We start from the raw sequence: 72,089 nt of genomic DNA on the forward strand, positions 1-72,089 counted from the left end.
TAAATATGATTCATATACAGAGAAAATTTAAAAGAAGTAGATTTACATATTTAAGACTAGTGTTTTATAGCAATATAAGCAGCAGGCAGCAAGAGTAGTAAGTATTTATTTGGTGAGACTAACCTCTCTTCTTATAATGTTTTACTTCTTAATCTAACACAGTATATTTAGGACAATAATTAAATTTCAAGAACAAGTAGAATAAAATTAATGTATTATAGACCAGGTGAAGCTGGGTGCATATAAAATAGGGTTTGTACTGAGTGTCTTGAGATAGGCCTACAAAATGTTTCCACATATATGTAAATAAAGGAACAAAAAGACACAAAGCAGTATACATCAGGATCTTATTAATTAAAAATCTATAATTTCATTAAGCAAGTAGAAAATAGTAAAAAGAGGAAATGTAATTATTTGTGGCCCCTCTTCTATATAACAGATATTTAACATAAATTAACCTGTTCAGTTCTTAGAATAATTCTGCAAATTATGTGTCATTTTCATTTTATTAATATAAAATATTCAATTTAAAGAAATTAAGTAACTAGGCCAAGCTTTACTCATTTATTCGACGTTATTTCAGGAATTTGGACAACATCAATGGACAAAAACATACAAAAAGCTCTTCTTTAATTGAGTTTATATTTTAGCTAGGAAAAAGAAGCAACAAATACATGAATAAACTGTATCATTTTCTAGGAGGTATTAAGATTAACAAGAGAAAAAGCATGTAAAAAAAGACTTAGAATTCCTTGGATGGGGGAATTTTCACTTTAAAAAAAAATATGTTTTCTTTATTGATTTTAAAGAGAGAGTAAGGGAGAGGGAGAGAGAGATAGAAACATTGATGAGAGAGAACACTGATTACCTGCCTCCTGCATGCCTCCTATTGGGGATCAGGCCCACAACCTGGGCATGTGCCCTGACCAGGAATCAAATCAGCGATCTCTTGGTGCATGGGTTGATGCTCAACCACTGAGCCACACCGGCTGGGCAGACCTTTTCACTTTTAAATAATATTTGCTAACTCTCTGTGAGAGGGTAATATCTGAGAAAAAACTTACAGTGATGGAGTTAGACATGTGGCTCTCTGGGGGTGAGTATTTTAGGCAGAAGGAACAGCTGGAGTAAAAACCTAAGATGGACTCCTGTCTAGCACAGGCCTGTCAGAGAAGCAGCAATGTGGCTGGAACAGAGGGAGCAAGGGTAGGGTGAAGGAGGGAAGAAAGCAGAATTATTGGGGGGGGGGGCATAACACTTGGGACCATGTAGACCTTGTGAGCACTCGGGTTTAGAATCTGAGTGAAATGAGGATTGCTGTGTTCTGGGCTGAGGAGGGACATAATCTGACACGTGGCGTGTTTGAAAGGTATCTGGCTTCTGTGTTGAGAATACTAGAGGATGGTAGGAGCAGCAGAGAGGGCAGGGAGAGCCACCAGGAAGCTATTGCAACACCCCAACTTAGAAACGGTGCTGGTTTGGTCCAGGTTAGTTGCAGTAGAAATACTGAAAAGTAGTGGGATTCTGAATATAATTTGAGAGTAACAGGGTTTCCTTACAGATGAGATGTGGGAAGAGAGAAATCAAGAAAAACTTCTAGAGTTTCGGCCTGAGCAATAAGATGGAAAGAGTTGCCATTCACTTAGAAGCTGAGGGTGGAGCAGAATTTGGGAAGAACATTAGTTCCATTTTGGATATGTTTAGTTTGAAATGATTATTAAATGTGCAAGTGGAATGTTGAGAAGGCATTTAGACATATGAGTCTAGAGTTCTGGATAAAGGTCTAGTCTGGAGAAATAAATTTGGGAGCCATTAACATGGTATTTAAAGCCATACGACTGGATGAAATTACTAAATGAGTGAATGCAAATACAGAAAAAGTCCAGAAAGCAGATTGACATTCCATAGAACTACAGAAAATACATTATTTCATGACATTTGGAAACTTCCCCGTTGAAATTATGACATAAAACAACCATTATCTTCATAGAAAATATTTAAAAGTCTTAACTTCACAGCCTCACAGGCCTGAAAGAGGTAATTTTAGGTCTTTAACTGTCTTTCCTAATCTTTGGGTCAAAAACCAAAACCAAACCAAACTCAAATCCATTCAGAAATTGGAAATGTTTTTCTTATGATTATTCTAATTCTCCAAAAGAGTATCTTTAGGTGGCATAGTTAGAGAGAATACCAGGAAAAGTGAACAAGTTAATTTTAGATAATTTCGGCATAGGAGTTCTTCTAACTACATGTGTCCCTAAGATTTTGGAAGTACGTTTATTTCATTACGTGAAACTGAATGTTCAGTTATTCCAAACTCTTAATAATTCTTTGATTTCATGAAAACTAAGTTTAGATTTTCTTCAACTTCTAAAGTTGAGGACTTTGGTTGCATAGAACTTATTATTTTATCCTCCTTTACATAACCTATTCTCCAAAATTTATATCTTATAAAATTTAGATGATCAATATATTCATTTCTTCTTTGTGTATCTTTAAAAATCAAATTCATATCCTGATCCATTTTGGAGTCTCCAAAAAAGAACAGCTCTTCAAATTACTAATCTTAGGGAGCAGTCTCTCATACAACTTATAGAACTTGGTTACACAGTCCCCCATTTATGTTGGTCTGAATTGTGATTCTTCATCTTTACAATGATGCAAAGGCAATACATATTCAGTAGCAATGATACTTAGAATTTTGAATTTCAGTCTTTTCTGGGCTAGCGATATGTACTCACCCATGATGTGGGCAGTGGCAATGAGCCGCCGCTCTCTGTCAGCTAGGCAATCACCAGGGTAAACAACCAATACTCAACTGTGTACTCTGTTGCCAGTATTTTTTGTTTTGTTTTGTGTTTTCACACCCCATGATGTCTACAAAACATCCATCTGTGTTTCCTATTTCTGGTGAGAAGAGGCAGGTAATTACTGTATACAAGGAATGCTCCCTTCTCCCCATATTATATAGGTTGAAAAATGTATTAGTGGATACTTCTGTAGGTTCCAAACACAGTGCTAAGTGATGCTCACCTGAGCCCATGCTTTCTTAATAATAAACATACAAACAAACAAACAAAACAATTAGGCGCAAAGTCAAGAGATAACAGGAAAGCTGTCTGTTATCTAAGAGCTGCATACCCAACTGAAGGACCAAATTATAAACAATGACAATGAACAGGTTGCTAGAGAAAGCTAAAATCATATCTAGTTCAGGAGTGTAAAATCAGACTCAGTTCCATTCAAGATATGTAACACCAAGCGTATCCCTTAATACATCTGAGCTTCATTTTCTACATCTGCAAAATGGGAACGAAGACATAAAACTTGCCCAAGAAAGAATGTTGTGAGGACCAAATGAGACAATGTAGTGAAAGGATTTTGAAGCCATAAAGTTCTGTGCACATGTTAATTAGTTAACAAATGGTGAAACATTACCTGTATGATTATGGCCTTAGTCATTTTGACCAATTTAAGATGCTTAGAAAGGCCAGGCTTTTAGAGATTAGAAATAAAACTCAGAGATTAGGTGAGATGCCAGGAGTCGAGGCAAATGAAATCACAGAGACTGTAGGTTGTCCGTTTTGGTCCAAGAAGGTCATTTGTTTGTTGTTCTACTGTTCTGTTACTAGCAGTTCAAAGGTGACCCTAAAACTATTCCAGCTCCTGGAAAGGTTTTTTTCTTCGGTACCAACACTGTCCTTATCTGACCCCCCGTCCTCAACGTCTTCAGTGCCCTAAAGTGGGGACTGCATTTCTTCTGCTCCAACACCTTTGCAGTGCCTGGAGGGAAGGTGCTGTGACGTCCCTCCGCGCTGGGCAGGGATACCTGTTTCCGCCCCCCGTCCCGCCTCCCTGCTGTCCCCGGCTCCCGGCGCCGCGGCCCGCGGTCCCCGCAGCGACCCCGAAGGCGGCTGCGGTCACCGGCAGCGGCGCGCACGGCGCAGGCTCCGCCACCGGAGCAGGCGCGTCAGCTGAGCTCGGCGGTGGCGCGGGCGGCGGGGACGCAGCTGCCCCCGCTCTGCGCCCGCCGCACCCCCAGCAGCCACCGCCGTCTGGGCCCCGTTCTGCCTCGTCCTGGCCTGGCGGCTGGAGGCGGGGGCGCCGAGGGTACGTGTCCGGGCTCCACCGAGGAGGGAAGCGCTGGGGAGGACGGGGTGGGCGGTGCGAGGTCTGGGGACCGGGACACACGCCTCTGCGGGAAGCCTCGGTCAGCCTGGCGTGGTGGGGCACCGGGCGCACTGCGGCGTGCAGGGGGGAGGCGAGCTCTGCCCTGCGAGGGGACAGGGGCGCGGGGCGGCTGCAGCCGGGCCACCGATGCGGCGGCGTCCGCGGACACGCTTGGGATGGAGGGACGCCGAGGGCCGGGGACCATGAAGGAACGCGTTTGCGGGAGGGCTCCTGGCGTCGTTTCTGAAGATCCCCAGTCACTGCAGCTGTCCCCTCTGAAAGGTTGGAGGTGAAGGCAGAGAGTGGTGCTGCAGTTCTCTCGGCCTGTTCACCCCGTTAGGACGGCCCTTGTGTTTTCTTGGGGAGGGATGTGAAGGGGGGAGAAGTACCTGCTGCTGTGGGCAAAGGTATCTGGAAGTAGATGCCACGGTGGGATGGGGGCAGGGAGCATCCGATGCTGCAAGTTGACAGAGGAGAAATGCTGTTGGCCTGATAAGCACCCTCCGTTCTCTTCATTGTGAAGGACCTGGCTTGCTTTAGGGGGAGTAAAGGATAAATCTGAGAAAATAATTCTGGGGGGCAAGGGAGATGAAAAACATGACTTAGGAGAAGCACATTTATAAGGGTCAGATGGGAATTAAGTTAATGTGAAGGGATATGATAGGTCTCTCTCTCTCTGCAGCAAACAGTGAAGGAGAAACAATTTATGGTTTGGAAATGAAAGATGCAGAAGAGGTTTAAATATGTGTTAGCAGAGGCTTAAAGTTTTGTTGTTTTTTATACATCAGACACGGGCAAGAATGTAATTCTCATTTCAGCATGGAGAATGTTATTAAAATATGGCTAAGAAGATTATTTGGAAGAGTCAGGCCCTACTTGCTATTTCATTTTATATAATGTTACCTAGAATTTTGGAGTCAGAAATCATCTTTGGGTAATAAACATTAGTATCAAGCAAGCAGGAAAGCCAGAAAGCTAATTTAAATCCATATGCATGGGGGGGGGGGGGGAGCTTGCAAATTTAGTGTGCATAAAAAAACAAAACAATGAATTTAGAGTGTGAAACTCTGATACTAATTTTTTCTTATATTTCTGTCACTTTTTAATACTTAAAATCATCTTACCTTTAATTAGTTTTATTGTTTATGGAAAGTATACATGCAAAATTAAAACAATATAAAAATTTAAAAAGGAAGTAAAAGTTACTTCAAATGTAATAGCATGAGATAACCATTTTAATATTGTGTTAAACATCCTTCCAGATATCTTTCTAAACATAGATTGATATATTGTGCAAATCAATATTAATTTATAATTTTTTATAATTATAGAATTCAAAATATTACATGGTTATCTTTTATACCTCATTAGGATTTTATTTCCTACCATTATTTAAACTAACTTTTACTGCTATATCATCACAAACTATATAGTGAACTGTAACCACCTAGGAATGAGCACTGAAGATTTGATGCACAAATGTCCATTGGGTAGTAATGATCATACTCCTTAAAGAGTCAGATAGTTAATCATTTGCTTCATAAATGTAAATGTTTTCTTGTTCTTTCTTGTAGATCCAGCTCCTGAAATTTAACTTATCAAGATGAAGTTTTTACTGGCAATTGCCTTTTTTATTTTAATTTCCTTGTGGGTTGAAGAAGCCTATTCTAAAGAGAAGTCTTCAAAGAAGGGGAAGGGGAAAAAGAAGCAGTATCTATGCCCATCGTACGTTCTTCATGCCTTATATTCTCATATGGAGAAATGTTATTGCATTTTTAATACAAGTAAGGTGGTTTATTGAAACACATAGTAGAACCTTTCATATCAGAATATGCACTCATTTGTTTTATAGGTAGAAAATATAGGCTGAAGAGAGGTTTAGAATGTGAATACTAATTCCCAGTATTAAAGGTAAAGTTTATAAAGTTTTATTTATGCCCTGGGCTTAAAAATCTATACATCTTTTATAAAAATAGAAAAAAAGTTACTCTTCTTTCTTACCTTAAATGTGTAACTTTAATTGGATACTAAAATTGCATGGTTTGAACAAATACCAGTTCAAAAGTTGATACTTTAAAAATACTCCTAAAAATAAATATTCATTAAAGATTTTAAAGTCTATTTAGCTTATATTGAGGTATGGCACAAGAAAATTCACAAGGTGGATCAGTTTCTATTTCAATATATTTTTTGGTAAAGGACTTATATTAGGAAATTAAGGTATTTCTAAAAAAAAAAAAATATGCCATTAAATTTGGAGTTACATGTAAAAACAAATCTAAATACCAATGAACCATTCATCCCCCCAAAAGAAACCCACAAAGTTTTGTGGTTTATACTTTTTTTAAAATAAGAGAGGTTAATATAACTGCTACAAAACAACAAATACCATCTAATAGTAAGAGCAATTGAACAGTAAGTATATCCATAAATAACTTCCACAAAATATAATATGCTTTTAGGTAATAATGTAACATATGCAGTGATCTGGAATAAAAATTATATTGCTGTTTTAAGTCATTTTTCAATTAAGATTTCTTAAATGCCATGTTCATCCTGAGTAATATTATTTCATCATCATCATTATTTAAATGTAAATTATTATAGTTTTATAAATGTTCTATAAGAGATCTTAAGGTACATTTAGGGAAGTATATTTAGTAAAGAAAGGATATTAGAATTGGTATTTTGGAATGGATATTTGAGTATTTGAGACTAAAAGTCTGGAGACAGTATCATAATCCACATGAAGTCTAGCATTAGATTAAGTTCCCTATTAGGAAATATCTCCTGGTTTTCAGCTTTAATAGCCCTGCTTATTCTAGTGCAATACAATCTGATGTCAGGGCCAGATATCTGAGTGTGTGATGGGATGGCCCTGAGTTATATACAAGTGCCTCTCCTTGGCTATCTGCCCAACTGGGTTATGAAGTGTCTGAGGGGGGCAGGTTCAGGAATAACCATCATCACTATCAACTATCACTACTTTTCACTGTTAGAGTTTTTGTGTCGCAATCAGGAGATTAACATTTTATGGAACTGCACAATGTCAGGCCTTACTTTTCCCAAGTGAAAGGACATATTCTCATGTTTTAGGTAGTCTCTATATTGACCTTTTTTATTTGATGAGTGTTGACATATTGACACAAACTGTTGTATATGTCTTGTAGTTATGGTAATTCTGTGTGGGGATCAAGTCATCTTTGATCAATTTTTTTATATGAGAAAGCTGATAGGACTCTTGAATTCCTCCCCCAGCCCCATTAAATATCATGAATCAAAGAGCTCTGAAGATGGCATCAGCAAGCCTTATAACTATCATATATCTCACAAGAGTCTTTAGAGGACATTCTGTGCCTTTTCAGAACCACAATATTAAAATTGCCTGTATATACCTATGGTGTCTATAATTATTTAAAGTTAAATCTAGTAAATAACAAGTGAAACAATGAAAGTTCTTTATTGGTAAATATGGAAATCTTCAAGTGGCAGGCCCTACATGTACCTGGTAAGCCTTATCACAGTACTTTTGATACGTTGAGTAATGAATGACATTTTATCTTTGAAATGTTCCACTATACAGTGATACCTCGGTTCTCGAACATAATTCGTTCCAGGAGGACGGTCGAGAACCAAATTGTTCGAGAACCGAAGCAATGAAACCCAATAGGAAATAATGGAAACTGGATTAATTCGTTCCAAGCCCCAGAAAATGCCTATTTACTGGCCTAATTTGTATATAATATGTAGAAAAACATAAGTCTCAACAAGACATAAAAGTGTACAGTATGTCTAAGGGTTAAATTCAGTGTAAAGCGTGACTCTCTCCACAAAGCGTGACTCTCTCCCTGCACTCACACTGATGACGCCAGCAAGGCGCGCTGGGCCGAATGAACGCCATTCGGCTCATCTCGGAAGTTCGAGTTCCAAATATTTGTTCGGATTCCGAGACAAAAGTTTCTCGAATCTCCTGGTCAAATACCGATTTGGTCGAAAGTCAAGGCGTTCGAGAACCGAGGTATCACTGTATTTTAAATTATCATTTATTTTTTATAATTATGAGACTAGATAAACCTTTACTAGTAGTTACCATGATGATGCTGCCAAAACTGACTTACTAAAAAGTAAATGTATCTTAGAAAATTAGATATGCATTTTGAGGGTTGAACATTTCATTAAGAACTTTTATTTTATTATTACTGAATTGTAAACTTAAGAAGACTACAGTTTTCTCTAGCTACGATTGGATCTATTATATCAAATTTCTTTGAACATCCAGATTAAGAATCTCAGTTCTAATAATGTGCTATGAGAGGACATGCAAAGAATGATATAGTTTGCCCATCTTGTTAAGTTGATTAGATATAAAATATCTGAAGATTACAAGACTTGTTAATTAGGTACAGACTCTCATAATACTTCTCAATATGGTGAAATTCCTGTCCAGTGCCCGTTGATTTATTTGAAGATTTTAAAAGTAGTTTACGAAGTAATGGGGTTGTGTAGACATATGCGTTAATGTGTTCTTTAAGTGTAGCGAACATGAGCAAAATGTCCCATTTTATTGTTACAACAATATTTTCTCCAAAGACAGTTCATAAAGAAAAATGTTTTAAAATATAAAAGAAATAAAGTACCTGGGGTCCTTAATATTCTAAGGTATAATTTTCATGTTGAGTTTGAATCATATAAACTTTTCCTGGGTCTTTACTATTTTTTTAATACATTTTTTCAGATGTTATCAAATCATAAATATATGCTATTATTCATTATTTTTGGTGTTTAAATGAAACAACAGTATCACATTGACAAACTAGGTGATAAATTTGCTTTAAATTTTTAGAGAAATTTAATATCTATTAATAAATAAGAAATAAACTTTAAATTAGAAAATAGATTTTAGAATCAGTCCCTGGACACAGCTTCCTATTTTATAGCTTTACCTGATTTTGACCTTAATCTTTTGGCCTTTCCTCTGATTTTATAAACATTCTGAGTGATTTTGTCCAAATATATGGCCATAACCACCATCTAGTCACTATTAACTCCTAAGTTTCATGTCCTGCACAGACATCTCTGAGGAATGTCACGGTATAGACCCAACAACTCTACCTGACTGTCCTATCTTGACCTCAGACTCAACTTAAAATGGTAGAACCTGAGTTCAGAAATGCCCCTCACCACTCCCAATTCAGTGTTTTGTTTCCCAGCAAATCATAGCACTGTCTTCTTTGCCATTCAAACAAAAATCCTGGGGATCACCTTAGACTTCCTCTTTCTATTTTAGCTTCTCAAATTCAGTAGTCACCAAGATTTCTCAATCCAGATTCTTTCCTGTCATTGGAATATGTCCTTCATGTTCATTCCCAGGTGGATACTGCTTTATTTACCTCTCTCCATCCTTTTTGGTGAAATCTTTGTCTCCCTGTTACTTATCTTCCTCCATCATTTTATATTTCACACTGACACTAGAGTGCATTTCCTAAGTCTTCGATATAGTCAATTAATTCTAATGCATAGCATCCTTAAAGGGACTCCATAGCTTTCTGAATAAGGTCCTGATTTCTTGGCTGAATTGGCCTTTGACATCCCAGCACTATCCTTCCTTCCCAGCCCCCTTCCCAACCCAACCCAACTCAACCTCCACGAGTCAAGTCTTACACACACTTGCTCTTTCCCACCTTTGTTAGTGTTGTCCCTTTAGCTAAAATGTCAATGTTCTCCTATCTTTAGTTAACTCCCACCTTAGTGGTCTTGTCCAAATCGATGGTTGTAAATACCGTTTATTTACTGTTGACACCTAAATCTATGTCTGGCCTAGACCTTTCTGAAGAGCATCACACCCATACATCTAGCATTTTAATCTGACTGTCCCTTAATGATCTCAAACTCAACTCAAACTCTATTATCTCGTTTGGGAATCTTTTCCTAATTCTGATAGTCTGATTTAGATAAACACACTCTGTGCCTCCACAGTACTTGCCTATCATATTTATAATACTGTATGGTACTCATCAGTTGTAATTGCCTGCTTTCTCCAGTAGGTTGAAAGTTTTTGAGAGAAGTGTCTTATTGAATTAATCACTAAAGATCAGCATTACACACACACACACACACACACACACACACACACACACACACAAACATTTGTTTAAAGAGTGAATAAAACTCTGGCTGGTTTGGCTCAGCAGTTAGAGCATTGGTCTAACCAAAGTGTTGCAGACTCGATTCCCAGTCAAAGGCAGGTACCTGGGTTTCAGATTCGATCCCCACCCTGGTCTGGGTCCTGTGGGAGGCAATCAATCAATGTGTCTCTCTCACATCGATGTTTCTCTCTCTCTCTCTCTTCCCCTTCCTCTCTATCTAAAAATCAATGGAAAAATATCCTTGGGTGAGGATTAATAACAACAAAAAATGAATAAAAACCTAAATATCTTTGGCTCTTATAAGTTACTATATCTGGGTTGGTTAAGGCACTTACTTGAAAATAACTTATACAATCCCTATGGACAATATTTTAGAAATATGGTCTCAATATTAAAACTAGATAAGTTAACAACTGAGGAAATTAGTGGAACCTCTTCAACCTGGCTGACGTTTCCTGGTGAAATGTTGGCCTTGTGTTCAACATTTCATCAACGACTAAAATAAGACCTTACATAGGAAACACTCATCCAAACTGAGAATATATATATACCCATATATTCAGAAATAAATTTTCTGAATCATAGAATATAAGAATATTAAACTTTAGAAGATATGGGCAGTTTTCCCAACTCTACTCCCATCATTCATGTGTGAGAGTTCCAGTTGCTTTGCATCCTTCTCAAAACTTGATATTATCAACAGGCATTTTCATTTTAGCCATCTGATGTGGGTAGAAGATATCATATTGTGATTTTAATTTGCATTTCTCTGATGATTAATGTTGCTGAGCACCTTTTCATATGTATATTGGACTTTTAGTTATAACTGCAAAGTGCTCACTTTTTTAAGTGTCTGTTCATTTTAAAAAATCAATTTTCTTTTCACTTTTGATATGTAGTTCTTTATACATTCTAGAGAGAATTCTTTGTCATATATATGTACTACAAATCTCTTTTCAATTTTTGTTATGCATTTTAACTTTCTTAACAGTGTCTGTTGATGAACTAAAGTACTCATTTTTAATGAAGTCTGAGGCCGGTTTGACATACTAATCTTTTTTTAATGCTTTTGAGTTTTATTTAAGGACTATTTCTCTACTCCAAGGTAATGAAGATAATCTGATTTTTTCTCCCTAAACACTTTATTATTTTAGGCTTCACATTTAATTCTATAATCCACTTCAATTTATTTTTTGTGTGTTTGAGGTGGGATAGGGTCAAGACTCATTTGTAAAAGCAGCCCATTGATTGACAAGCAGTACTTGACTAAAATGCCGTTGTGTCATCATTGTAAATCAGCTGCTTGCTTCTCCCTTCTGTCTTTCTGGTCTATTACTACCCACCTGTGTCAGTAGCACACATTTTCATTACTCGAGCAGAATGCCTGCATGTCCTCTAGCCTTGTTCTGCAGTAGTACCTTGGCCATCTTGGGTCCTTTGCATTTCCTTATGAATTTTAGAACCCACTACTCTGCTTGCATATATCTAGACCCAAAATGCTGGGATTTATATTGCCATAGTTTTGTTAGCCTAAAAATAAGAAGCCTATGTGAGAGGTACCACTGTTTATTTGAGGTCACAAAAGTGCAGCTGGGGGCAGAGATTCAGGCAGAAACTAAAACTGTGTCCTGATCGCAGAAGGAAGGACTTTTTTAAAATGAGAAAATGGAAAGAAATGATTACATGAATAGAGGAAAGGAATTTCCATTTGTGTTAACAAACTGAGTCACTCTCTGGCTATACATGACAGGCTACTGATTCTGTCTTCAGTGGGAATGTCCATAATCCACAGTTCTTGTGGTTAGGAGGCCTGCTTTCCTGATAGTATTACAAATAATTATTTATAAGACAATGTTGCCTTGGCCCAGTGCAGAGGTATTTCACCCAGTTCAAACATTCCAAGGGTTCAAGGACCAAGACTTGTAAGCAGTTCCTCTGGGATGGTTGCACTAGATCCATTTTAAAATAGTTCCACTTACATCAACTTTTCATAATATAGACTTCGTTTTGTTTCTCATTTGTATTCAAACATTAAATCAAACAGTAAACAAGAAAAAGAATCACACACGGGGACAAGGCAAAGCAAACAAACTAGTTAGGAAATGAAGATATTTACCATGACATTGGAATAACCACTTTTTCTTAAATGTGGCTCGACCTGGATAATGGCTATTTAAAACCGTATCAAATACAAACCGTAGCGCTGAGCAGAATTCTTTAAGGAATGAAAACTAGGGACTTTTAAATTCTTATCCTGTGGCCAATTAAGCTCCATTGGATGCAAGTGTTTTTGTGTGTTTTGTTTGCCGGTATTTTCCCAGAGCCTAGAAAAAATGCCTTGCTGTGGTCGTCACTTGTTAAATATTTGTTGAATGACTCACCAAATATTTGTTGAATACTACATGTGTATTATATTCAGAATTTGTAGTTCTATTTAAATAAGAGTTTTGTGAGGAAGAAATAGTTTCAACTCTTGAAAATTTACATTTAAGGAAGCTTCCCCCCTCCCCCCTGAAAAATAATGCTAACAAAATACAAGTGATAGATGATATTAATCATGTCATTAATCATTTGATAAGTACTGGATATGATATCATAACACCTTTAAAAATAAATTTTAAAATTAGTCACATTCATTTCTTTTTAGTTGCTTTTTTTTTCTTTTAATCCTCACCCGAGGCCATTTTTCCATTTTTTGTTCCGATAGAGTGGGAGGGAGAGAGAGAGAGAGAAACATCGACGTGAAAGGGACACATCAAGTGGCCGCCACCCGCACAACTCAACCAGGGCTGGGACAAACTGCAACCGGAGTTTGTGGGAACTGAACCCGGCTCTCTCTGGACCGCAGGCCGAGGCTCCAACCGCTGAGCCAAACCAACCAGGGTTCTTTTTAGTTGCTTTTAAGTTTCTGAATTGTTTTAAAATACAGTGCAGTATATTTCAATTTTTATCCTCAAGGTGCTCATTTAAGAACTGTTATATTTGGGCAGATACACAAGAAAATTGCTCTGGATTGTTAGCTCGAAACTTTAAGGAGGGCACTGAAACTGAGGCGGTTTCCTTTGGGGCACATGCTCCTCCTGTGCTGCCTCCTCCCTCTGTCCCTTCCTCTGAGGGAATGAGCTCGCCCTCCATCCATCATCTAGACCTCATGGACTCCTATTTGGGGGAGGGGAGAATCTTAAATTGGGATTCACTTTTTCTCACTCCACTGGATCTTTCATAACGCACTGGTGCTTGACATGGCAGACTCACATACAGAACATTCAGCCTGTCTCTGAAACCCATGTCACCAGTGGCTCTTCTTCCTGTTCTAGAGTTCATGTCATCAAACTTTTCTTTTGGGGGGGAGTGTAAAAGTGGATTTATTTCATTAATTTTCGAAGTTGAAGTATTTAGGGGCTGGGTCCAGTCACAATTCATCCTGCTGGTGTTGATTTATCTCTTCAGGTGCCAGATTCTCCTTAGAAGAAAGCCAAGAAATTAAATTTTATTTCCAAACAATAGCTATGCACATAGTCCAAGGAAACAGCCATTTGGTTTAGTGAAAAAGAAAAAAAGAAAAGCAAGCAAACTAATTTTTTTTTTCTAAATTAAAATGAGCTATAACTTCAGTTAAAACTCACTGACTATTTATATATATATATAGATACATACATATATATACATATACATATATATACATATACATATAGTATGGCTTTTCTTTTTTGAGGGTTGTCACGGGATGTTGCTTTTAAATTTAAAAACTTTTATTGTGGTATGAGTACTTAACATGAGATCTGCCCTCTTACAGATTTTTTAGTCTACATTACAGTGTTTTTTGTTTGTTTGTTTGTTTTTTGTAGGCACAATGTTGTAGAGTGGATCTCTAAATTTATTCATCTTTACATAACTTAAATTTTACCTATTAATGAACAATTCCCATGTCCCCTCACTCCAGCCCACCACCGTTGAATTCTCTGCTTCTATGAGTTTGACTATTTTAGATTCCTCATCTAAGTAGGATCCTGCAATATTGGTGCTTCTGTGATGACTTATTTCACTTAGCATAATGCCATCAGGGTCCATCCATTTTGTTGCATATGGCAGGATTTTCTTTTTTAAGGGTAAATACTATTCCAGTATATGTATATACCACATTTTAAAAAATCCATTGGCCCAGTTACACAAGCCCGGCCTCCCGAACAGCAGCTTCTCGGCTTAGGTGTTTCTGCCCAGGGAGAGCGGTCAGTCCCGAGCCCGGCTCCAGCAATGGCCTTTCAAGTCTACAGAGAGTGCTCATCAGTGACAGCCTGGACCCTTGCTGCCGGAAGATCCTGCACAGTGGAGGGCTGCAGGTGGTGGAGAAGCAGAACCCGAGCAAAGAGGAGCTGATAGCTGAGTTGCAGGACTGCAAAGGTCTGATTGTCCGCTCGGCCACCAAGATGACCACTGATGTCATCAACGCAGCAGAGAAGTTCCAGGTGGTGGGCAGGACCGACACGGGGGTGGACAATGTGGACCTGGAGGCCGCCACGAGAAAGGGCATCCTGGTCATGAACACCCCCAATGGGAACAGTCTTAGTACTGCGGAGCTCACCTGTGGGGTGATCATGTGTCTGGCCAGGCCGACTCCCCAGGCGACGGCTTCGATGAAGGATGGCAAATGGGACTAGAAGTTCATGGGCACCGAGTTGAATGGAAAGACCCTGGGAATTCTTGGCCTGGCCATCCGGATGCAGTCCTTTGGGATGAAGACTGTAGGGTACGACCGCATCATTTCACCAGAGGTCTCGGCGTCCTTTGGTGTTCGGCAGCTGCTCCTGGAGGAGATCTGGCCTCCCTGGGCCTTCATCACTGTACACACCCCTCTTCTGCTCTCCACCACAGGCCTACTGAACGACAACTCCTTCGCCCAGCGCAAGAAGGGGGTGCGCGTGCTGAACTGTGCCCGCAGAGGGATCGTGGGCGCAGGCGCCCTGCTGCGGGCCCTGCAGTCGGGCCAGTGCGCCGGGGCCACGCTGGACGCGTTCACCACGGGACCGAGCCGCGGTGGTCATCAGCTGCCCCACCTGGGTGCCAGCACCAAGGAGGCCCAGAGCCGCTGCGGGGAGGAGATCGCTGTCCGGTTCGTGGACATGGTGAAGGGCAGAGCCCTAGGGTTGTAAATGCCCAGGCCCTTACCAGTGCCTTCTCTCCGCACACGAAACCTTGGATTGGTCTGGCGGAAGCTCTGGGGACCCTGATGCGAGCCTGGGCTGGGTCACCCAAAGGGACCATCCTGGTGGTAACTCAGGGCACATCCCTGAAGAATGCCCGCAACTGAGTTAGCCCTGCAGTCATTGTCGGCCTCCTGAAAGACGCTTCCCATCACGCGAACGTGAACTTGGTGAACGCCAAGCTCCTGGTGAGAGGCTGGCCTCAACGTACCCACCTCCCATAACCCTGCTGTGCCGGGAGAGCAAGGATTCCGGGAAGGCTTCCTGAGTGTGGCCCTGGCAGGACCAGGCTGCGGGCTTGGTCCGGGGCACCACACCTGTGCTGCAGGCACTCACGGAGCTGTCTTCAGACCAGGAGTGCCTCTCCGCAGGGGTCTGCCCCTGCTCCTGTTCCGGGCTCAGCCCTCCAACCCTGCCATGCTGCCTCCCATGATTGGGCTCCTGGCAGAAGCAGGCGTGCAGCTGCTGTCCTACCAGACCTCGGTGGTGTCGGATGGGGAGACGTGGCACATCATGGGCAGCTCCTCCCTGCTGCCCAGCCTGGACGCCTGGAAGCAGCTCGTGACCGAAGCCTTCCAGTTCCACTTCTAACCTTGGGGCTCACCAGGTCCAGCCTCAGGGCCTTTGTGGTCAACACTGAGAGGTCACATTCCTGAGGCTGACACTGCTTATGTGGTCTGACCCCTGTAGCCCGGCAATTACCACCTTATAAAGAGCCCACCCCCATACAAAAAAAAATATAAAAATAAAAATCCATTCATCTGTCATTGGACATTTAGGTTGTTTCTACATGTGGGTGGCTATTGTGAATTGAGTGACCGCTGGCGGGCACCACTGGCATACAGATACAGGGAGGAACTGGGGTTTATGCCTAACTGCTGTGCACTAATGGGGTGAAATTGGAGCTCTGAAGAATTCTGCTTGTTCCAAAAACTGTTTGTTCTCTGTAGTCCCCAGTGGACTGGCATGTACTGGGCCTCATCGTTGCTCAGGAACAGGTGAAACAGAACTCAGTCTCTAGGGTAGCAGCTAGAAAAGCTGGGATGTTACATGTGGGCTCAGACCCTTTCCCTCCTCAGGGAGAAGCTGGGAGCTCAGGGTGTCCTCTGGATTGTATTGTGCTGTGCAGTTCTGGGCGTGGGGTTATGGGAAAGAGTGTCTCCTCTTTCCCTACTGGTTTCATTGCAGCCAGTTGGCGACAGAAGCCTCTCTTCTAGTTTCTGGATTTCTGACGAAGGGAATGGTGTGTCTGTGGGGAGAGGCAGGGTCCAGAGCTCCGTTTCATCTTGTTGAAGTCACTCCCAGTCAGACTTTTCAATAGATATAGTCCCTCATTCCATTTCCCTTCCCACTACTCACTATCCTATCCACCCCCATTTGGCTTCTGTCTCTTTCTCAGCTGGAAAACAGCTCTCCTTTTTGCCGAATCCCAATGAGAGTTTTCAGTTCTCATCTCAACCTTGCCATGATATTTGGTGCTGTTAATCAACCTTCCATAAAATATTCTTTTCCTGTAGTTCTGTTGACACATGCTTATAGATTTCTTCCTTCCTCTTAGGCAGTTTATTCTTTGTCTTAATTGTTCGTTTATTTATTTTTTCCCCTCTATGTTTTAATGCCATGGCCTTTTCTCACTGTAAATTTTATTTTCTAGCAAGTGACTGAGCACTGGAATCCTCTGAGGATCTTTTAAAATTCTGATCCTTGAACCTCAACTCAAACAAATTAAATATAGAGGTGGGGGGTGGTGCTTGGCATCAGAAGTTTGCAGAGCTTCTTAGGTGAATTCAGGGCACAGCCAAAGCTGAGAATCATTAGACAAATTCATCTGAACCCACAGTTTTATTTAATTAATTAATTAATTCATTTATTTTTAAGTCTCACCTGAGGATATTTTCCTATTATCTTCAGATAGAGTGGAAGGGAGAGAGAGGGAGAGAGGGAGAGCAAGAGAAACATCAATATGAGAGAGACACATTGACAAATTGCCTCCTGCACGACCCTAACCAGGGCCAGGGATGAACTGCAACCGAGGTACCTGCCCTTGATCGGAATTGAACCCGTGACTCATTCGTCAACAGGCTGACACTCTACCACTGAGCCAAACCAGCTAGGACTGAACACACAGTTTTAAATTCCAATTTCATATCAGAATAATCAACATTTGTGTTGGATTCTGCATAATCAGCACATCGCCCTGTTCATGGCATATATTCAAGCTCAAGAATTTTGTTAAATGAATTCAGGAATGACTAATGAAAAAGAGAAGAGTTGCATATACTGATAATTATATAAGTTTTTGTTCTTTAAGGGATCTTATTATTTAGCTGATGTTGTAGATTAAGTTCTCTCAAAGAGACTCTGTGATGAAGATTTACATACGGAGGGATTGTTTTTGGAGTAACACCTACGTGTGGGTGAGGAAAGCGGATTCAGACACAAGGACAAGGCAGCTGCACCTAAAGCATCAGTTGATGCCCCAGGGAGCTCTGAAGCTGGGCTGCCCTCTCAGCATTGTCTTTATTAGTAGAAAGGGACTTTTGTCCCCTGCATCCCCATAACAACCTTTTTAGATGACGGTTGCCTCCAGGGCAAGACACCTTCCTGCAGCTGAAGGTTATTCCAGAAGAGACACTTACACAGCCAGCATTCCTGGTAATAAATAGCCTCAGTTCTGAAGGGACCATCTGGGGGATTCAGCACCACAGCATCCACAACAGGTAGAGACAGATTATCAACTGAATGGGATTTTAGAGATCCCTTCATTTAAACCTTTGGTGTAAAAGTGAGGATACTGAGGCTCAGAGAGGGTGAGTGAATTGCCCAGTATCATGGGGGAATCTTACAGTCTGTCTGGGGCTAGAAAACCAACCAGTCTGTTGCCTGTTAGACAAGTGCTTCTTCAATTATACCCACACTTCATTAAGTGTGTTAGTGTGGGTTTATATTATTACCAGTTCAATTAGACCAGAAGAGAAACATTTTATATTTGTGCTATGCATGGAAAACTGAGAAAAGATAAGTACTATTCCAGCTTCAGGTAGAGCAGAATTAAAGGTATTACTGTGGATTTTTATTTACTGGGTCAGGATGCAATACTATTTCTGCAGAGTATGGAAGGAAATTGCACAGTAAATGTTTGGTTTGGATTGAGGTTTAAGTTTAATTCCTTATGACACGAGTTTCGTATTGAATTAACAAACCAATGAGAAGTAGTGAGAATGTATAGTGTTTTACACTGTTTGATAAACATACAATCTAAATAGAAGATACTTATAGTATTCATAGGACAAGTAATCTCACATGTGATAGGAAGTTAAGAAAGACCATAGCCTTTGATGAGATTTGGAAACAGCTAGTATCTAAATCCAGCATCTCTCCAAATAGATGTTTCTACTTTGTGAAAAACATTTTCCTTTGAGCCATGGATGATGTAATTGCATAATTGAAGTTAGACAAGATCTGAAAATGTTTCTACAGGATCCAAAAGTTCCTTAAGCCCAACTGGAGGGGATAAATAAAATGAATGTTGTGGAACCCTGTTCTTAATTATGATTCTTGGCCTATAATAACATGACATACTTTGCCACACACATACACATATACCCACAAACACATTCTTTTCAAATAAATATAAACTAATTAAAATCAACTAATCATGTAAAAGGTGTCTTTCACCATATTCATAAACCTGTTTACAATTTAATGTGTAAAAACAGAATGGAAAAAAATGCAGAAGCTGTCAAAAGAGGTAATAAAATATACTATAATGAGGAAAATATAAGACATATAACCCTTCAATGATCTGGATTCATAAATCACCACTGACTTAGTTTATTACTTGAATATGTAAATGTTTGTCTTTATATGGTTATTCGTCTGTCTGATTATCTAGAAGAGCATTTTCACTGCCCTAAAAATATCTGTGCTCTGCCTGTGCACCTCTCTCTTTCCCCTCTGCCCCATGTCTGGCAACTACTGATCTTTTCACTGTCTACAGTTTTGCATTTTCCAAAATGTTATAGATTTGGAATCATATAGCATGTAGTCTTTTCACATTGGCTTCTTTCACTTAGTGATAGTGTTCCTATTTCACCATGTCTCTCGTGGCTTGATGGTTCATTCCTTTTTTGTGCTGAATAATATTCCGTTGTCTGGAATATTTCTCCATTCATCTACTGAAGGACATCTTGGTTGCTTCTAGGTTTTGGCACATAGAAAGACATTGGTTATAAACATGTGTGTGCAGGCTTTTTGAGTAAACATTGTTTTCATCTCCTTTAGGTAAATGCCAAAGAGAAAGAATGCTGGATGAGATGGTTAAGAGTGTATGTAGTTTTGTAAGAAACCACCAAATAGTCTTTCAAAGTGGCTGTACCATTTTGCAGTCCCATCGGCAATGAATGAGAACTCCTGTTGCTCTTCATTCTCTTTTGTATTTGGTGTCAGTGTTCTGGATTCTGGGCATTCTAATCGGTGTGTAGTAGCATCTCATTGTTCTTTACTTTGCACTTCTCTGGTGACCTTGAACTTGGAGCATCTTTCATATGCTTATTTTCCATCTGTATGTTTTTTTCTTTGCTGAGAGGTCTGTTATGGGTTTGGGCTATCTGCTCTTTATCTTTTCCCCTATATACACTTTTTATTTTAGAACAGTTTTAGATATGTAGAAAAGTTGCCCAAAGAGTACAGAATTTGCAAATACCCTGCATTTTGTTTCCCCTACTATTAACATTTTACATTAGTGTATTACATTTTTATAATTAAAGAACCAATTTTGACACATTGTTATTAACTAAAGTCCATGTTTTATTGAGACTTCCTTAGTTTGTACCTAATGTGCTTTTTCTGTCCCAGAATCCCATTCAGGGTATTACATTATATTGGTCTTTATGCCTCCTTAGACTCTCCTTGTTTTTCATGACTGTGACAGCTTTGAGGTGGACTAGTCAGGTATTTAGTAAAACGTCACTCAGTTGGGATTTGTGTGATGTTGTTCTCATAATTAGAATGGGGGTATGTATTTTGGGGAAGCATGTATCTATATGGGTTCATGGATTTTATTTTATAGTTTGGAATATAACAATACAACTTTATTTTATTGCTCAAATCATTTCAGCTCCATCGGGAGCACTTTCCGTTGGCTTCTGTGTCCCTTTGCCATATTCTCAGCTTGCTTTTTTTTTTTTTATTTGTTTTGTTTTTCCCCTCCGAGCTTACTTCTTTCACTACAAGATACCTGGTTTTATTTTTTGAATCACCTCCTAGATGAGGATACCAGCATTTTGTTTACATGAAAGAGTTGTTTCTTAGCTTGTAGTCCATAGGTCCAGGAATGCTCAGCATTGCCAACTCTGTGTGTATTTTCCAGGGAAGAATGTAGCTCTTATCAGATTCTCAGCTGTGTCTGTAACCTAAAAAGGAGGTAAAGAATCACTGTCCTAAAGTAAAGAGGAGAAATAACACAACACACACATCTGACACACCTTGCTCTTCCTTGCTGCTGTGTGTTTCCTTCCTTCAGTTCACGTCCAGCCAAAAGCTCTGCAGTCTGGTGCCCAGTTTACTTGTGCTGACATATGCCATGCTGCACCCAGGCCCGAGAAGACCTTTGACCAATGTCACAGAATGTATAGCTCTTGGAAAAACAAAACAATCCCTTTGGGCTCAGATTCCTAGTGTGAGGGAGGAGAGTAAGACAACATATCATACACACCAGTTCTGCAATAGAACTGTGCAGTGTGGTCACTGAAGGGTCATGTAAAAATATGAATGTTCCACAGTTCATGGAAAACGGAGCTTTCCCCTTTGCAAAAAAAAAAATTCTGGAGTTTTCCTTTAGCGCTGGAAAACATTACATCATACAGCTATACAGCCTGATACATTCCTTGCATAACTTTACATATTAGTAATGACATTGGTTCAAGTTTAGGCAAGTGAACAAAAGAGTCCTGGTTGTAAAAAGGCTTTTGATATAAAACATTATTTTTTCTAGTCATTTGATCACATTGCCGGAGTAGAGTAAGTTATTTTTTTAAATTAATATCACATTTTCATGAAATAAATCCTGTTTTGTAATAATATCGTAATTGTTGATAGATTTCTTGAAATAAAACAAAATGGCATAGGCAGCTGGATAAAACATTGGACTGAGGTTCAGACTATGAAGAGTCTAATAGTGAAAGGCACTAAGGGTGCGACCTTGTTAATATCATTTAACTCTTCTTATTCCTGCTTATTTGGTATAAATAATACTGGTCTCTTTCCAAATTATAAAGTTATATACAGTAAAGTGCAGACATAGGTCAATATACTACATGTAAATTGTTTCAGTTCTTTGGAAGAAAGTGGCATAGGTATCTAGGCTCTTAAAATGTGTTTTAATCTTTAGAGATGACTTTAAAGTTATTTTAGTATTGACTAAGCAATGTATATGATTTTTAGGGAACGAAAGCCCCCAAATTTATGCATGTCAATATAAACTGCATGGGCTTTCACATGATTTTTAGAGCGTCTCTGAAATGCTAATATAAAGAAGGATGAACTGTTGATTAAATATTTATATCAGGTTATGTGCATCAGAGACATGAAAATACATATAGACACAAATAAGAATAAAGGGGCCTATAGCACATTTGATAGATTTCCTTTTTTATTTCAAGATATTTTTTTGTGAACCAACTGAGTTTTTGTTGTTAACAAACTATATAAATGTGTGTGTATGTATATATATGTATATATACACATATGTACATATGCATGTATATGTACATACACACACACACACATATATAGACTTTGGAGAGAAATACAAGCATTTGGAGATGGCTAGAGGGAAGAGTGACACTGAAATATTGGTAAAGGACAAATTCAGATTTTATAGGACTAGTGATTTTAAAGATTGGTAAGACTAATAGAACTTAAGGTATAATATAATATAGATTATTGTCCTAAAGCAGTATATGGAAGGATGGTAATAAGATGACAGGTAGTATTTAATTTCCATTATGGCAGGCTTATTTCCAAATGATAACCAGGAATCTGGTTTACCAGGTTTAATTTTTGACTGTGCCACCTTAGAAAACTGTCTTAAGTTTCCTGTGTCTCCATTTCTGCGCAGACCTTGTACTCTACTGCTCCAACTACTCACCCACTGCTCACTTTCCTCCCAGTCTGGCTTTTGTCTTTCACTGTACCGCTCTCTGTGTGGTTAATATCTCTCCTGTTTAACCAAGCATTTGTGATGATCAAATAAAAATGCAATGGACAAGATGGTTGAGTCTCCAGTATCTATTTCATACCAGACTATTTTCTGAGCCAATCATGGTTATTTCTTCCTCCCGGTTAGCGATGGGTTCAGCAATGTCCAATGCTGGAAAGCTTCTGAGAAAAGACAAGTTCTTTTTTTAAGAGGGCACAGCAGGAAGAAATGTTCTTCTTCATCTGGAAGTGATGACCGTAACCGCTACCACTATAGTGCACGCACCTATCGTGAGACTGAAGGCTACTTAAAGAGCTGGCAGATGAAAGGTCTTGAGCCCAGTGTGTATTTGATGCTGTATAAGCTCTACAGGGTTATTACAAAAATGCAGAAGCTAGGATTTCCTCAAGAATTGTACTGTCAGCATCTAGTCTTCTTGATAATATACATATAGATAAGAAAAGCTACAAAATAATTGCCAATGTATATTTATCAGTTTGTCTTCATTACAGTAAGGTGGGATGATTGAGGCAAGATTTTAGAAAGTTATTCTTGAAGGGCAGGTCGGGTTTAGATTAGTACAATAAGGAGTGGAAATTATAATATTTCAGGAAGGGGGATACATTCTGAGCCAGTGAATGGAAGAAGGACAAAATTTGGCAGTGAATTAGAACAGCCAAAAATCAGTTTGATTGACAAAGCTTACAGCTTGTAGCTGAGTCTATTAAATAAACTGGAAATAGGCAGATTAATAGGAAAAAGGTATGCAAACTTATTAATTTTAAATATTACATGCACAGGGGCATCACAGCAAAAAAAAAAGTGACCACTCAAAAAGTAATGAGATTAGAAAGTTTGTATATCACCTTAATAGGGAGGGATGTAGGCTATAAAAGGGAGAATAAGTTATTTTTAGGAAAGATGAATGGACTGTTAAAAAAATAGAAAAATATGATAGTTTATGACAAAGTTTGTCTGGTGTGTCCACTTCTCCTGTGATAAAACTTCGTCTTTCTTAGGTGATGAAACTCCTGGGGAGGGGATCTATGACAAATGAGTTCCTTTTGGAGGATCAGTTTTCAAGCAGATAAGGAGTTCAGAGAAAACCTCTCCCTGCATTTGCTATTTTCCAAGTGCCGTTAGCTCAAAATAATCCTTATGCTAAAGGCATATATTGTAGGGTGGCATATTCTGCCACCCTTCATAACTGGAAGAAAAAAATCATGTTGGAAAGTTCTCTACTATACAAACTAACGTTAACTGTCTTTATGTTGTCTGGTCATTTCATTGATTGGAAGGAAGATACTTGTGAAATATTTTATATCAAGAGGTACAATAATAGCATTCCTTAGTTAAACCAATACAAGTGTATTTTGTAATTAATCAATTATATTTTCATCCCATGAATGAGAAATCTTGTAAATGGGTTTGAACACTAATTTGCATCCTAATATCCAGTTTTCTCACATACCTTCATTCTCTTTAGAGTTTTCTACCTTTGATAAGGGATAACAGTTGGCTTTAAAGGGGTTACAGTTTACCTACAATGAAATGAAATCTTATTACCAATCCCAACTCTCTGCAACTGTACTATCAGAGCTGATAAAACCATGAGAAACAATTTAAAGTACTATATAATCTACTGCATTTTTGGGAGGTTTAACTGATTGATTTTCATTTTTTTCTTTAATGTTTTGGATTCTGTCTGATAGCTACTTGAAAAAGGCTGTATTAATTCATATTATTTTTATATTTTTTCATAAATTTCTTAATATCTGTCATATCTTGCCTCTAGTAGTTGTGTCTTATCAGCAGATTGTATGGTAATTAACTCAGAACAGAATTGCATGACAGATAAGAACTGGGATTTCAAAACAAAGTCATGGCCAATACATCCAAATTTGATTCATATAAATTAATATCAGTTATGAAATTGATACTCTTACCATATCAATACAGAATGGTCAGTGCTAGATGCTACAAATATAGTTTAATTTTCCTTGTGATTTTCATGGATTTTTTTCTTTTGTATTGGGAAAATTATATGTGATAAGACTTCATGGATGGTATGACAAACTCAAACAAATAATAAACAACCAAACATTTTCCATTGCTTCTAAACAAGTGTGTGTGTGTTTTTTAAGTATTCTCAAGCAACTACAAATTTAGTCAAGATTTATTGTTTGAAGTCAATTGAAATAGAGTTTCCTCTTTGTGATAATTGGCAGCAAGCACATGTAAAAAGAAAGAGATAGTTATACTTTATAGCTCTGTATCTTTCCTGTTTAATTGATCTGATAATGAAGAAACTTCTTTTACCATTTCCCCTGCAAACCTCAAAAATAAAAATAGCCAGTTATTTTACTTGCAATTGAGTTTATTCAGGAATAGCAGAGAATTGCAATTTGGGACAAGCAAGCTAGGGTGAACTATAGGCAAGTCCAGAGAGACAAAGGGAAGGTTAGCTTTGTTAGATTTTAGGGAGAAACTGGGGAGGATTATTCACTCGAGAACAAGAGTTTGGGGTTGTGGTGGTTTTTCATATTCTGCAAGGGGTAGTTAGTGTGTTGCTGCTGGGGCAACGAGAGATCTTTCTTCTTTTTCATTATAGCAGGAGATAAAATTCCTATGTGAAAAATGTCCTCCCTTCTTCCTGCTGGTTTTGTAGGTTGCAAGAAGTGGTACTTGCGTGAGAGCTCCCCCTACAGGACTTCTCGACTCCATTTTAAATGAGATTTCTTATAGCAATGTATTTATTTTCACACCCCCTTACAACATTTTTAACTCAAGGAGAATATTCATTGTGCATTTCTTGGGCAATATCATTTTATAAATGTCAGATGACTGTTTTTTAAATTCTTAGACTATCTCCCTGGCCATCTTATCGTATGGTGTTCACATACTCATTAGCTTAGGCAGAAGGTTATTATTATGCTACATTATTCAAAAATTATTTTTTTACTGTTATTTCATTGGCTGCACTCCCTTTGAGCTCATCTAGATTTCAGGTGTAGATTGCTTCAGGACAAGTAAGTTGTCTGCTTAATTTTATTTAAAAGAAAGTTGGAGTATTTAGGACCGTTTCATTCACTTGGTAAAATTAAGTGCTAAAATACTTTTTTGTTGGCTTTATTTCTTATGGCCCATGTATTTCGGGCTACTGACAATGAGTATGACTTTCCATTTACTTCTATTTGAAAATACCATACTGTAATTGTAGATTTGTCTCAAGAAGACAAGTCTTGTCTCCAGTGAAAATTACCCACTCCTGATGATTGCCATTTCTAGATACTTACCAGGATTTTGTTTTGTTTTTTCTCTTATAGGCAGCAATCAGCAGAGGACCTTGCCCGAGTCCCTGCCAACTCCACTAGCAATATCTTGAATAGGCTACTGGTCAGTTATGATCCCAGGATAAGACCAAACTTCAAAGGTGTGTTCCCCATCCGCAAATATCTTCATTCTTTGCAGTTTAAAAATAAATTTTATCTGTATGAAATCATGTATTTATGACATTAAAAACAATAAGATTTTAAACTGCTATGTAACTGTCCCATAATGTACTTAGATTCAGAGTAATATAATGCCAAATGTTAAAAAGAATCAAAATATTAATTCTAATAGTTTTATATGGTTCCAGTTTTTTAAAAAGGGTATACTGTGAATTAATAGGCTAACCTCTGTAATGGGTTTTCTGAGTACTTAACATTTTTTTTTCCTTTTAATATTTTTAACCATAGTGATTTAAAATTTAGGTTCTGGCTTTCATTCACAGACATCAAAGTTGTAGTTTGTAGGGAAGTGGCCATATACTCACTTAGGGATAGTGAGCAGTTCTGATATTTACTTAGATTCTTTTTCACTTTTTCTAACTTTAACATTGATTTTTAAAAAATTTTCTCTGCTTATTTGCTGAAAAAAAAAAAAGATGGCCATATGGTTTTTAAAAACATGTTAATTTGTATGAATAAAAGTGACTGTTTTCTACAACATATATTGATTTTATTCCAACAAAATACTACTGTTTATCACATCTTTCAAGAACAAAATCCATACTTGCCATAAAAGTCATGAGAAGATTGTATAGTTGAGCAAACTTTCTTTTTCTTTCTTTTTTCTTTTTGTCCTTTTGATGAGTTAGGAAAAACTATATGAAAAAAATCTCCTCTGGAAAACAGTAATCCTAAAGACAGGTATTAATATAGATCAGATTAACATTATAAAGCTTTATTTTTTTTTTTCTTCATAGAAAAAAAAAAATAGTCTGCAGCTGCTTCTAGTCAACTGAAGTTATACAACTATGTTGTAAAAACAGGGTTTTTTGTTCATTACCAGAACCTATTCAGTTACTTTCAACAACAGCCATGGTCTGGATTGTCACATGTCTACCATATACTGATTCACCACCTGTTTTTCATCAGTCAGTGGTTATGTGGCTGAAAGGCTAAATTCACATTTTCCCTTTGTTAGCCCAACCAGCAGCCCACAATGGGTAAAGCAAAAAAAAAAAAAAAGCAAGAAAGAAACCTGCAACATTATACCTTAGTTCTCACTCCATGAACTTTCAAATTATTTTCCAAAAGGTCACGCAAAAATCTTTATAATGACTCTGTTATATGTCTGATTAACTTTGCATTTGCATGAATTAGAAATAAAAATATAGTACTTGTGAGTACAATTTATTGAATATTGCTTTACCTATTAAAGTAAGAATTTCGGGTGATTATATAAATTTAAAACATTAAAATGATGTTTTGTAAAGAATAATTTTGCACTTTCTTAAAGTAAATGCATCGATCCAATTTTAAAAAATGTTTAAAGGTAAATGTATTTTCTCAGAGATTTTACAATTTAACAGATGAGTATTTCTGAAAAAAAAAATAACATTTTAAAGTACAACTTAACTCATTTTTATTTGTGTTATGATCCTTATTTAGAAAAATAAGTTAATAGTAATTGTGAACACAGTATACCGAGACCACTGATTTATAATTTTGCATCACATGTAGATTGGAAAAAATATATAAAACCAAATGCATAAACCATGAAATATGTAGATTCTGACTTAGTATTTTTACTGCTACTAAACACATCTTTAATTTTTATTCACAGGTATTCCTGTTGATGTAGTAGTCAACATCTTTATCAACAGTTTTGGATCCATTCAAGAGACAACAATGGTAACATTAAGTTAATTTAATATTTTGAATAATTAAATTTTAAACTAGAGCAGAGTGAAAGTACTATAATTGAAAAAATATTGAGTGACTGTAAGGAAAAATGCATGCTCTCACCTGGTATAAAATAATCCAATTCCAGGGCTTTGTTAAGTTAGTGATTTGTAATTTTGTAATTCAGATTTAGCGTTAATACTGCATTAAAACTTATAGATTTGGAAAGATTACCATACTCACTCTGAACAACTAATCGGATACCACCTGGGAAAAGGATTTATGCAATTAATACTCTGGGGCAATGTGTTAAGTTGTATGAGCATTAAAAAATATTGGAGTGTTGACAGTTTTTTTCCTTCCAATTTTCTGTAGAGAATCTTTGTTGTCTTTATTGTGCTAATTTTGTGATGTGTGGAGCAGAGAACTGTAAAAAGCAAAATTGATTTTCAGAAAATATGGCTTTGGGGCTCCCTGAAATATCAGATGGGAGAAAGAAGGTGCAGGTACTTTGTGGGTTTGGTTTTTTTTTTTTTTTTTTGAGATATTTACATTTTTCTTAAGTAATAATATAAGGTGTGGATTGAAAGCCCAATAGTAATGGTTAGAGCATAGTATAATTATTCGGGAATATCTCAAACTAGAAAAAGAATGATTGAAACTATTTATTCCTTTATTCCTAGTATAATACATTGCACAATGTATTACAAAAGCAATTGTATATTGCATTTCGATTATAATGCCTACCTCATCTCTAACTGTGATGAGCATGCCACTGATTTATTTTTACAGAAACATATATTTAGTCTCTGAATAATTGATTTTCTTAGACAATGTATAGATATTTTAGAGAATTATTTAGAAGAAGATTTTGAAATCAAGTCCAAAATTCATTTTCAGTGACTTTTTAGTTCACCTAAATGACACAGACATATGTACATAGCAGTAGAGAACAGCTCTGAAATATACAGAGTGCCATGTACCACTTAGGAAACAAGTATAGCACTCACTAATTGAAAATATGATTAGTCTGTGAAAGCATTTCACTTTGCAGGAGTAAGAGATATCATTTTCTCACGGTAAAACTTTAAGGGGAGCTATTTGGTCCCCACACTCTTCTCAGTACCCTGTTTTGTTTTTCATGGCACACTACACTCACCAAAACACCACCATCACGATGTTACAGCCCACAAGAAACATCCCCAACTCTATTCTGCATTTGAGTACAATTAATTCAAGAATATTTTTTTTCATATTTGCATAAAGGCTACATGTGTCATAGATTAGTACATATCATTAATGTATCTGTTATTTAATAAACATTGAATGCCTTCCAAATATCAGATACCCAAAGTTCTCTAGTTCCCTGATTATATCAAGTTGAAAACATCTAGGAGAAAGGAATGTTAGAAAATCAACATTTTTAGATTATTTGAGGATTATAACAAAATATTTAATAACTTCTAACATATCATTTTGTTCCCTTGCACAGACTCATCCCAGTAGCTAGCCCAAAAAATGTATTGCTGGGACCAGATTCAACCAATTCTGTATGGAGTCTTTGTCTGGACTCTTATCCCGATCTCCATCTATCTTCTGATTAGAACCTTTTATGGCTATTCTGACTCACTCTGTGCCCTTTTCAATCTAGGTCTTTCATTTCTATCATTTATTTGTTAATGAAATCTGATAGCTTCTTTTTTGTGTGTATTCTTTTTATTCCCTAATGGACTATAAAACTCTTAAAGTCAGAAATAATATATTCCACTGTATTTTCTATAAGCTACACATGACAATAGGCACTCAATAAATACTGAACACATAAATAAAAATGTTCTTATACTAGCTAATATTGATTGAATAGTTGGACAAATAAATTCTATTTGCCAAGCACAAAGTGAGTCAAAGTCACCATAAAACAATTGGCAGAAAAATGTTAAACAATAGATCCATGTTGAATATATCTTTATGTTGAACATAAATAACAGACTGAATAATGTTATTATTGTGAACTGTTAATTTAAAAAAATTTAGAGACCTTTATTCAGAGAACAAAGTCATTTGTATTTGCTGTTTCTTTTGCTAAAAATACCTAGATGAAAACCAATCTGCCTTTCAATATGTGTTGTGCAGACAGTCTAAAGGTTCAGATGGGAACCCCCATCATCAAATAGACTTACTTTACCAGAATTATTACTTTTGATTTGAGCAATGTTTATTTCATGCATCCCTACAAACAACAAAACAGTGCTTCATAGACATGTCTTTTGAAGCTGTCACATTTTATAGATTTGCTCAATCTTTAAAAAAAAACAACAAATGGCCTGACATTTGTTGCTTAATTGTTAAGAAAGGCACAAGCTATTATAGAGATACAGATAACATTAAAATGTTTTCTAAGCAGAAAAATAACATAAGTCTAAGATAAAACGTCTTCCTTACCTGTTACACACATTTGTCAATAGAGATGGCTTAGGAGGGTAACTAATAGGATATACATGAATGGGTGAGAGTTATATCTTGAGAGGATATATTTTTCCTTCCAATCACCTGGGGTGAGCTTACTTATTATTTTACAGATTTATTGTGGTAAAATTGACAAATAACATTGTACAATATTTAAAGTGTACATGATGATTTGATATAGATTTACATTGCAAAAGGATTCATCCCCCCAACAAATCAGCACATCCATCACCTCTACAATAGAGTAGACCATTAAAGTTCTACTCTAAGCAAATTTCAATACAGTGTTGTCAATTGTAGTCACTATGTCATGCATTAGATCCTCAGATTTTATTTTATAACTGAAAGTGTGTACATTTTATTAAACTCCCCATATTTCCCAAGTCGCTAAGTCCCTGACAACCACTATTCTACTCTGTTTCTATGAATTTGACCATTTTTTCCCCTTAAGATTCCACACATAAGTGGTACCATGAAGTATTTGTCTTTCTCTGTCTGGCTTTTTTACTTAGCATAATGTCCTCCAGATTCATCCATGTTGTTACAAGTGATAGAATTTCCTTCTTCTTTGAGGTCAAATAAAATTCCATTGTATATCTATATCTATATCTATCACATGTGATATCTATATATCACATTTTCTTGATTCATTTTTCAATTGATAGGCACTTGTGTAATTTCCATACTTTGGCTATTATAAATAATACTGCAATGAACATGAGAATACAGATATCTCTTCTAGATAATGGTTTTCCCTTTGTATATGTACCCAGAGCCAAGGTTGCTAGATCACATAGTACTTCTACTTGTAATTTCTTGAGGAACCTTCATACTGTTTCCCTTAGTGGCCATACCAGTTTATATTCCCACGAACAGTATACGATGGTTCCCTTTTCTCCATATTCTCACCAGTATTTACTGTATCTTGTTTTTATATAGCAACAATAGAGCATATTTTTAAAAACAAAAAAGCCCCTCAAAACAAGAGGTTGGGAAAAAAAGGAGCAATAGATTTGTCTAAATACAGGATATATGTTCATGGCAGCAATACGGTGGACAGTGTGAGTTGTGATATTGGACAGGCTTGTGCTTGAATCTAACGTGTACTTGATGTGTTATACCCTAAAAAGAGCGGAAACAAAAACAAAACAAAACAACAAAAACAAAAAACAAAGCAAATAAATACAATATTTTGCCCGGCATAGTAACTCTCAGTAATAGTGACTTAGCTTTTCATGCACCTGCAAATTAATGTAACAGTTCACAATAGAATCTCATCCAAAAACAAAAAAAAAAAAGCTAAAGAAAATGAATTATTTAAAGTTTATTAGTGGCTTCATTATACAGTTGTGATTTTGTTTATTAATAGCCTCCTAGAAATGTGCTGAAACAAAGGAAGTCCTAACATTTGGAAAGCTTTTCTATTGACCAACACATTTCTCTCCAGTTCAGACCTTCTTACCTCAATGGGCAGTTGCCTATTCCAGAAAGCAAAATGCTGAACTCATAGCTCGGGGGCCGATATAACATGAATAGCACTCAAGGTTATAAACATCAGTATGGTTGTCAGAAAATTATAACCATTTCTACTTGGAAAACATTCTTTCTTGTTTTTATTATTATTATTATTATTATTATTATTATTCAGATGCTAACTATTGCTGGCTAAAGTCGAAGTGATCTCACATTTACTGACAAAGCATTATTGTGTAGTGGAGGAAACTGTCAGTCCTGTTTGTTTTCTTTAAGCTCTTTAACACCTCTGTGGTTATATGTGCCTGTGGCTTGTTTTATCAGCTCATTTTATAGCTTTATAGTTTCTATTTTCATATTTGTGGCATTCATTTGCATCCTACTACTTTATGTTTTTGTAAAATATCATCATTAATACTGTAAATGATATTTACTGACATTAATGGTAGCATCACCAAAATTGTCAAATATATGTAATTATCTTAATATGAAGTTGCTGGAACAATCACTTCTAATTGTATCCACTGTTTTTTTGTTGTTGTTGTTGTCTGCTTGTTTTTTTGTTAAGCCTCACCTGAGGATGTTTTTTCACTGATATTTAGATAGAGTAGAAGGGAGGGAAATAGAGAAAGAGAGAAACATTGATGTGAGAGAGACACATTGACTTGCTGCCTCCTGCATGACCCCAACCAGGGTTGGGAATCAAACTTGCAACCCAGGTACATGCCCTTGACTGGGAATCAAACCCATGACCTTTGGTCTGTGGGCTGATGCTCTAACCACTGAGAAACCTGCCAGGGCTAATTTTGTAAATCTACATGTTACTAGTTGTGACAACTGAATTAAGAGCATTTAAAACAGTAAGAAGAATAGAACAAATATTCCAAAAATTTATATGAAACCACAGAAGACTCTGAATAGACTCAGCAGTCTTGAGAAAAAAGAACAAAATTGGAAGTATCATGCTACCTGATCTCAAACTATACCACAAGGCCATAGTAATCAAAATATATATGGCACTGGCATAAAAATAGGCATAGAGATCAATGGAACAAAACAGAGAGCCTAGAAATAAACCCGCATTTGTATGGTCAGTAAATATTTGGCAAGAACATACAATGAGGTAAAGACAATCTATTTGATAAATGGTGTAGGAAAAATTAGACAGATATATGCAACAACAACAAAAAAAGAAACTAGACCACTTCCATACACCAAACACAAGAATAAACTAAAAATGGATTAAAACATAAAAATTCTAGAATAAAACATAGGCAGTAAAATCTCAGACATTTCTCATAGCAATATTTTTTCTGATATGCCTCCTCTGGTAAGAAAAACAAACAAACAAAAAATAAACAAAGGGGACTACATCTAACTAAAGAGCTTATGTACAGCAAAGGAAACTATCAACAAAATGAAAAGATAACCCACTGAATGGGAGAACATATTCTCTATTGATACATCTGATATGGGGTTAATTTCCAAAATTTATAAAGAATTTATAAAACTCAACACCAAGAAAACAAACATCCAATTGAAAAATGAGCCCTGACCAGTTTGGCTCCGCACTTAGAGCGTCAGCCCAAGGACCAAAGGGTTGCAGGTTTGATTCCCAGTCAAGGGCACGTACCTGGGTTGCAGGTTTGGTCCCTGGCCCTGGTTGGGATCAAGCGGGAGGCAACCAATTGATGTGGCTCTCTCACATTGATGTCTCTCTCTCTCTCTCAGTCCTTCTTCCTCTCTCCCTTGCACTCTATGTAAAAATAAATCAGTAGGCCTGGCCGGTTTGGCTCAGCGGTTAGAGCGTTGGCCTGTGGACGAGAGAGTCCCAGGTTTGGTTCCCGCTAAGGGCAGTTTGTCCCTGGCTCTGGTTGGGGTCGTGTGGGTGGCAACCAGTCGATGTGTCTCTCTTACATCGATGTTTCTCTCTCTCTCTCTCTGCCCCTCTCTCCCTTCTGTTCTATCTGAAGATAAATGAAAAATAAAAAATGTCCGCAGGTGAGGATTAACAAAAAAAAAAAAAAAAAAAGAGTGAAGACCTGCATAGACATTCTCCAGAGAGGATAGACATTTGGTCAATAGACAATAAAAGATGTTCAGCATCACTAATCATCAGAGAAGTGAAAGTTAAAACCACAGTGAGATATCACCTCACCCCTCTCAGAATGGCTATCATCAATAAACCAACAAACAAGTGTTGGCAAGGATGTGGAGAAAAGAGGACCCTTGTGCACTGTTGGTGGGAATGTAGATTGGTGCAGCTATTGTGGAAAACAATGTAGGGTTTACTCAAAAAATTAAAAATGAAACTGCCTTATGACCCAGAAATGGGTTTCTGGGACTATAGCTGAAGAAACCCAAAACACGAATTCGAAAGAATATATACACCCCCGTGTTCACTGTAGTATTATTGAAGATAGCCAAGATTTGGAGGCAGCTCAAGTGCCCATTAATAGATGAGTGGATAAAAAAGCCATGGTACAGTTACACACTGGAATACTACTAGGCTGTGAAAAAGAAGGAAATCCTACCTTTTGTGACATCATGGATGGACCTGGAGATTATTATGCTAAGTGAAATAAGCTAGCCAGAGAAAGACAAGTACTATATGACTTCACTTACATATGGAATCTCATGAAGAAAATAAACAAACAAAATAGAAACAGACACATAGATACACAGAACAGACTGACAGCTGTTAGAGGGGAGAGGGGTTGGGAGCTGGGTTAAAAAAGATGAAGCAGCCCAGCTGGTGTGGCTCAGTAGATTGAGTGTCCTCCCACAGACTGAAAGGTCCCACTTTGATTACTGGTCAGGGCACACGCCAGTAGGGGGCGTGCAAGAAGCAGCCGATGGATGTATCTCTCTCACATTGATTTTCTAACTCTCTAAAAATATCAGTAAAAACATATTTTTTAAAAAAGGTGAAGCAATTAAGCAAAAAAAAAAAAAAATTGAACAGACAACAGTATGATGAGTGCAAGGGGCAAAAGGGGTGGGGGAAAGTGGAAGAGGGCAAAAGGGGGATAAATGGTGGCAGAGAGACTTGACTTTGGGTGGTGAGCAGAGGATGCAGTGTGCAGATGATGTATTACAGAGCTGTGCACTTGAAATCTGTATGGTTTTATTAACCAATGTCACCTCAATAAATTCACTTAAAAATAGTAAGAAGAATGGGTTTTTTAGAGGCCAGGTGGCATGTGCTCTCCAGTTATATTTATAAGATTTGTTAATTTTTTTTTCATTCAATTCTTACTTTTGGCTTAAATCAGTAGGATTTTTTCATAATTGAAAATGTGAACTATTGCACTCATGGGGGAAAAATTGGGTATTATGGTTCATTGTAATAATCTATACACAGGCCCTTTACCTCCCCAGAAATAATAAGAACTCTTTCATGGAAATAAAAGCTTGCTTATATAATCTATTTCCTTTCTTTGGTTTAGACATGTTATGTAATTATATTAAATTATTATTGCACTACAATTCATGATTCTGTCAGACTTTCTGTGCCTTTCTGCCTCATTACTTTTTTGTTTGTTTTAATAACGGACTTCAACCCTTTTCTGAGCAACACCGTTGCGCCTGTTAAAGAATAATCATATCTGGGATAAACTAAAAAAGCTTAATTCTAGTCCTTGGCAATAACTCTTGTTTATTGTTTTAAAAACAATTTTATTTTCTATGTTTTCTTCTATATAGAGATTTAAATTTCTTCCCTTAAAACTTGTCTTAGTTTTACTATTTCTTATATTTTGTTGCTTTGGCTATTACCTTTCCAGCATTTTCATTTATTGTAGAAGAATATTAAACATACAGGGTGAGACAAAAGTAGGTTTACAGTTGGTTGTATGGAAAATAATACAATAATTGATAAACAATAATACAAGAATAAGCTATGTGTTTCGTGTACTCACAACTGTAAACCTACTTTTGTCCCATCCCGTGTTTGTCCCAATTGTGGTTTTTTTTTTTTTTTTTCTATTTTATATCTCAGATTCACAAGACTTAAAATGGTTTTATATTTATTTTTTCTCATATTATTCATCTTCAGGGCTTGTACCCTGTAATAGGCTATGTAACAGGCCCCCCAAAGATGTCCGTGTCACAATTTTTGGAACCTGTGGTGTTATTTTACATAGTAAAAGCGATTGTGTGCATGTGATATAATTTAGGGTCTTGAGATGGGGGAGATTATCCTGGTTATCCAAGTGAGCCTAGTAGAATCACAAGAATCCTTACAACTGGGAGGCAGGAGGCTCAGAGTCAGTAATAGTGGAAGCGATGAAGTTGGATGATGTGAGTGAGAGGCTCCAAGTCTAGGAATGCAGGCGGCCTCTAGAATCTGAAACAAGCAAGAAGGTGGACGCTCCTCAGAACCTTCAGAAAGAACCAGCTCTGAGGATGCCTTCCTTGACTGCAGCCCAGTGAAACTGATTTTGATGCTCTGAACTGTAAGATAATAATTTGTGGTGTTTTCAGCCACTCACTTTTTGGTTATTTTGTTACAGAAGCAAGAGGAAGCTAACACACATGCTGATGAACACTTGTTAATTTTATTCTCCCAAACTATGTTGGAGGATTATCTGATTACATAGACCTTTTTCCCAAATGCTGCTGGAAGGTTATCTGATTTTATATATAAAAAAATTATTCAATATATAGAAATGCTAAAGTAATCAGTGAATTTTTTTCATTCCGTGATTACTGAAAACTTTTTACTCTTTAAAGTAAATCATAATATGCCTAGCCGGTGTGGCTCAGTGGTTGAGTGTTGGCCCATGCATCAAAAGGTTGCCAGTTCGATTCCTGGTCAGGGCACAAGCACAGTTTATGGGCTAAATCCCCAGTGGGGGGCATGCAGGAGGCAGCCAAACGATGTTCTCTCTCATCGATGTTTCTATCTCCCTCTCCCTTCCTCTCTCTCTAAAAATCAATAAAGAAAAAAAGTAAATCATAATAAGGACAATTTGAAAAAGAATCTATGTTTTTAGTAGTCACAAGTATACGGTATGTCTATCTTTTTTCTTTGTCAAAGTTACTTTTTCAGTGTGTCTCCCCTAAAATGAAGAATAACATAATTTGTTATTCATACTTTCCTTTTTACCTTCTTTTCTCCCAGCTTTGTATTTCAGAAGCATTGGTAATTAAATATCTTAAGAGTATTGTATTAGGCAATAAGGAAGGATGAGAAATATCCAAGTTCTATTTTCTCCTTCCAGTAATTTGTCATTGTTATCAGTTGAGATAGGAAAAATCAAATTAATGGGGTAATTAATACTAGAAAAATATCCTAACTTATCAACATATCACAGAAGTTATTTCTTTATTCCTGCATTTAATAGAAGTATGTTGGGGACTTTCTATAGAGACAGTTCATCAGACTGCCACTCTTATGGAGTGGATAGGTTAGTGTGGCACTGTGACCCCACCTAGCTGGCACTCCTAATAGAAATGGACTATTAGCATAGGTCTAAAAAAGCTTAAATGTTCATAAGGTGTTATTAAATAATATTTAACTAAAAATGTGAAAATTGCACATTGAGAAAAATTGCTAAAATATTATCTAGGAATTTTTACTGGCATTTCATTATTATGTGGGTCTTACATGAAACTTCTAACCTTACTAACGACTACATTTAAATTCTTTCAAAACCAGTCTTATAACAGCTCTGCCGACAGAACTTTAATTATAATGCTGCCAGATGCTGTTAGAGCTGATCTCCTTTATTTCTTTGAATGCTAATTTTTTATCAGACTGTAAAGAAAACAAATGAGTTAAAGGTTGCATACATGAAAGTTAGGTAAAAATTACAAGTAGCCAGGAGAATTATCCTAACAATACATAATACAGATAAGCTGTTCTTAATATTAAAATATCATTAATAAAACATAATCAGTGTAATGTTTTGTTGTGAAATGTTGTATTGCCTTGAAGAAAGAGCTTAATTTGACTATTAATTAGCACTGACCATTTTGGAGACCATCCATTTGTCAGATGATGAGTAATAGTGATTGTGTGTGGCTTGGAATAAGCAATGAGTAGTATTTGTCTCTAAGTTCTCTAAAAACAATTAAGTAATTTCCCATTGATAAAATAACTCTCTTTCTAATGGGAATTTGTTCACTGCCAAATAAATGATATAACTGTAATTACTGTGATTGAGTAACTGCAAATGAAAATAAATAGGTTTCAAAGATAGTTATCTTCACATAGAGCATTTTAAGTGCCAATAACTACCCATCATTTAGAAATGTTCATAAAACATTAACCAAAGCATACTAACTAATGAGTTTTTATCTTTTAATGGGTGTTTAGCTTAAACTATTAATTTAAATTGTAAAATTTTAAAACATTCCTAAAAGATATATAAGCTTGCTGCAACTTCCATTGAATCATAATAGAATATACCTACATAGCCAATAGAAAAGCATCTTTGAGACACTTTCATAATGAAATAGTGAGACATAATGATCAAGAATGATTCAATAAAGTAAGCCATTATCAATTTTTCAGTGATGCTGTTTGAAATGTAATTCTGGAGTTCTACTAAAAGATAAACATTTAAAAAGGATTACAGTAGAGACGCAAAGTTTCTATGGTATATTGCATTTATATTCGTGTACTGAAAAGCAAGAGGAATTCAGGAGATGGTCAAAAATAATACTTTAGCACTGTTTTAAGAATTGTGAGCTAGGAGTATATATTATTAGGAATAATTTTAGGTCGATATGCACAGTACAGAGCAAACCAAATGAGTTATACTATATGCAGAATTTTTTTTTGAACAAAAGCATATTTATCACTATTACCAAAATTATAAAAGAATATAAACAAGATAAAGGATATATCCTAATACGAAGAAACACTTGTTTAGTGCTTAATATGGCAGTTCATGGGTTTTACATATATTTTCTCATTTTCTCCTTATAAAAATCCTATGTTTTATTATTATTACCTCCACCTCATAGACTGGAAACTTTGGCCTTTATTGACTTATTGATTCTCTGTAATATTGATTTTTATATGCCCTTCTACAAAACATTTTTTCGCTAAAATCTTCATTCATTTGTTGAGGACGTGTTCAGTTTGATTGTATTTGACCCAACGCTGTGGCATTTGCTACTTGTTGACCATCTCAAAGCTTTTGATGAAATTACATTCCAAGGCTTTTCTCCTGTTTCTCAGTCTTCTAGTTTGCCCTGTAATTGTTTGCCCTCTCCAGGGCTATTTTTTTTTTTTTTTTTTTGCCTTGTATTCTAAGTAGAATATTGGACAAATTCTTCATTAGTGTTGATGTTTTGGGTAATATTTTCAAGATTCATTCGTGTTGTAATATGTATCACATTTTTATTTCTTTTTATGGCTGAATAATACTTCACTGTATTTATATGTGTATACTATATTGTTGCTTATTCATTGATCTGTTGATGGATACTTGGGTGGTTTCCACCTTTTGGCTATTTCACAGTATTGTTGCTGTGAATTTGAGTGTACAAGTGGAGTCTCTGCTTTCAGTCATCTTGGTTATGTACCTAGGAGTGGAATTGCTGGATCATATGGTTATTTTATGTTTAACTTTTTGAGGATAAAGTATAATTTTTTAAATGTTAAAAACACATATAGTAGGACATGTCATTGATTTATCGAACCCATTAATGAGGGGAGCAGCAGAATGGTCGAGTTGCTTCAGTGGAAGATCCAGGAGACTGCAGTAAAAGAAAGAATGCTGAACTCAGACTGCTACATTTGATGCAGACTTGTCAATGTTGCACAGGGAAATAAAGGCATAATCTTTGGGATTCTCTTTATACCTGACAGAAACCATTTGCATCATTTGTAATTGATCTATGTTCTGTAAGTTATATAACTTTATTGAGTCTAGACCCTAATACAAGAACATGGCAATTCAAAAAATGTTAACATTTTCCTGGAGAACCATCCAACTCTTAATTGGACTTGTCAGACAATATTTTAGTATGACATTGGAAGGGCAAACAGAAATCTTCTGGCCTTATTTCCAATTTTTGGATAATTTTTTCTTAACTTTGTGTTTATTTTCTTTCATTTTAATAGTATATCTTGCATTCACTTTTTAACAGTAGACTTTATTTTTAAGGCAGTTTTAGGATTATAGCAAATCTGGGCAGAAAGTACAGAGTTCTCATATACACCCTGTTCCCACACATGCACAGTCTTCCCACCCCCATCAAAATCCATACCAGCACGGTACATTTGTTACAACTGTTATTTTATTTATTTTTGATCCATCCCTATTTTTGGAAATTATTTGTGGTGTATAAAAATAATTACAAAAAATACAATGATATAGTACTTAAATGTGCAAGAGTCAGACAATGCTAGTCATACTAGGATCTGAGAGACAAATTAATTCAGTTGGCTGTAGGATTTAGCTTTCAGTACCTTGGCTGCCAAACAGAAGGAAAAACATGATGAGATACCTTAAGTCTTACTTTCCAGTAATAGGAAATATACAGGAACATCAGGAGAGCCTTTTCATGGTATAAACTGAGGAATAGTTGTAGTTTTGTAAAGCACTTAGGTCAAATATACCTAACATCTAAACAAGTGAGAAATTAAAGAAGAATTCATCCTGAGTATTTTCATATAATGTTCAATGACCAAAATAAGGGGCTACATTTTTAATAACAAGCTTATAAAAGATACATGGGCAACCTCATCTACTTATGTTTTTACTTTTATTTATTTAATTTTTATTTTTTAGAAAGAGAGGAAGGGAGAAAGAGATAGAAACATCGATGGGAGAAACACCAATTGGCTGCCTGTGCCCCCTACTGGGGATTAAGCCTGAAATCCAGGCATGTGCCCTGACCAGAAATCGAACTGGGACCTCTCAGTCCATGGGACGATGCTAAATCTACTGAGCCACACTATCTGGGCTCATCTAATTATTTTTTATGCTGACATTTGATAACAAATTAAAGACAGTATTTTATCATAATATCGTGAATGCATATTTTAAATAATCGCAATTTAAACATGTAATTTTGATGATTTTTCTTAATAAGACATAGTACTTAGAAAAGGTGATAAAATAGTTTTTAGTGTATATACTTTTAGAATACCAGTAATTTTGATAGATCATTATAAGAAACTCTTTAGCAAATAATTTGAAATTGACTACTGTTAAGTGCTCAAAGTAATGTCAAGTGGGTACCAGCTATGTGCATCAGCTAAGGTAACATGATTGGTATTTTATTAGAAAATGATAGAACCTAATGAGTTGCGCAGGTGGAGGGCCATGCATGTTTACATGAAATGGAGGAAACTTTTGACAGGAAACACCATTGTGTCTACTAGAAGGCTCACCATGCGAGGTAGATAGGTCTTTGTCTTGGACATATGGAGTTTGTCTTTATCGTTGTCACAATCAAAGTCAGATATGAAGTAATCACTTAAGTCCCATTATGACTTAAGATATATGTATATTTTGAAAAAATAAACTGTGCATGGCAGGACTCCATTTCCTAGGGTTTTAGGCCACTTTTACTCCCTCTTTGATACCATGTTCATTTGATTATAAAAATATTAAATGTTATCCCCCCCCCCCCCGCCCATTGGTACAGATATGTTCAGAGTCAGCTTACATAATCCTTAATTCATTTGACATTGGCACTCCAAAATCATCTGCATATGATTTTTAAGAATCAATTCATATTATATGTTGAAATTTTTATAAACATCAAGTTTTGAGTAGCTAAAAGATGTAGGTAAATTATATCTTGCTTCACTGTCTGCAGTTTAGAAAATGTTTGTTGTTATTATGTGCCTTACCTTCTCTAATTACTATGCATTGTCTAAAGATCATATGAGAAAGTAAATTTCTCAAGCTTCTCTAGAGTCACTGCTTATTGCTTATGCTTCATTTTCTATTTTATGCATTTATAAAGTGTGTGTATATATGTTATGTGCCATTCCATACATGGAAATATATGAGGTCTTATTTAATGTAAGATGAACTATCAACTCTTCTTATTTAATTATTTGGATTTTGATTTGAAGCTTATGAGCTACTTCATTTTGATTATGGCAAAAGGCTATGGATGGAGAGAACAGTTGAATATTGAAAATCAGGAAGCTGAAGCCCAGTACCATGTATACCTAGAACATTTGTGTGCACATTCTGAGTTCACTATATCAAATTAAAATCATGCCCTGTCTGGAGTGGCTCAGTTGGTTGAGTGTCATCCCATGTTTATTGTTCCTGTTCATAGGACATCAGTTCAGTTCCCAGTCAGTTCAATTCCCACCCGGGTTTTGGATTCAGTCCTGGTGTGTATAGAGGAAGCAACCGGTCAATTGATGTTTCTCTCTCACATCAATGTTTCTCTCTCTCTCTCTCTCCCTTCCTTTCGTGCTAAAGTCAATAAAAACATATTAAAATTTTTTAATTAAAATAAAAAGACTTGCTCTTTGACTGTATACATTAACAACCCAATTTGTGCCAAAACCCCATTTCACTGACAAATATATAATATATTAAGGTACTGAATACTTTCCTAAGTTTGCATATTCTTAAAATCTATGTCTCTTGATATAATTCAATTTTTACAAATTTTAAAAATTAAAACATTTGGAGATAGGCAAAAAAAATGAAGTATAATTAGCTATTAATTAGTATATTTCAAAATATTTTTCTACCATAGTTGAATATAACATAACATTTTTCATTTGCTCTCATCCGTTTTTTATAATCCAAATCTCATTTGATTATCTCATTTTCTCTATAATCATTTACGTGTATGAGTAGCCAAGGATAGTTTTTCTTTTTTCTTCTGAGGAATATATTATATTATGTGTTATATAATGTACATAGTTATATTTCCATAATTTTTGTAGTTTGCTACTTAGTAAAAGCCAAGTAGAAATATTTTCCCTTGGCTTCTTATCTATTTTTAACTAAATTTTAATATGCTTTTTTGGGAAGCATAATGGTAATGTTTAGCAGTCCCCATGCGTTTATGATAACACCACATTACCAACTGTTATAATTTGTGTTTATATAAATAAAGGTAAAGCACTTCTTCGTGAAGTTATATTCTGACATTTGAGCTAGCAAGTGCTATGGAAATGTCTGCAGAGAGCAATTCAATAGACACAAGGGTTTTCTTGTACTGCTGATGGAGCCCTTTATGCTTAGTGACCGAGCTGTTTTAATCCTAGTTAACGTTATAAGAGAAAGAATATTTCTGCTACTAATCACTGAAGCCTTTTTAATTCGGCACTGAATACAATTCTTAAAATTGGCAATAAACACACTCCTGCACGCATTTTCTTTTTTTTCTAGGACTATAGAGTTAACATCTTCCTGAGACAAAAATGGAATGATCCTAGGCTGAAGCTCCCCAGTGATTTTCGGGGCTCAGATGCCCTGACAGTGGACCCCACAATGTACAAATGTCTGTGGAAACCTGATTTGTTTTTTGCAAATGAAAAAAGTGCCAATTTTCATGATGTCACCCAGGAAAATATACTCCTCTTTATTTTTCGGGATGGAGATGTCCTTGTCAGCATGAGGTACTCTTTTATCTTTCATATTTGTACATTGATATTTTCCTTTTAAAGTCAGTATATCAGAGAGAAATATGTTAAATGACTTCTACGACCTCTGTTTCTGCTTTCAGGTTATCTATTACTCTTTCATGCCCATTGGACTTGACCTTGTTTCCCATGGATACACAACGTTGCAAGATGCAACTTGAGAGCTGTATGTAAATGAGACCCTAGATGACTATAGGAACAAAAATGTTTAAAATTTCTAGGCAATGCATTCTACTAATATCTTAAATAGCAGTGGTAAAAAAAATGAATGCTTTTGATTACAAATAGTCATTAGAATAATTTAAGGAAATGATAGTTAATATTTGTACTAAAACGAATTTGGTACAAGTTTTTTATTTCAACTGAATTGATGCAGGTATACACTTCTAACTTATTCCAATTACCATCTTCATTTGAATTAGTCATGTAGGCAAGGTAAAGGAGAAAATGCTGTCCTAATATTTTCTGATGTTAAAACCACATTTTTGGAGTAGAAAATTTGAAAAACATTCCGAAATTTTCTCTAATTTCTACCAAACATTCATTTTCTATGAATGTATATACAATTATTTTTCATAAAATTGGATTTTCTGTGTTTCTATAATCATATATTTTTCATATTATAGAACATGTACCAGGTGTATTACATGAAATGAATATCTCTAAAACATATTAATTTGCTATGATGCTTCCCTTTTTAAAATAAAAGTAGGTGCCTGGCTGGTGTGGTTCAGTGGTTGAGTATCGACCCATGCACCAAAAGGTTGCCAATTAGATTCCCAGTCAGGGCACATGCCCAGGTTGTGGGCCAGGACCCTAGTAAGGGGCGTGCAGGAGGTGGCCAATCGATTTTCTCTCTCTTTGATGTTTCTATTTCTCTCTCCCTCTCCCTTCCTCTCTCTCTAATATCAATTAAAAAAATTAAAATTAAAGTAGGAAATAAAACTCGAAATATTAGCACTAACGGCAAGGACTCTTTGGCCTGAATACTTATGTACTATAACCTATTTTTGCAGAGAATAAATAATAATAACCTTGTATACAGACATATGCTTGCTGGATAATATGCTTTAAAATTAGTAATTATTTGCTCTATTTAAAAATTTTTTAAAATTGATTTTAGAGAGAGAAGGGAGAGGGAGAGAAAGATAAAAACATCAATGAGAAAGAACATCGATTGGCCACCTCCTGCATGCTTCCCACTGGGGATTGGGCCCACAACCTGGGCATGTGCCCTGACCTGGAATCAAACTGGTGACCTCTTGGTGCATGGGTCGATGCTCAACCACTGATTCACACCAGCCAGGCTGCTCTATTTTTTTTTTTAAGTTACTGAATCTGGGTCTTAAAATTGAATAATATTTATTGCTTTCTAACTATAAAATGAGATTTTGCAGATGTAAGTGTACATATGTTCATGTTGCTGTATATATTGTTGATATGTATGCCTGCATATTTTTATAAAAAGTTCCAACTATATATTTATATTCAGTTCTATTACTGAAGAACTAAAGTATTGCTTCAAAAAAATATATGCACTTTAGAGTTGAATGGTAGGTTACTATATGCTGTCACACCGCGTATGATCCTTGAATTGTAGCCACATTATTTAAGCCCAGAATGTGGGCTCAGTATGCCTTAATGATGGTCACTTGAGAGGTTGTTTCATTGCTTTCCTGTGGCAATGCAGCTCCTTTAGGGAAGTTTGTACTTACTTAAAAAAAATGTTTTGTGCTTATATTTCTTTAAAAATTTCCAGGTAGCATATTGCATGATTGTAAATGTAAACATTCCAAAATCTAATATCACTTAAAAATTACTTTTCTTACTGGTGACATTTCAGAATTCTGACATAATGTACTACTGCATATGACACTCTAGGATTTTGACTATTTACAATACGCTGATCATTTTAACTTGTTCTTTCTTTAAGCTAACTATCTTTAACTATTGTGCTAATATTTTCATCAATAGCTATAGATTTCACCTCTTTACATTTTAACAATAATTTCCTGTCTCTTTTCTTATCACTTTGATGTTTAATATTTGAACTATTAAAATATTAATAAAGCATTAATAATTACATTTGAAACTAATATTTTTATTTTTATTTTTTTTATAGTTGGTTATACGACTGATGATTTACGATTTATCTGGCAGTCAGGAGATCCTGTTCAGTTAGAAAAAATTGCCTTGCCTCAATTTGATATTAAAAAGGAAGACATTGAATATGGTAACTGTACAAAATACTATAAAGGCACTGGTAAGTACTGATCTTTAAATTAAATAAAACTAAGTTCTAGTTCAAAGATTTGTTTTAATATTAATATATGCTAAGGGCAGAATAGAAGAAAACTAGTTAAAAATAAGTTCAGTATTTATAAGTAGTATATTTTTGCAGTCATATATTTATTTTTAATTAATTAATTAATTTTTGTTACAGATAAACTTACATTCACTGAAGTTTTTAAAAACATTTTTATTATTAGAGAATTTTGCTTTTCTTAATGTAATTCTGGGTAGGGAGAGGTTTACAATTTTTTTTAACACTTTTTTTTTCTTTATTGATTTTAGAGAGTGAGGAAGGGAGAGTGGGAGAGATAGAAACATCAATGAGAGAGAACATGGATTGGCTGCCTCCTGCCCACTGGGGACCTGGCCCACAACCTGGGCGTGTGCCCTGACTGGGAATCGAAGTGGTGACCTTTTGATGCATGGGTCGACACTCAACCACTGAGCCACACCGGCCCGGCTCAATTTTTTATTTCAGTAATGTGAACTTGGCCAGGCAGTGGTTCTCTTAAATGTTACAAAGAAATTTTACTCTGACAAGATTCAGTTTGGGGCTAAATATTATGGAAAAGAGCAATGTAATTCACACACACTCGAGAGTCTGTTGTCTTTTGGGCGGTTTTTAGATAGTGTTGACCTATATTCTTAATTATAAAAAGCATTGATCTTCATGCTGTGCAAGAAGCAATGTGTGTGTGAAGAAACTGGACATCAGTCAATATTCTTTTATAATATTATTGGCCTAGGTTATGGAACAGCCAATTATGAAAAGCACAACAAATTAACCTCATTCATTAATTACATCAGGTTTTTACAGAAATAAAAATACAGCAATCACTACTCAATACTTTTATGATTAGTATTAACCTTTGAGTCCCTACTGATTATATATTATTGAGTGGTTTTATATATTAAATATAGTTATTTTGCTTAGCAATATAAATAAAAAGTGACTGAATTTTAATCATTATATTAATGCTAGTAATCATTTTGACTTATTAATACCACATAATTCGAATTATGTTTCAGGAAGTAAATCAAGACAAAGATATTCAGGGATGGATATAAACTTTACGTTTATTGCAACCTCTATGTTGATTCTACATATATAGTGTAATATGTAGAATTTAGAAAGATCAGATGTTTGTGCTGAAGTGTTGCTATCATGATATTATCAAGGACAAAATAATATTTAAAACAATCCAATTGATATTAAAATAAAATGTGGAGTAAATACTTGCATATTTAGTGTTATAATAAATGCAACACTAGGCAACTCGGAGATAAAGTTAGTTTCAATATATGTTGTTCTTAACCTTCAAATAAATTAAAAATCCTTAGGAACTATTTACATATAAATGTTATCTAATCTACTTACATATAAATGTTATATAATTTGTTACTTTAATAAAAATTGTTAAATAGTTCTTAGGGACTATTTACATATATTTTACCATGTCTGTTTACATAGAAATGTTATATAACCTGTTAATTTATTTAAAGGTCAACAACAGCAGATACTTAAATTAACCTTATCTCCAAATTACTTAGTGTTGCATTTATTATCACACTGCCAGAGGGGAGGGGGCGGAGGGAAGGGGTGAAAAGGTGAAAGGGCAAAAGAGGTACAAACTTCTAATTATAAAATCAGGAGGTCAGGGGGATGCAATATACAGCTAAGGAATATATTCAATAAAATTGCAGTACCTTTGTATTGTGATGGTTATTAGACTTACCATGGTGATCACTCGTAAAGTTTATAAATGTGGAATCATTGTGCTGAACACCTGAAACTAATGCAATAATGACTCTCAACTATACTTCAATAATAAAAAAGAAGTATCAAGCTTTTGAAAGGAAAAACTGAGCTTTTAAAAAAATTGATCATGCAGGTACTCAGTGAACAATTCATAGATAAACAGAATTTTAAATATGGAAGGAGCCTTATTGATACTAACTAAATAACTGAGGTGCAGGGTGATCAAATGACTTACTGAATGTCACCAGGCAAATCAGGGTCAGCCATAACATGAGGCACAGTATTCTTTCTCCTCGCTATGCTCATTCAAATTAAGGAGTCTGACTACATTTTTAGGGATTTTTACAACTCACTTATAGTAATAATAAAAAAAACTTGAAAGTCAAGAAAAATCATTTGAGATTGTTGTGTAGACATTTATTTAGTAGATGGCCTTTTGAGTTCTGACTCTGTGTTGGGTATTGTATTAATTGCTTTGCAGGAATTAGATAACTGAACACTTACAACAGTTCTCTGAGTTCATTACTTTTATTATCCCCATTTTGCAAATTAGGATAATGAAGCAAAGATACTACCCAAAGTCAGTTGTTACTAAGTGATGTCCTGGGATCGTGAATCTGACCTCGCTACACAACCTGGGGAGTCAGTCCTACTGGACTTTGAAAATACCTGCCCACATCCAGATTACATGCTTAACATTTCAAAATAAACAGTCTCTCTATTGTTTTTAAAATGTTGTAATATGTTTATTGCAGTTTTAAAGTTCATCTAGAGATAAACATAAAACTGGTAATTTTATTTCTAATTTTAAGTAATAGTAGAAAATTATGGATCAGCATTGAAAGTTATGGGGGTCTTAATGTTTTCACCTTTAAGCCCTGTATTTAAACTTTTCCACTGGGGTCTTAGCAGTGAATAAAAGATAGATCCATGTGCTTTTATAAACTCATATTCTAATATGGTAAACAAGTAAACAAATAAATCGAGTTCATTTGGTTCTGAGAAGGAAATGAGAAGGTGTGTTGTGGCAGAGAATATCTGAGGAATTACTCGAGATTTATGATAAGTAAAGCTTTTGGTAGAAGTTTTGAGTTATCATAAATAAGTCCCTGATATCTCATTAGTTACAGAAAATAATAACAAAAAAAACCTGAAGGCTAACATAAAAATAAGTGGCACTATGTTTCAGTAAACATGCTTTATCAGCATCTACATGAATCATATGACTATAAGACAGATATAACCTCTGCATAATATTTGGAAATGTATTTAGAAAAACAGAACATTGAAAATATATAGAATGTTTAATCAAGTAGCGAAAAGGATGTAGGGAACAACCTATATGAAATAATGGCAAACATTTCCTTCAGTATCAGAAATATCAGAAATAATGGATTGGCTTTAACTTTATTAAACTAATGTTTTTTATAATTGTAGAAATCGCAAAGGTGGAGAAATATATGGGAAAACAAGTATGCAAAAATGCTTAAATTGGAAGCCTGAGTGAATAATAAAGAAATGAAATCCCACAGGAAATAGAAAGTAAATTGAATTTGCCAATGAACATTTATATCAATTAGCTGCCCACCTGTCTCTCATAAACGTAACAGTACCAGGAAAAGATCAAAAAAGATCAAGAAATGTTTCTCATAAAAGTTTATGGAGCAAATCGCGATAATATCCAAGCCTGTATTTTACTGCCAAATGCATCCAAATCTTGGGTAGCTCCCCCAGCGGTGCCTTCTTAAAGGGACAGGGTGGAAACTTGCTTCAGAATTCAGGACTCATATTATTTTGGCTGTCATTCACACGTGGTGGGATGGAATGCAAAAAGTCATCTTAGGTCGAGCAACTCTATAGCAAATTCTTACCATACATGTGACCACTTGGGCTACCTACAAACACATCAGCACCTTGTGTCATTCTGCATTTCGCACACACTGGGTGAATATAAAAGTAACTTGAGTAAGTGAAGCTATTACAAAGCCAGGTGCTTCAGAACCACTTGTACGCAATTCTGTGAGCTTCTTAGCCACAGCAGACTGGATTTATGAAAGATTATATTTTGGTAATTTTTCACATGATTGTTACTTAGAAACATATGTTTGTCCAGGCAGAGAGTTAGGATGAGTGGCGGGGAACAGAAAAAGGAGGGACACTTTTTATTGTTATTTCTTTTGTATCTTTTAAAACCTGTGTACAATTTTCCCTGGCCAGTGTGCACAGTGGTTAGAGAACATGGGCCACTCGCACCAAAGGGTTGTGGGCTAGATTCCAGGTCAAAGGCATGTACCTGGGCTTCAGGTTCAGTCAGTTGGTGGAGCAGGAGGCAACCAATTGATGTGTCTCTCTCACATCAATATTTCTCTCTCAGTGTCTGTCTCTCTCCTCCTCCCTCACTCTCTTACACTCACTTTAAAAATGAATGGAAAAAATATCTTGGGGTGAGGATTAACAAAAAAAAATAAAAATAATAAAACCTGTGTGCAATTCAAATGAATTGCTTAGTTTTAATGAAATTAAAATTTAAAAAGAATAAACTCTGCATTTATTGTTTTTTGATATATTATAGAAACATTTGGCATAATTAGAATTTGCTTCAGTTCAAATCAATTATTTATTGTTCTTACATATAAATGTAACAGTACCAGGACTCATACAGAAAACAGTATTAGCTCTAATATCTTTCTAATCTCTCAGAAGTAGAAATGATTTCAATTCACATTGGAAAAAAGATAGACTTTTAATCTAAGTTATTTAATAATAAATATGAATAGCAATTTTTTGCCTACATTTATTAAGACCATAATGTATGCAAGTTTTAGTGTAGGTACAATTAATGAATACATACAAAAATTGTTCTAGTGTCAAAAGTATACACATTTTTCCAATCAGGAAAAATAGATAAAATATTACTTTTAACATATAAAATAGTAAAAAATAATATTGTCCTTTCCCTAGAATTATTTTATTTATCCAATGTTTATTTATTTGTTTCAACATTTATAAACAGCAATGTACAGGTTAGGCTGAACACAATTAAAAATATTTTAACTTCTTGATATTTGTACATAGCCTTACTTATGTCGAATGGTAAATGACATTTTTATTTAAATTAAGTACTTTAGGCATTAAATATTACATTTAAATTGATGACTGAAAGGACTAAAACATTTAAAGAATAAACTGAAGCATGTGGAAATATTCCAGTGCTAGGAGAATATTTGTGTCACTTATTTTCTGTCTCAAGTCAGCAAAGGCTATTATGAGGCTGCTCATAATTTCTGATTAATTTGGGGGACTAGCTGGTATCATGACAGTTCTAGAATTATGATGTAAAGCAATTTCTGCATCAGTCTCAGCTTGTGAAAATGAAGTCCTTTCCCTCAGTTGAGTACTTTTGAGGGCCTGGAGCAGAGGAAGAGAGAATTGAAAGGAATCTCAGATGTTTACACTTTATAATATTTAACCTATATAAAATGAAACACTGATTTCTTATTCTTCCTAATTTTACTTCCGGACTTTCTTAATATTTAGGGCTTAAATGTACATATACGTTATTGGAGACAGCCATTCATTCTAGATAAGAAGCGGTACACGCGGCTGAACAACTGTACTGACCCTGCACAGTCTGTGCTCTGCTTTGATTGACTGCTCCCCGCAGGATTCCTTTGGAGTCCGCTCGGAGAGTACCCGCGGTGTGGAAAGTTAAGTCCATCGCAGATCCGCCGAACAAAGGCTGAGCGCCCAGGCAGTGACCTCTGGCCTATCTGTTTCTCAATGTCCTAATGAAGTTGTGAAAGATCAGCTGACATCGATTCCACAATGTCACCCTTTCAGATCATATCAATTATATATATTTAGAGGGGAAAAAACACCCTTTTCTTGTGGAGTTGATTTTGTGACATTGCCTCAAATAGAAGTGACATAACGTATAGGTAGCGGATTGATTTTTGAAGTTGTGTGTGAGTGAGAACCTCATACTTTTAATCTGTTTGTTTCGGAAAGGGTACTACACGTGTGTGGAAGTCATCTTCACCCTGAGGAGACAGGTTGGGTTTTACATGATGGGCGTCTATGCCCCGACCCTGCTGATTGTGGTTCTCTCCTGGCTTTCCTTCTGGATCAACCCGGACGCAAGCGCTGCCCGCGTGCCGCTGGGTAAAGTGCTCCATGCTTCTCTCTCGTGGCAGGAATGTGTTATGTCTTTATGTAACTGCACAGTCAAGTATTTTGAAATAGTGAGTTTGGAAATTGATGGCAAACTTTTTCTTCCTTTTTTTTTTGACTTCCTTCAAAACTTGGCACCAAACTAGGTTTTTCTCAATATTTATGCACTCTATACTTAAACTAAGTTGTTTTTTCTTTTTTCTTTTTTCTTTTTGTGTCCTTGGGGTATTTTCAATAGTAAATCTATCCTACTTTGACTTCCATGAAATATTTATTAATAAGTGATATTCACAGATCACTAAAGTTGAAACTACCTATAGTGACAAACTTAAAAGCAATAGCTTTTATGAAAATCTTTCCAAGAACTATTTTATACTATCAAATATTCTTTATCAGGAAATATAAAATCCTATTTCTTTTCAACAATGACTAAGCATCACTTTCCTAAACATTAGTTATTATGTGTGTTGGCTAGAGAAAGGGCTGGTTATCCATACTCTCCAATTTGTTATTTTTAATGTTCTATGGCATGAAAATACCATTAGCCAGACTTGAAAATTGTGCCAGTATAGAGGTTAAAAATTCTGTGCTTAGGAAAATATGCATGTGCCCTTCTTATGGGGAAAGTAAATAAACTTCAATAAAAAAAAAAAAAAAAAGACATTGTAACAAGTTTTGATTGTTTGGAGTGTTTTAAAAATTTTCATTACTCTGTGTATGTGTGTGTTGAATATTACCTGGAACTTACATAGGTAAAAATGTGATATATCTGACTTCTCAGTGACTGACTGACTGCAGCATTTCATTTTTTTCCTCCATCAAAAAGGCCTTGCGCAAATCTCCCTCCTGACTTATGAGAAGAATTAAATGAAATACAGATTTTTAAAAAAAGGAAACCAGGAAAGTAGCAATGAGCATGACAACTTTGAATAAGAAATTTGGTGATTTACATCTAATTAAAAACCACAAAGACCAAATTTATACCTTAGTAACCAAAAATGTAGAACATTTTTTTCTAAGGGTCATGTATCTGTATTGGAGACAATGGCAACTGATAGACTAATTCTTTTAGAGGATGAGAATTAACTATGTAGTATAATGTTTTGGGAATAAAACACCCTAAACTAAACTTGAAATTTTAGACTTGTCTAAGACATGCATTTCTCCCAAATAGTCCATTTTTTTGTTTATTAGAAATATCATACTCTCATGCAGTAATATAGGGGTGGACAAAAACAGATTGTTATTTTTTGTTTTGTTTTTGTTGCCATTGTGACATTTTTTTGAGTTAATAAAGCTATTGTAATCATTGAACCTGCATGTCTTTTTCCATTCAAATAACGGTAAACCTACTTTTGCCTACCCCTGTTTAATTGAAATGTTAGTACATACATACTATGGAATACTACTCAGCCATAAGAAAAGATGAAATGCTGCCATTTGCAACAACATGGACAGACCTTGAAACTATTGTTAAGCAAAATAAGTCAGTCAGAAAAAGCTAAGACCATATGATTTCACTCAAATGTAGGGTATAAAAGTGAAGCTCATAGACACAGACAACAGTATGGTGGTTACCAGAGGGAAGGGGGCGGGAGGAGTAGTAAAGGGTGAAAGGGGCCAAATATATGCTGACAGAAAATTATTTGGCCTTGGGTGGTAGGCACGCAATATGCAGGTCATGTGTCATGGAGATGTACACTTGAAACCTATGAGACCTATTTGATCAATGTCACTCCAATACATTTAATAACAAATAAAGAAATGTCAGGCTCCCAAGGTACCTTGGATCTAGCTTTCCATGTACTGTTAATATTACATATAGTAGAATTTTATTCTTTTCTTAAAACTGGAATCATTTTTCTCTGAAGTAACCAGGAATGTTCTCTACTTTGTCTTTTCTATTATATATTTTTAAATTGTGACACTTATCAGAAAATTGCTTTATATGTTCTATTCTTGTTCTGATTTAGTTGTTCATGAGCTCAAACTGAACTCTATAACTGTCTAAAATAATGCTGGAAAATGAAGTAAGCATGTGGCTTCCTCAGAGACACTATAAAATAGTTTTAGATAGCTTTAATATTTAAACCAGCTCCAAAATGTGTTTTTATACCCTAGATTAAATTTCTATTTCTTCGTTTAAAATACTGAGTTATTTACAAACAGCCCCACCACGTTTAATAATGCTTACATAAGAAGGACGCGTTATTTCTTCTACTCTTCCTGCTTTCAAGGGACCTGACAAAGTGTTCATAGGCCGTTGGTGGTTACTGGAGAGGGAGCCAGTGAAAGAGTATGATTGCGGGACATTTCTTCACAGGGCTAAAGAGCAACTTTAATGCCCATTTCTGTTTCTGTAGGTATCTTTTCAGTCCTCAGCTTGGCCTCTGAGTGCACAACCCTTGCTGCTGAACTGCCCAAAGTATCCTACGTGAAGGCTCTTGATGTTTGGCTCATTGCTTGTCTTCTCTTTGGATTTGCTTCCCTTGTGGAGTATGCTGTTGTCCAGGTGATGCTAAATAACCCCAAACGAGTGGAAGCAGAAAAAGCCAGAATTGCTAAGGCTGAGCAAGCAGAAGGAAAAGGTGGAAATGTGGTTAAAAAGAATACTGTGAATGGTACAGGGACTCCAGTTCACATTAGCACTTTGCAGGTAAGAATGAAATTACCCAGTGAAATAATTTCCCCCATCATGGCTCTCTGTAGTGTCAGGAGAGCCATACTATTCTATGGGTGTAAAGGTTTGATACAATTGTATACACTTTTTTTTTTTTTTCTCTCATAGTTGAAAAGAAACTAAACAGAACATACTTTTTGAAAAACACATAGAAAACATGTAGGTCACATACTAATTATGGAAAAAAAAATCAACACTTTATCAGATTTCTAGAGGACTTTGCACTGAGTTTAATAATGCACCTCTGCTTTGATGGTCACCGTCCAATGTGGAGGTCTTGCCAGAACTACAGATCTCCTTACTGCTTCCCACTTGATAAGCCTTGATGAAAGGCTGGAGGACTGTTGGGGAAGCATCAACATTCTAGCTACAGTGAAGGCTTAGTGGAACCATGCTCTTGATTAAACTCTCTACATATTCCTCATCAAGTTAAAGAGTTTCTTATGGAACATGACAGGCAGGCTACTTACTTATTGAATGCCTGGCCCATAGAGAAACTATGCACATCATTTGGGATTTGTCCAGCCCAGCATTGAGTACCAGGAGATGAATTGGACAGGTTTAACTCCTTCACATTGTCTTGTACTTGATCATCGGTCTAAGAATAGTGGACTGTGTTTATAGATTTATGTATTGATAAATCTTAGAGAAACAGGTTGCTTCATGGATTAGGAACAGTTGTCCACTTTCCTCAAAGTTGTCTCTGATTAATATCCTCTGGCTGGGGAGACTAATAAACCAGGAGATCACTTCCACTGAGTTTAGCATGGCTAAATCCCCAAGAGACTAATAGGTCAATAGCATCCTACAACCTTGAAAATCTTGCTTGCTCTGCCTATATTCCCTTAGTTTCTTGACCACTCCCACTCCCCTTAATTAGACAATTGTGCTGCATATTGATTTTTAGATACAAAAGCAAGCGAACAGTTCTTATGCGGTGCTTCCTGTAGATTTTCCTTTTTGTTGTTGTTAAATCATTAAACTCATTTTCTGAGCCTACAGCCAAGACTTCTGCAAATTCTTAGTTGCTAACTTGCAGGAAGGTACCTCAGACCTTAGAACTCTTTCATATCCTACTCCTCTTCATGAAATTTTCATGAATGCAGAGCTATTATGGCCTTAAAGAAGTCATTTCTTTGACATATCCAATCCCTCCATTTACATCTCCCTCATGTTTCCAACCAACTAATCCCCACATCTTCTAACTTGAACCCTGGTGAAGGAATCTGGAGACAGAGAGCAAAGATGTTCCATAGAGCAGGTGCTTGATTTCCAGTAGTACCTCAATCAGCTCCATTCTCTGGTATGTGATGAGGTCTCAATTAATGCAGAAATTTTCTTATAACTGAGAACACCAATGTGCAGATGAGCTTGGAATCTTAATACATTCTGTGAAGTGGGGTATTGAGGGAAGGAGACACATGAGAGCCAGATTTTCATAGTAGTGTAGAACATATCAAGATTATTTATGAACATAAGTATAAAGAATAAATAGGATCTAGAATATTAGGCTGAATTATATTATTTTAAATTCAGCTTTCAAGCATTGAAATAATTACCTAATTAAGAGAAGTTCAATATACTTAAGTACTTCTGTATTTGAATCCTCTATGTTTTCAGTTGCTACTAGAAACACACCTGTCTGGATTCTAAATTTACCATGACATTTTTTTTTTTTTTACAAAAGTCAGAGTGATGCTTAGAGAGTTTAAACATTGACCAGAAATTTTAATAGCCAGAAATATAAATTACTCTTATTTTTTACCAGCAAAATGCAATTTCCAAAATTAAGATTGGAACTATGTAATATTTGAGTCCTCAGACAGGCTGCAAAATGAGTATGTGTCCCTAAATAACTTAGCTTTAATGTACACACTGAACTTATAGGAAACATGTAAGTGTGATAAATTTATAAGATTGTTAGACACTGACACAAACAAGGTATAATTTTTTTAAATTTGCCTTTTTAATTTAGTGGTTTTGCTGTGAAAATATAATTCTAATTTTGTTTCAAATGTATTTGTTTCAGTGTATTTTGCTTTTCAGAATACAATCTTTTGCTGAGCAATTTTAATCCAATGATATGTCATTTATTTTTAGTCAGAAAAACAATATTAATTAATGGAAGCATAATGAAATGGGTTGTAGAAAATATTAAATACTGATTTTTAAATAATATTGCGCTTGGTAAGGAAAGTAATGATTTAAAAAATGTAAGAAAGATCAATGATCATTTAACCTAGCTTTTAGTAAGCAGTTTTCATAATTTTTACTATATACATAAATAAATATACCATTATACCTTTATAATTGTCTAAGGTTTTTCTCCCTAAATTTGTTCTTCCTCACCTATTCCAATATTTTGGTTACAAATTTGTTCACTCATATCTTTCTTTCTTTTTTTCTTAATATGATTTCATTGATTTTTAGAGAGAGGAAGGGTAAGGAAGAGAGAAACATCAACATCGATTGGCTGCCTCCTGCATAATCCCCTTGCTGAGGATTGAGCCCATCACCTATCAAAGTTTATCTCATGACATAAGCTTTGTTTTATAGGCCACATTTTATTGATTGATTGATTGATTGATTTTATTGATTTTAGAGATAGAGGAAGTGAGAGGGAGAGAGAGACAGAAACATTGATAAGAGAGAACATCGATTGGCTACCTCCTCCAGGTCCCCCATTGAGGATTGGGCCCACAACCTGGGCATGTGTCCTGACTGGGAATTCACCTGGTGACCTCTTGGTGCATGGGCCAATGCTTAACCACTGAGCCATACCAGCTGGACTACAGGCCACAATTTAGAGTTAAATGCTCAGGCAATCTGATAGTATAATCAGTTGACTGTTACATCTGATTTTTAAAATATCCCTTTGAAAAGATGTGTTTTATAAATAGAAAATTCTAAATACATTCTGTGTTTAACTTTTATTTCCAGGTTGGTGAGAACAGATGCAAAAAAGTTTGCACTTCCAAGTCTGACCTGAGATCTAATGACTTCAGCATTGTTGGAAGCTTACCAAGAGATTTTGAATTGTCCAACTATGACTGCTATGGAAAACCTATCGAAGTCAACAATGGACTTGGGAAATCTCAGGCAAAGAACAACAAGAAGCCTCCGCCTGCCAAACCAGTCATCCCAACAGCAGCAAAGAGAATTGACCTTTATGCAAGGGCATTGTTTCCGTTCTGCTTTTTGTTCTTCAATGTTATATATTGGTCTATATATTTATGATAATTTTTTCATTCTATAAAAAAATTCCATTTCATTGTGACCAACCTCATTCATAAATGCCAATCTGTGAAAATTTTTTGCATTTTCATAGCAATATATTGCATTTTGGATGCCACTTGATTGTAAAAAATAATGTAGCACCTTAATTTTGAATGGCAGCATGGTCTTGTTATATCTGTGCTCTCTCTGATAATGATGTATATATGTATAAAAAACATATGCTTCAGGAATAAATGAAGGATAAACATACTACATAAAATGCAAACAATTCTATTCAGTTAGTGTAAATTGCAAACACTTCAGATAATTCTGATAATAAAATGACATGCACGCTGAATTCTGCTATGATCACCATTCTAATGTATGTAGTATTTCAAATTCCCTTCCTTGTAACTTTCAGAGAAAGCCATCTTATTCTTGTATAATTTTCGATGGTATTATCACAGATTAAGCAAAATTATATTACATATTGTTTAAACTTTGTAAGTAGAAATATATCAGCTATAATTATGTGGGCTCTGTGGAGAAATAAAGTTCAAAATTTACTAATTTGTAAAATCAGTTTATTTTAAAGTTTGCCTTTGTGGTTAAAATGCCAGATAATAAAATACAGTAATCACTTTGGAAGCAAAGGGATATCTGGATTTACATATATTCATAATGAATTCTGGCTTCTGATAAAATAAAAATAAAGGATAGATATATTGATTAAATATTTCTGATAAAAAGAAATTATATTTAATCCACATTAAAACCTAAATATATTTTCATGAACTTCATTTTGCTGATACAGAGTATACACAATCATTGTGCCTTACAAAAAGTGATATATATTTCAAATTGGAATCTAGTAAGGATATATGATTTCACATCATATTTAAGAAATCAAAAGGAAACTACCCTATTACTAGAAGTAGCTTGAGTTGGAGTGGGGGAGGAGGGAAGCCCATAATCCTTTAAGGATTTTAACTTCTTTATTTTATTAAAATGCTTACATATTTTAAGTAAAATTAAAAATTTTTCTTCTGAATTAATTTCTTTTTTCTGCATTTACTTAAACATTTTTGAAATTGCTACAAAATATTTAAAGATTAGTATCTTTGTTTATGTTAGGCCTAACTTCTTTTTGTATTTCCTTTCTTGATAAAAGTCTAGACTACTTAGATTTACTTATATCTTGTTCCAACCTGAAAATAGGCACTTTCTAGTCTCTAAGACTCCCATTTGCTAGTAACATCACGATGAATATACCTTTTTATTTCTCTATAGCTGAAATTATAACCATCAGTAATTCACATAACATAAACATAAGACCAAATAAAAATAGATTTACATTATTTGGATAGTTTTGTTGCAGCTGAGAGTTTGTATGGTCAATTCTATAATAAAATGTGTTGAAATATCATTTATGCAAATTGTGATGTGTAATTTAATGCTATTTAATGAATACTTGGCATATAGTTGTTCATAATATTTTTCTCACAAACCTTTGTACTTCTTTGGTATCAGTTGTTACTTCTCCTCTTTCATTTCTGAATTTATTTATTTGGATACTCTCTTTTTTTTTCCTTGATGAGTCTGGTTAAAGGTTTGTTAATCTTGTTCATCTTTTCAAAAAAACAAAAACAAAAAACCAGCTCTTGGTTTTATTGATCTTTTGTGTTGGTTTCTTTTTTAGACTCTGGTTCATTTATTTCTTCTCTGATCTTTATTATTTCCTTTCTTCTAGTAACTTTGGGCTTTGGTTGTTGTTCTTTTTCTAGTTCCTTGAAATATAAAGTTACATTGTTTATATGAGATTTTTCTTGTTTCTTCAGGTAGGCCTGTGAGCTATGAGCTTCCTTCTTAGGACTGCTGTCACTGTTTCCCATAGATTTTGGGTTGTTGTGTTCTCATTTTCATTTGTTTCAAGGCACATTTAGATTTTTTCCCTGATCTCACTGTTAACCCACTCATTGTTTAGTAACATGGTATTTAACCCCTAAGTCTTTGTGTATTTTTCTTTTTTTTTCCTGCAATTGATTTCTAGTTTCATACGATGGTGGAAAAATGCTTGAGAAGTGCTTGATATGATCTCACTCGTCTTAAATTTATTGAGACTTGTTTTGTAGCTTTACATGTGGTCTATCCTAAAAAATGTTTCATATGCACTTGAAAATAATTTATATTCTGGTTCTTTGGGGTGAAATGTTGTGAAAACAAATTAAATTGATCTGATCTAGTGTGTCATTTAAGGCTGCTATTTCTTTGTTGATTTTCTATCTGGAAGATTTATCCATTGATATCAATGAGGAGTTAAAGTCTCCTACTGTGATTGTAACTGTTTTTCTCTCTCTTTATGTCCATCCATCAAGGTTTACTTTACATATTTGGGTTCTCTTAATTGTTTGTTTGTTTAAATGTTTATAAGACTTGATTGTTTAAATGTTTATAAGACTTATAATCTCTTGTTGGATTGCTCCCTTTATCATTATGTAGTGTTCTTGTTTTTCTCTTACTATAGCCTTTCTTTTTCAAATCTGTTTTATCAGCCCTGGCCAGTTTGGCTCAGCAGTTAGAGCATTGGCCCACAACCAGAGAATCCCAGGTTCAGTTCCCTCTAAGGGCATGTACTTCGGTTGCAGTTTGTCCCCAGTCCTGGTTGGGGTCATGTGGGTGGCAGCCAGTCGATGTGTCTCTCTCACATCGATGTTTCTCTCTCCCTCCCCCTTCCCTCCTCTCTTCCTCCTGCTCTATCTGAAGATAAATGCAAAAATATCCTCAGATGAAGATTTAAAAAATAATAATAAAATAAAGTCTATTTTATCAGATATAAGGATTGCTACCCCAGCTTTTGTTTTTTTTTTTTTTTTCTTTTAGCATGAAATATATTTTTTCATCTCTTTACTTTTAGTCTATATCTTTCATTCTGAGGTGGGTCTCTTGTAGACAGCACATATATGGGTTTTGTTTTCTTATCCATTCTGCTACCTATGTCTTTTGATTGAAACATTTAAGCCATTTACATTTAAAGTTTCCCAGTCTTAATTAGACTATTACACCAGTTTACAATTTCACACTACTATAACTCTATTTTGGAACTAACTTTGTGGTTTTTATTTTTTAATCACACAAGTAATACATGAATACCTTGACATATTATTAAACCAACATGCATTTAGAGTAAGCACTTAAAGTTGATGAAATAGCCTCCTTCTGTCTTCAAATTCTTGTCTGTCTTCCCCAGAGGTCACCCTGTCTTATATCTATGCAGATCTTACTCTAGGTTTTTACAACCTCTACCTAATTTTAAGTATGCTCTGGTCCAGGGTCTCTCTGTGAAACACAATCCTCAAAAAGTGGGTAAAGACAATACATTGGAGGATGAAGATGTCATTCAGATTGTGAGGAAGTGAATGAATTCTTTTCTTTACCTCATCTGCTGGGCCAACCACTGCAGCTTTCCCACGACCAACACCCAAGCCCTTCTGGCTTTGGCAGCCTTTTCATCAGGATTCGGGGGAGGGGAAAGTGGAGGTACCCAAAGTAGAACTTTAGTTGTCTTAACTTGGTGTCACCTTGTATGTTGAACTACATAAAGGACCTGATAGGTCAGCTGGCTATGTGCAAAAAAAGAAAATTTAACAAAATGAGATTTAATATGAAGTGGATTTTACCATATGTGTAGTTTTGCAATTTTTCATTTAATATGTCTTTTTATGAGAGGACATATTGAATGTTTATAAATGTATCTTCTGTCCCCTATTATTCCACGGCATAAATATGCCTGAATTTGCTTCTATTTATGTAGAAATTTGTACTGTTTTTATTTTCTAAGATAAAATAGTACTGCTATTAATATCTTTTTGCACATATATATGTCTGTTTCCATGAGGCAGATGCCAGAAATAGAGTTGTTGAATTGAAAGATGTATACATTTCATTTAGTAGTTCAAAGTATCAGCCACATCAATCGAGTAAAAATACTTTACAGTCTTTCTTGTAATTAATATTAATGGAAAAATATGGATGTCATCCTTTTGTTGAGTTGTATGAGCACTCTATATATATTGGAAAAATAACTCCTTATCTGATATATCATTGGCAATGATGTTCTCCCATACAGGGAGTTGCCTTTCCATTTTGATTATTGTTTCTTTTGCTGTGCAGAAGCTTTTTAGTATGATGTAGTCGCATGTGTTCATTTTTTCCTTTGTTTCTGTTGCCTTAGGTGATGTATCAGTGAAAATTCTGCTTCGTATGATGTCCAAAATTCTGTTGCCTACATTTTCTTCTAGAATATTTATGCATTCACGGGTCACATTTAAGTGTTTTATCCATTTTGAGTTTATTTTTGTGTATGGTGTAAGTTGATGGTCTAGTTTTATTTTTTTGCATGTAGCTGTCCAATTTTCCCAACACCATTTATTAAAGAGGCTGTCTTTACTCCACTGTATGCTCTTGCCACCTTTGTCGAATATTAATTGAGCATATTGCCTTGGGTCCATTTCTGGGTTTTCAGTTCTGTTCCACTGGTCTATATGCCTGTTCTTGTGTCAGTATCAGGCTGTTTTGATTACAGTCGCTTTGCAGTATAACCTAATATCTGGTATTGTGATCCCACCTACTTTGTCCTTCTTTTTTAAAATTGCTGTGGCTATTAGGGGACTTTTTTGGTTCCATATGAACTTTTGAAGTATTTGTTCTAGTTCTGTGAAATATGTCGTTGGTATTTTGATGGGGATTGCATTGAATCTATAGATTGCTTTGGGTAGCATGGACATTCTAATGATGTTAATTCTTCCAATCCATGAACAAGGTATGTGCTTCTACTTTTTTATATCTTCCTCTATTTATTTTTTCAATGTCCTGTAGTTTTCTGCAAATAGGTCCTTTACTTCTTTGGTTAAGTTTATTCCTAGGTATCTTAAATTTTTTTTGCCGTGATGGCAAATGTGATTAAAAATGGACAGAGGAGCTGAATAGACACCTCTCCAAACAGGAAATACAAATGGCCAAGAGACGTATGAAGAAATGCTCAACATTATTAATCATCAGAGAGATGCAAATTAAAACAACAATGAGGTATCACCTAACACCTGTCAGAATGGCCGTCATCAACAAATCATCAAACAAGTGTTGGCGAGGGTGTGGAGAAAAGGGGAGTCTAATACTCTGCTGGTGGGAATGCAGACTGGTGCAGCCACTATGGAAAACAACATGGTGTTACCTCAAAAAATTAAAAATTGAACTTCCATTTGACCCAATGATCCTGTTTCTAGGAATATAACCTAAGAAGCCTGAAACCCCAATCAAAAAGAATATATGTACCCCCCTGTTCATAGCAGCACTATTTACAATAGCTAAGATCTGGAAACAGCCCAAATGTCCATCAGTAGACGAATGGATAAAAAAGCAGTGGTACATATACACAATGGAGTACTATGCAGCGGTAAGAAAGAAAGATCTCTTATCCTTTGAGACGACATAGAGGGACCTGGAAAGTATTATTCTAAGTGAAATAAGCCAAGCAGAAAAAGACAAATACCACATGATATCACTTATATACGGAATATAATGAACACAACAGTCTGAGGAATATGGTAGACCCAGAGACATGGAAGTAGGGCACAGACTGACATCCCTCAGAAGAGGGGGTGGGAGGGTGGGAAGAGATAAACCACAGAACTTATATGCATGTATACATGACCAATAGACATGGACAACAAAGCCGGGGACGAAGTGGGGGTGGGGTGGGGAGAAGGGTGCCAATGGGGTAAAAAAGGAGAAACATCTGTAACAAAAAAATAAATTAAAAAAATTTAAAAAAAATATTGATGTCATGTTCAAGTTTGGTAATACTCTTAGTGTGTGTTGGTACAAATATGCATAAACTTGGTATTTTATATATAAATACATTTTCCATTCTTTCTACATATATACAAATATGTATTATATATATGCATACATGTTATATTATTTTGCCCTTAACCAGCAAGAACAATAAGAAAATTAACGAATTCCGTTTCAATTGGAATTTCTGCACTCCAACTAATAAGTGTATTTTTAACTGCCATAAGTATTTTTTTTTTAAATCTTTATTGTTGGATGTAAAATGTATTACAGATGTTCCACATTTTCCCCCATTGACCCCCTCCTCCCCACTCCCGCCTCCCTCCCATGTTTTCCCACACTATTGTCTGTGTCCATTGGTTATGCATATAAGTTCTTTGGTTTATTTCTTCCCACCCCCCCAACCCCTTTCCCTTTGAGGTTTGTCAGTCTAGCAATGAATTTGTACTTCTTAATCCCTTCACCTTTTTCACCCATTCCCCCAATCCCCCTCCCAATTGACAACCAACAAAATGTTCTCTGTATCTATGAGAATGTTTCTGTTCTACCTGTTCATTTTGTTTGTAGATTCAATTGTTGATAGATATGTATTCATTGACATTTTGTTTGTTCATATATTTTATCTTTTTCTTCAAAAAGACCCTTCATCATTTCATATAATAATGGTTTGGTGGTGATGAACTCCTCTAACTTGCTGTTGTCTGTGAAAGTTTTTATATGTCCATCGATTCTAAATGACAGCTTTGCAGGATAGAGTAATCTTGGTTGTAGGTTCTTGCTTTTCATCACTCCGAATATTTCTTGCCACTCCCTTCTGGCCTGCAAAGTTTCTTTTGAGAAATCAGCTGACAGACTTATGGGAATTCCCTTGTAGGTAACTAGCTGCCTTTCTCTTGCTGCTTTTAAGATTCTCTCTTTGTCTTGAACCTTTTGCATTTTGATGATGATGTGTCTTGGTGTGGGCCTCTTGGGGTTCATCTTGTTTGGGACTCTCTGTGCTTCCTGGACTTGTATGTCTGTTTCCTTCACCAAGTTAGGAAAGTTTTCTGCCATTATTGTTTCAAACAGGTTTTCGATTTCTTGTTCTCGGTCTTCTCCTTCTGGCACCCCCAAGATGGGAATGTTGGCACGTTCGAAGTTGTCCCAGAGGCTCCTTACACTATCCTCATTTTTTTGGATTCTTTTTTCTTTTTGCTGTTCTGATTGGGCATTTTTTGCTTCCTTATATTCCAAATTGATGGTTTGCTCCTTGGATTTACGTACTCTATTATTGAAGCTGTGTAAATTATTCTTTATTTCAGTTAATGCCTCCTTCAATTCTAACTGTGTATCCATGATTTCTGACTGGTCCTTTTTTATGCTCTTGAGGCCCTCCCTAAGTTCACTGAGGTTCTCACTGAGTTCATTGAGCATCCTTATGAGCAGTATTTTGAACTCAGCATCTGTTAGGTTGCTTATCTCCATTTCGCTTAGTTCTTTTCCTAGGGTTTTATTCTGTTCTTTCATTTGGGATCTGTTTTTTTGTCTCCTCATTTTGGCTGCCTCCCTGTGTTTGTTTCAGTGTATTACTTAACGAGATGTATGGGGCTAGCTGAGACCAGATGCTGCTCATTTGAAAGAATTTAGGAAAACCTGAAGCAGGATCCAAGACAGGCCAATCCTATAGTTAAGCTACTGGCAACAGCTTGGGTGGGCTTGAAAGTTGGGTGGGGCAGGGCGGGGCCTCAGGGAGTCACCAGGGCGGGGCTACCAGTGTGAGCCAAGTTGCTGGAGTCCCAGATATGGCGGCTGTCTGCTGCCCCCGGGAAGGGCTCACCAAAGGAACAAAGGCCTCTAACAGCACGTTTGTCCCGGAGAAAGCCCCCTCTCCAGCCCTCGCTCCAGTGCCAAACAGTTCAGTTCTTCCCTGTATGTCTCTGGTGCCCCTCCAGCTGCCTCCCCTCCGAGCTTAGAGGGAGAGAGTCCGATAAGTCCGTGTGCGGGTTCTTTAAGGAGCTGCCTGGGGCTCCAGCCGCCTCAGCTTCCCTCAGCCTCAGTTCCCGCTGTTTTTTCCAGCCAGAAGTGATGGGGATTCTCTTCCTGGCACTGGAACTCTGAGCGGGGCACCTGGTGTGGGACGGGGACCCCTCAGTCCTCAGGAAGAACCTTCCCAGCTGAGGTGTCCTCTTGATTTTTATCCACCACGCTTGGATGTGGGGCCCGCCCCTCGCACCTCGGCCCCTCCTACCAGTCTGGTGTGGCTGCTGCTTTAATTCCGTAGTTGTAGGACTTCCATTCAGCTTGATTTCAGGAGGTTTTGAATGATGGGTGTTCTGTAGTTTAGTTGTAACTTTGATGTGGTTGTGGGAGGACGCGATACCGCATTTACCTACCCGCCATCTTGACCGGAAATATGCCATAAATATTTTTAAATTTCTCAAATTTCACATATCACATCCAAAATATCTCTTTCTAAGCCTTCTGAGAGTAGAATACTAAACAAAAAAGTGTACATCAATAAATACTTATTATGTAATATGTTAAAGGTTTTGTGTTAGGCAAAAGTTGTAAAGAGGAAGAAAACATGAGTTCCACTCAAATAATGGTCAATAGAGTGAGAAGATAAGATATGCTAAATATGCAAATCACTATAATATAAATCAGAATATAATTCATATTAAAAAGCATGAGAAAGAACAAACCAAATCAATTATTTGTCTAAAAGTAAAATACCTGTCTTAAAGAAAAATGAATAAGAAATACTTTAATAAAGCTAAGTAAAGGTGATTTTACTATAGATCATACAATTTTGCATCTAGATGTTAACTAAAAGAAAAGTATATATTGTAAAGAGCAGAAATATTGCAATAGAAACTGGTAAAGCACTATTTGAGTTTTATTTTCTAGTTAATGTTTCAGAGGAAATAATGAGTAGTAAAGACAATTTTCCTTAGCTGATGATGTAATGCAATTTACCTAATGCTTGTTTCTTAACTAAAACTCCCATCTGATCGTAATCCTATGACTTGAAACGATTTTCAGTAAATCCCAATTTGTAGCCTGAAGCAACTGCAGTTCAATTAATATTACTCATAGCAAAGCAACCAAATGAGGCAAAGCCCTCCATAGTTTAGCAAGAATTGCAGTCAAACGACAGGTCCTTTCTCAATTATCTCATCAAATAGGGATTTTATTAGTCAATTAGCATTGCCTCACCCTTGCCATTGTTGACACTTAACAGAAACACCGTTTTGTGAAATGGTAAACAAGATGAGGAAGCAAATAATTTCAGCTTTTGAAAAGCTCAACTCAGTTTATTGTATATTCTCATGGGTGTCCTTTTAATTGTTTATTAGAGTTGGAAATTTAGCCAGAAGAAAATGGCATTGACCAATAGTAAACATCTATCTGCTTCAATCTCATGACATCTAGATTTTAGAAATCTCTTCCTTAAGGTAGCTATTAGGCACACAATGGCACATCTTATCTGCTTGCTTTACTACGAATTGTAAGCATTTTTCAGATATAGATCTAAGTCAGAATCTACAGGCTTGTCAGCTACAGAGATGATCTTTAACTTACTAGCTGAGAGAATATTATATGGAACTCATTAAGAAGGAATACCTAATAAATTCTGCCTTGGACTATTATAAAGCCTCTTTCTAAACACAGCTGCACTTTCTTGGTTCATTCATTTGTATAGTCAAAAGCCCTTTCATTCAAAAATCACTAGTTTCCAATCAGTCCACTGGCATCTTAGAAGCTTTCAAATTTTTAGATGAATTAATTTAAATGTCTGAATATAAATGAAAAAATTCCTCAGAACTATATGTGGGAAATACATTAAATAAACATAATCTAAGGTTCAAAATAAACCAAAAAGCAATATTGTGTGTAAACATATAGAAAAGCAGGAGAGGGAAGTAGAAAGATCCTTGGACTGGAATAATTGTACCTGGGTTATAGTTGTGTGTTTGCTGTTCTTTTCAAACCTTGTCAAAACATCCTCTGCTCAGTTACCTTATTTTAAAAGAGAGAATAAAAGTAATATAAGAATTACCAGTTACAACCTGTAAGTCGGTCTTTCATAGTGGTTACAAACAAGGACTTGGAAACATAGTCTAGGCTGGAGTTCCCCTTACTAGTGTAAATCTTGAAAAATTATTTTACATCTTGAGCCTCAATTTTCCTATTATTACATGGATAATAATGACAACCTCATAACATTACTGTGAGGCTTCGATGTGTTATTAAATGTAAAGTGCTTAGCAGAGTTTCTAGCACATAATAAGTATATAATAAATTATAATTATTATCTCATGTTACCTCTTATTACTACCACTACTACACCATTTCTAGCACTAAAACTGTTTTTAATGATGTTTAAGTTATTTAAAAATTTTTTAAATTAATTTGAGGTGTTAGACTAAATAACAAACTGAGTTTTTGACAACGGATGCATATTACTTCTGCCCTTTTGGTATCTCAGCATCCATCATCATTAAGATCGATTTAGAATATAAAATAATTTAGAGATAAAAGCATTAACAGAAACTCTAAATTGCATATTGAAATACTCAAGTGAATAAAGGAGTCTTTCGAATATTTACTTGGAGATACAAAATTTAAAAATTAGGTGCGGGTAAGGCAATATATTAATGCCCCAAATTCAAAACCCATATTTAAGGGCCATATTTTACATTTATTCTATAAAAAGCAAAATGAATAAATAAGACTATTTCCAAACTTTTTTAAAAGAATAAGGTGAAGAATTTCCTAGATATGTAAAACATGCTGTTTTAATTGAGCTCAATCTCTTGTAACTATGAATAAAAGATAATTCATACTCATAATGATTATCCCAGGAAACTGCATGATTCTGAAATTCTTGCTGAAACTAAAGAAGTGCTAAATTATATTCATTAGAATTGTAGAGCTAATACATTTTATTATATTTTAATTCATTGAAGACAGATAATCCAGCTGCTGAACAGAATGGTTATTCTCAATTAACCAAAATATCCAAATAAACTAATTCTGCATAAATAAAAATGTGTTTCATTCTGAACTTATATTAAAAATGTATGTGGCCAGCCTCTAGGTAATAAAATCATATTTAACACACCTTTAAGAAATATTTGTTAAGTACTTGACACATGACAAGTATAATGCTGGGAATATTAAAATAAATGTGTATGTATGAAATACAAATATGTGTGAATAGATTTAGATGAGTATACACACACATATATATGTATGTGTACTTGCATATGTACATGTATATATATATACATATGTATATAGTATAATGAAATTAATTGGTGATTTATTTACAATTCAGACATAGTATGTTTTTGCACTTTGGAAGTCCTGTAGGGTACTTATTTTATGTATATATGGAACAGTTTCAAATTAAGGTTACATTAGGAACTCTTTGAGAGAATGACTATTTAAAGATCAAATAAAATGTGTGTGCTAATTGATGTGAACCAGATGGCCCCCAGAGAAAAACTTAGTCTCAACAGATTGTTCCATTTATTTATTTATATGCTATTCATTGAGAAACACTCTCATTCTTGTATATAACCTGGGTTTATCCTGACCCCACCTCATAAAATGAACTACACCCTCCCTCACCCCACCAGTCTATACATCAAGAACAACTCCTGTTTTCTACATACCAAATGGTTCTGAAAAGAAACATACCCAGTTGCCTCCCTACTCATTTAATCTAGTTCTTTTGGATTTATACATAATACAGGCTGAATCTAACTCCTTCCACAGAGGCCAAGTAACTCCTGTTCTCCAGGGGGTTTTGGCACCTGCATAATATCTTACTTTAGTACCTATTCATGAGCCATGATCCTTGATTACAGCCAAATCCCAACTCTTCTCACCTTTCCATTTTTGCATTCCCATGAAGCAACCTTCCCCTGGTTTCCTTCTTTGTATTTGTTCCCCCTGCCCTCGGAAATGCCCTCACCATTGTAAATGAAACTTCACATCATTAAGCTTTATGTACTTCATTCCTTCCCCTGACACACCTGTACTCAATCATAACGCTCCAGATAACTGTTTAAGTTAGATATCAAGCCATGAAATAGATATGAAACTATATCTATTCCAAGTGGCCCATGTTTGTTTTTCCTCCCCATATATAGGATATGGGACTGCAAAGAGCATTTTTCTTGCTCCCTAATAATGCTCTGAGATTATTTCTCTACGTATGTGTCCTGGTCAGTTCGAGCTGCTATAACAAGCTTCCGTAGACTGAGTGACTTAAACAAGGAACCTTTATTTCTCAGTTCTGGAGTCTGGTCATCTGAGATCAGGTGCCAGCATGACCAAGACTGTTGATGATCTCCCTCTTCCTGGTTTATAGAGGGCCATCTTCTTGTGGTGTCCTCACATGCTGGAAAGAGACCTAGCTTGTTCTCCAGCCTCTTCTTGTAAGAGCACTAATCCCATTCATAAGGGCTCTACTCTCATGATATAATTACTGCCCAAAGGCCCCACCTCCAAATACAGTCACATTGGGACTAGGGTTCAGATATCTGAATTTTGGGAAATACATTCTAACCATTGCACTGTGCAAAACTCCTTTCTTCTGAAGCTTGAACTAGCTTCCTGTATTATGCTGTAAAACATGTGTGCATTTGTGTGTGTGTATGTATGTATGTGTGTGTATAGGTGAGAGATTGAGAGAGAAACAAATATAGGTGGGAGTAAAATAAATCAGAAAAATGGTCAAGGATATATAATAATTACCTATATTTCAACACTGAGAATTAAATCACTTTAACATTTTGATATATTTGATTTGAATTTTGTTTATTTTTATCAATAAGTAACATATGAATAGTTTGTCTTATTTTTTAAAATTAGAACCTTAAAGATAAACTTGAAATAAATAGCATCCAATTCTTTATCTTGATTATCTGCAGTTACTCTTTTTTTAAAATTAATTAATTAAATTTTTTTTTTTTTACAGATGTTTCTTTTTTCCCCCCACTGATACCCCCCCCCCCCCGCAGTTACTCTTAAGGGCAACCATGATACTTAGTTTGAATCTCCCCAAATTTATAGTAGTATAAAGAAAAATTCACAAACAGTAGTGTTGTAAAACTTCATAAATGATATCTCACTATATGCATCACTCACAGCATTAGGTTTTTTGAGAGCTATTCACATAGATCACCAAATTATTCTGTTATGTGCATGTATCACATTTTATTTCAGAATATGGATGTTGCTTCAAAATTTTCATTATTTCAGACAGTGCTGAAATAAACATCCCTGAGTATAAATCCTAGCATTTATGTGAGAATGATTCTGTAATAGACAACTACAAGCAGAACCACTGTGCAATTAAAGACATTAATTTGTAACGTAAAATTTTTCTATTGAACAATTATATCAATTTACACTCTGACCCAAGATTGTATGAAAGAACTTATTTTCCATCCTTCATTCAACAAGTGATATAGTCAGAATTTAACATTTAGAAATTTTGCCAGGCTAAAAGGCTGAATATACTCATTGTCTCAATTTGTAACTATTGTTTTTCTCCTATAAGGTATTATGTCGCTATTATGTTAAAATATTTTCTAACATAAGTAATACCTGTATTCCTGGGGTAAATCCTTTTAGTCTGTGATATTATTTTAAACCTATTCCTTTTCTGTTTAATATGGTCTTTTAAGAATCATGTAAAATCATTATTTATAAATGAGATTGGCCAATAATACCTTTTTCTAGTGTTATTACATTCTGTTTATGCATCAAGGTTACACTAGTCTCATAAAATGTATGGAGTATCTTCCTGTTTATTTCTAAGCTCTGGAAGAAAATTTAAAAGCCTGGAATTAGTGGTTCTTTGAGTTTTCTAGAACTCCCAAAAAACAGATGCAGCATTGTGTTGTTTGAGGGTAGGTTGGGGACATTTTGATTCTGAGCTCATTTAAAAATGTAAATATAATTTGAGTTTCTATGTTAATATTCATGTTGAATTCATTTATATTTATTGTTTTTAGTAATATATAATGACATACTTCTGTCATTTTATGAAGTGTGTTCTTATTATCCTATCTCTCTCACTTTCTCTCCATCCCCTAACCCCTCCCTGCTACTTAGATAAAGTTCTATTGATTCGATTCATTTCTCTATCAGATAGAAATTTTGTATACACACACACACACACATATATATGTATGTAAAAATTTTAACATGCATGTGTAAAAATTTTAACATGCATCTAAATGTATGTAATATCTGTATTCACTCTCTGAACAAGATAAGAATATTAACAAGTGTTTTCACCTTTTGACATTACCTTCTCATCTCACATTATAATTGCCTGAAATTTCCACTCTAGAATGCTACTTAAACATAGATTTTTATTATTGAATATAGCACTTATTAAGATTTGTCATTATATTTTACTGGCCAACTTGCTTATCTTTTCTTCATGTCCCACTCCTATCATTCTTTCTTCTTATTTTAATATATTATTTAGAAGGTTTTCACCAAGATACTATGTACTGTGTTAAACTTTATGAGTTCATGTACATCTGAAAATGCTTATATTTCTCCCTTATTCTTAAATGACTCTTTGGCTGTGTATAGTATTTTAAATTTTAAGTTGTTTTCCCACTAATGTTTCTGCTGAAATGTCTGATATCAGTGTGTTGTTTTATTTGTAGGTAAACTGCCTTTTCTCATTAAT

The 72,089-nt window shown here is 35.6% G+C and overlaps 1 protein-coding gene and 1 pseudogene across 1 annotated transcript; both read left to right on the forward strand.

Annotated features, from left to right (window-relative positions):
* Positions 1-3,963: 3,963 nt before the first annotated feature.
* Positions 3,964-58,575, forward strand: GLRB (glycine receptor beta). The gene is made up of 10 exons (XM_036240311.1): positions 3,964-4,122; positions 5,745-5,895; positions 26,045-26,151; positions 27,831-27,898; positions 43,162-43,391; positions 43,499-43,581; positions 45,538-45,678; positions 51,475-51,627; positions 54,000-54,292; positions 57,257-58,575. The coding sequence occupies exons 2-10, from the start codon at positions 5,774-5,776 to the stop codon at positions 57,551-57,553; spliced, it is 1,494 nt and encodes a 497-aa protein (XP_036096204.1). The 5' UTR covers positions 3,964-4,122; positions 5,745-5,773; the 3' UTR covers positions 57,554-58,575.
* On the forward strand, positions 12,168-16,108 carry LOC118616450 (annotated as a pseudogene).
* Positions 58,576-72,089: the final 13,514 nt, after the last annotated feature.

This window comes from Molossus molossus, unplaced genomic scaffold (genome assembly GCF_014108415.1).
Source record: "Molossus molossus isolate mMolMol1 unplaced genomic scaffold, mMolMol1.p scaffold_m16_p_4, whole genome shotgun sequence".
NCBI lineage: Eukaryota > Metazoa > Chordata > Mammalia > Chiroptera > Molossidae > Molossus > Molossus molossus.

What these genes read in the sequence shown, in the direction of transcription:
- GLRB (XM_036240311.1), top strand. Translation starts at nt 5,774, where the DNA reads ATGAAGTTTTTACTGGCAATTGCCTTTTTTATTTTAATTTCCTTGTGG. An exon ending in AAAATACTATAAAGGCACTG is followed by an intron (nt 45,679 to 51,474) that starts GTAAGTACTGAT and finishes TGTTTCGGAAAG; the next exon opens with GGTACTACACGTGTGTGGAA. An exon ending in CGCTGCCCGCGTGCCGCTGG is followed by an intron (nt 51,628 to 53,999) that starts GTAAAGTGCTCC and finishes CTGTTTCTGTAG; the next exon opens with GTATCTTTTCAGTCCTCAGC.